Below are 72089 nucleotides of genomic sequence, written 5' to 3'. Positions count from 1 at the left end.
GATTGTTATTTGCTGATTCATGTCAGAATCTCGTGAGTTTGAATTGATTAGACTATGTCCGTGATTTGGATGCCATGAGGCAATACAGTTGGGGGGCTGCGACGTTGGCTTGTTTATATTCACGAATGTGCCACGCATCTCGTGTTGGAACAATAACAACTGGAGGTCCATACTTGTTACTACAACTTTGGGCGTGGGAGCGGATTCCTGTGATTCGACCTGATGTACTCCCATATTCTGAAATTGGGGATTTTCCGAGAGGAGGGAGATGGGCAGCCGAACGAACAGGGATTGACCCTTCTAGTCAGTCCGGCATACATTATCGGGAGCAGTTAGCCTTATTACGCATGGATCAGGTATTTGTCTCTTATATCTAAATAAATTATTTATAATAATAATATCACAAAGAGCCGATCCACAATCTAAATAACTGTTATGATATCAGTTTATTTGGATACCGTATACCGATGATATACTGGCACGACTACCTGATTACTGCAAACGGGGAGCGCACATATGGCGGGCAAGAGTCCCTCTTATATTCTGGTACATCGTCGAATTTCATTTTCCTGATCGTGTCATGCGTCAATTTGGGATGAGGCAGGACATTCCGGAACCAGTTGACACTAATCGGGGTGGTTTACACCAATTGGATATTTCTGGTTATCCGGGAAGAAATTGGGCTGATTTTCATAAGGGTTGGATAGCATACTGGAATGCGCGTGCAACTGCAGAGGTACCTGGTGTGCCATAGATACATTCAGGCCTTCCAATAAGTATCTCGAGTGGTATCATAATCACACCATTCTGTACATTACGCCTCCTATCCAGCAGCATGCACAGTATGGGCAAATGTTGCATGGAGTTTCTGGCCAGTTTGAGTATTTGGTAAGTTATTACTATATACCAATTTAATTTATTTACTATTCAACAATGATTAAAAAGGATTGTCGCCGTTTTTTGTATATGTCAGATGGGTACTATGTAGCAGGTTGGCCAGCAATCGCATGATGCACTACAGCTTGACGACACTAACGGTCGCTTTCATTCCCATTATGCAACCATTGTTGATAGAGCATATGGATCAATGCAATACCTCCAGCGTTTTGATCGCATGGTTGTTGGTGATTTTAATTCTTTCGGTCATAATCCTCCTGTGTCACAAGAAATTCCACAGCCCAATCGTGTGCGGCGTGTCCCTACACAAGGTGGACCATCATCTAGTAGAAGTCGACGGCACAGGCATGGCTTGCAAGACGAAGTCATTAGGGAGCAGACCATTCAACACACCGAGGTGCCGAATATCAATGCTATGCCAACTACACAGAATATATCGGCTTTTAGCCCTCAGGTGACATCTTTCCCATACTCATCGCATATTGGTCTAGATGCCACACCTTTGCCACAGTTTCCACCTTTTGGTGCACATCCCACACCCTCTTCATATTGTCCTGCCTTCGGTGGACAATATCCATTCTCATCGCACGAGCCTCTAGTTGGAGACTCTACCATTGCAGCGGTGTCATCATCTTCTTCTGAACTACATCCAATATTCAATTTTCTTAGTGGAGTGGGTGGTACATCTCCTATTTCAGAGCTTCCTGATTATTATAGTTTTGGACAGCCTATGACCGTACCTACGTCGATTCAGCCAGTATGTGCTACTGGATACGGTCATTCGGGAGATTTTGTTACGTATCGCTCTCAGAACGATTGTGATAGCAGTACGACTGCAGACACGGTTGAGGAGGAGGACGCAGGACTTGATGATGCTTCCATAGATGTTGCCCCTCCAATCGATACACAACAGGAGCCAATAGTTCTGCGGGAACGTTGCAGACGACAACCCAAAAGATTTTGCTGTTCGTCCACAACACCAGGTGATAAAGGCAAGGGCAAAAGGCGCACGGGGCGTTGATGTGATCATTTTCAGTACATGTTTGTTAAATATCAAATATTATAATATGGGGATTTAGCGCTATTTTAGCCTTTTATTATTTGAATGCTTATCGTTATTTTTATATTTAACCATTTCACCATGTCACACTATGCATTTTTCTTTCTTTTTTTCGTCCTTTTTTCTTTTTATATTGCACAATAAATTTATATTTATAAAATTATAGTGAACATTTAAAAGTTACATAATAATTCTAACAAAATGAATGGGATATTTTGTTTGAAAAACCTTTTCTTAGTTTAACATCCTATAAGAGTAATTAGTGATTTTGCACAAATCTATTTTCATCTTTTTCTTACGTTTCAACTTTGAAATGAAAATTAATTAACTTAAAAGACTAAAAGATTTAGTACTTCAGGTCGACCTAGCTTTTTATTAAGCTTTTTATATAAATATTTATGTATATTTATAATATACATTTATATTATGTATAATATATAATATAATACAATACATTTATACATTTATATTAATATACATAATAATATTTTTACATTTATACATAATATTAATACATGTATACAATTATATTAATTATACTAATACATTTCTACTAAATATTAATATATATTTATAATATATTAATTTATACATTTATATAATATTCATTTATAATTTATACATTTTTAATAATATACATGTATACATTTAAATATACATTTATATTATGTATTATATATAATATAATACATTTATACATTTATATTAATATACATAATATTAATTTTGCATTTATACATAATATCAATACATATATACATTTATATTAATTATATAAACACATTTCTACATAATATTAATATATATTTATAATATATCAATTTATACATTTATAATATTCATTTATAATTTATACATTTATAATAATATACACTTATAATTTATAATATATTTATAATATTCATTTATAATTTATAATTTATAATAATATACACTTATACATTTATAAATATATTTAGATTTTGTATTATATATAATATAATACATTTATATATTTATATATGAATATATAAATATTTATTTATAAATATCTATAAATGTATTATAAATGCATAAATGCATATTTATATAAAAATATAAAATTTATAATTTATACATTTATATAATATTCATTTATAATTTATACATTCATAATAATATACATCTATACATTTGTAAATATAAATGTATTATAAATGCATAAATGTATAGTTATATAAAAATATAAAAATTATAATATTCTAAAAATACTCAAACATATGTTTCAAAAATACCTCTAAAAATAATCCAAAAAAATCTATAGTAAAAGTTTTTCATATAGTTTTTAAAAAACAACCCCAAAAACAACTAATCCAAACGGACTTGTTTTTCATATTCAAAATGCTACAATTGTGTTTTTGAAAAACAAAACAAAAAACAGCTAATTCAAACGGAGCCGTTGTTAGAAGCTAAAGTGAAAAATGATATATATTCTAAGGAAATTAATTATGATTAACGCCTATTTCTTATGCTCAATTTGTAACAGGTCCAAATCATCAAAAGTAGCATCCTCCAGCCTGATCATCAAGATTAAAAAATTTCACTTTAAAATTGCTCCTAAATATTTAATAAATGCTTTTGATACTTTTTCATTGGTATTATTTTTTCATTGTCCAAAAATTGAGCCCCTTTTTCAAAAGTTACTCGACTCTCGCGGATGTTAAGAGTTGCCTTGAACCATTCATATTTCTCCCTTGCCGCCCCATGCTGTTCTTTCCCCTATGGTTCACCAAAAAACCCTAAGTGATGAATTTTGTTTCAACCCTAGCAATTCTAATGGAAATGTTGGAGTCACGTACGCTAAGAATTGAAAGACTGAATTTTGCTGACCGGTATTTTTTTTTTTTTTTGGTTTTTAAGAAAAGTTGTCAGGTACCGCCGGTACCTGACACACAATGTTTGGCAGGTGCCGGGCTGTCACCCATGTGGATTTTTTAAAAAAAAAAAGTGTCAGGTGCCGGGCTGAGACAGCCCGGCACCCATAGATTCATACTTAACCCATGTCAGATCCGTAGGTAGACGACTTTTTTTTTTTCAAACAATAGTCTAAGGAATTAGCCCAGTGGAGGCCTGCTTGAGAAGCCGAGAAAATTAAATTGTAATGAATTTTATTTTAGTTTATTTTTAGGGAGTTTTGTTTCTTTTGAATACTAGTTTGGGATAAGAGGAAATCCCTTCCTCCCATTTTCGGGGACTACTTGTTTTAGGGGATTTTCGTTTGGCTTAGGTTTTACTTTCGTTTTTGCTTTTGAATTTGGGGGAGGCCGTGGCTTTTGGTAGGCAATCAGGAGAGAAAGAAAGGCCACTATTGTTGACCGGGTGAATTTGTTCTTCATTATTGTTGACCGAATGAAAGGAACAAGAAAAAGACATTCTCGCATGTTATTGTGAACCATTATTGAGAGAAAAAAGCTACGGGGTTGACTTTTCTTTTCTTTGGCACAGAATTGAAGTCCAGCCGCAATTGTGGACTTGTGGATCTTTGTTTTTTCCTGCAGCTTGGACCAAATTGGTAGAAAGCATCAGGCTTCTACCGTATGTTTTGATTAGAAGCAATAGAGAGTGGCGATTCTCTTCGTTCTGTTCTTCACTCTGTCGGCCGGAATCGAACGAGCAAATCTAACAATTTTTCCCAACTCTCCACGCATGGCTTGTTCTCTAACTGTAGGAAACTAAATCTCTAATTCTTCCCAAGGGCATAACTGATGAATTGATTCAATAATTACTATGAGATCTAAATTATTTTTAATTATTTTTTTCATTTATTAATATTTATATGTTCCCTGTTTTTAATTGCTATAGTCTCGTGTATGATTGATTAGTGCGTAATAATTAATTATTCATATAGGCTATTTTGCTAAGTAGAGGTAATTGAATCCGTAATTATTTGTTATCTCTGGCTTAGTAGTAACTGGCGTAATTGGGTTTATGTCACCGGAACATACGATCTAGCTTAAACAAACCCTCGTAGCGTATTTGTTAGTTAGGATTGAGCCTTTCTAATTATTAATGCAAGTTAGAAATTAAATTCTACGGTCGTACCTAGGGTTGTTTTTGGGTTAGAAAAATAGATAACGGTCGTACCTTAGCTATCGATAAATTAAGGAAGGGTTGGTTGTTTATCGCGTGCATGACAACTATAACCAATTTATTAATAAATATTGGAATTATCTGTGAATCGATAATCAGTGCATTGACCATTTCTGAAGTGTACCCTTGGCTAGAGTTTCTCTAATTATTTCTTTTAATTAATTATTTTCTGCATTTAATTTGTTTAGTTGGCATTTAATCCCAAAACCCCCCATTAATCTTGACTTGAAAAGAAACAAATTTCTCTCCAGTCCTTGAGAAGACGACCCTGTTTACCACTGTCTACTAACTAGTGAATTCAGTTAAATAATTAATTCAGGTATATCGGATTAAGCAAACTCTTCGGGAACAGGGTGAATCAAGTAACCCATTACACACCTAGAGTCCCTGCTCAAATACTAGAATTGATTATTAACTGCTTTATGTGGTAGTTAGATTTTATTTATTATTATTGCACAGGCTCGGCACCTGTCACTTCTCACTACCAGTTTTGGTGCGTGCGGGAGGATAAGGGTTCAATTTTTACCTTCCATCAATTTGTCATTATATGTGGCGGTTTTAAATGGCTATCTTCGATGAAGTTTTTACTCACATTGAATTCCCTTTCTCCTTTCCTTAGATTAGACTAGATTATATTATAAGACTTCTATCGTTGTGACAAAATAAATCTTTATTTGCTTATAAAGTTGTTGATTATGTTGGGAACTATATTTTTTTATCATATTTATTAGTTTTAGTATTTGTCAGAGTTACATTAGCAAAAGGAATCATTTTCCTTTAGTGGCAGGAAACGTTGGTGCTATTTAGATCAGTAGTTATGACTTCTGGAGAACGGTAAGTGCTATTGAGACTAGTAGTTATGACTTTGGAGAACGGTAGTTTTTTTTTTTTTTTTTTTTTATAATTTGGACGGAAGGAACCAGAAGCAAGGGACCTCCTCTCTTTTGCTTTCTTGCCGTTTCTCTCTTTTCTTTTTCTTCGTATTTTTCCTCCAATAAACCCTAGTTTGCTTTGGCTGCGAATCCACCATGAAGAGTGGCTGAATTTTTTTTCTAGTTGAAGGATAATCAAAATTTTGATTTATCGTGATATCTAATTTATTTATAAGTTTTTACCATTCCTGATATGATTATTTTATACGATTAAATAATTGACCACTATTTAAGTGTCGAGATACTGTATTGCTGTCTAAATCATCAAATCTGTAATTGTTTGATGATTTTAGTATTTATGGCCCGTGATATATTTTGATTGTAGTAAAATTTTTGAATATAGGTCACAAAAATATATAATCTAGCCTAAATAAACGGAACTCATGTCTTTACTAGTTAGAACTAGTAGCTTCTATAATAATTAATATTGTTAATATATTAAATCCTATGAATTTGTTTAGGCTTGCTTAATTGCTAATAATTGCTTAATTGCTTAATTTTGTTAATATATTAAATCCTAATAATTGGCAAGAGTAATCATCACAGAGTTTAATGTAGTTATCAAGAATAGTAAGGAAAGGTAGGTTTTTAAAATTTATTGATAACCATAATTAGTTTATTTATAAATAAATAATTTTATCCTTATATCAATGATTAGTTAATTGAACCAAAATGGAGATTAGACCTTTGACTATATATTTGTCTTTTATTAATTTATTTTAATTTAATTTTACATTATTATTTTTGACTTTACTCACCATTGTATTCAAAAGTATATCTTTTTGGAGTAAGAATTTTATTTTTGGTGGTTCTGACACCCAACAATTAGACAATTACGTAAATGATGAGGATTGCGGACATGAGAACACGCCAGTTTATATTGGTCCTCGAGAGGGTTTGGAAGGCGGCCGACAAAGTAGTAGCATTGCCGGGGCAACCAAAAGGGTTAAAGCTTGGTCAAAATCTGTTTTTAAGGGCTCGAAGGGGCTAAATTTAAATAAATTTGAATTTTTATATATCAAAATTCTTGATTTACACTATAATTATAAAGTTTTGAGCTACTCTATTTTAATAAAATTTATAAATATTAAATTATTTATTAGATTATTTTAGTAAATAATATTAAATTATTTTATTAATATTTTATAAAATATTAAATTGTTTTATTAAAAAGAATCTATAAATTAAGGGACGCTTTGGTCATTAAAATAGTAATCCTTCCTCATCCAATTTTCGACCAAACACAGGATAGGATTATTTTACAATATATCCTATCCAACAGAGAATCAACTAAACATTAGATAATTTAGATTATTTATCCGAAGATGACTCAAACCCAGGATTAATAATCCAAGGATGAGTCATCCCATTTCATCTAGTTTGTAACCAAACAGACTCTCGGGGTACGTTACTGTTGATCCTAGGACTAGTAAAGCTCTCTTCTACTATTTTGCGGAGTCCGAAAATCCTTCTAACAAGCCTCTTGTATTATGGCTAAATGGAGGTATATTTATTGTTATTATTACTCGCTCCGTTCCAATTATTTAATCATGTTTGACCAAATATGGTAGCTGGCTGAGGATCTAGGGCAATTCTCTCACTGCTTTAGAGAAGCAAACACGGTGGCAGACATACTCGCTAATAAGGATCTCTTGCACCCATATGATTCGATTAGGGTTTATGACCAACCAAATCACTTGCCACAGCTAGCAAGAGAGGCAGTCAGGTTGGATAAATTAGGGCTTCCATCTCTCCGATTTTTTAAAAGGTCGTCTACGTGATTGGCCTATGCTCCGTTTGTAAGTTTGTGTTACAGGCAATAAAATCTCGATATTTATATTAAAAAAAAGGTCATGTTTGAGAAATCTAACTTTTTAAAAATTAATGGTTTAATTGTGATATTTATACTTCTCTTTCTAATTTTACCCTCCACACATTTAAAATTTAATCATATCATGTATATGATTAGAAAGAAGAGCTATATTAAAAAAAAGAGACTAAAAGGTAATCTAACTTTTTCAATGTGACAAATATTTTAAAACATTCCAAAATAAAAGGTATGATATTTTTAATGGAACCGAGAGAGTATCGTTTTTGGTTGAACCTAGAAAGCACTCTCTATGGGCATTTCAGGAAACATGTTCTTAATTTGGTGATGGCAGGGCCTGACTTCTCTGCTCTGGAAGCTGGAGCAGTGAAGGAACTAGGACCATTCCAAGTTAGAAACTGGCGTCTCTAGGCGTGGCAATGGGGCGGGGATGGGGCGGGGGACACCTCCCCCAACCCCGCCCCGCTGCCTTTTAATTCCCCCCACCCCCGCCCCATCTCCCGCCCTGCTCTGCACCGCCCCGCTTCCCCCGCGAGGAGGTACCGGTGGGGTTAAAAAAATTTTATTAAATAATTTTATTATAATTAAATTTGAGCAAATAATCAAGTACTAAAATATCAACACATCACCAAATTATTATTCATTGTAACTTCACAATTGAAACTCATAAAAATAATTAAACAAAGGTTATTTGAATACAATCTAATATGATAAAACAAATATAACTAAAATAATCAAGTTTTCACTTTTGATACAAATACAATCACTAAATTACTTTGTGTTTTTTTTTAGAAAAAATTGTTATTGTATTAAGTGTAGTTAGGAATTTAATATAAATATATTAATAAATTTAATATAAATAATTAATAATTTTTATTAATAGACATCTATAATTAGTAATATAATTGATATTATCATTATATATATATAATTATGTACATATATATATATATCTGTTTTTTTTTCAAACGGTTGGCGGGGTGAGGGTAAAATTGATAATATCCCCCGCTCCCCCGCGCCAATGGCCCCCCGCAGGGGCTGCCATCCTTAGGCGTGTCCCTTTCCTCCTCTGAGGAACCCCAGAAAAAATCTAGCGCAGATAGATTCTATCATATTAAAAACAGATTTAGGAGGATTAGCTGCAGCTAGGACATGAATAGGAATGGATGAAAGCATGTGCTTGATGCAAAGCAGCCTGCCACCATGAGAAGGGAATTTATTCATCCAAAAGACAGAATCTGAGTTGCAATGCCCTGACATGATGTCGGAAAAAGGAAATTTTCCTACGGCCAACCCAAACTGGAAAAACTTGATAAGAAAACCCTGCAACACTTGTGATTATTCGTCGTGGTCTTGCCACATTTAACTGTTGAGGGGTGAAGAAACAACTACTGCTTATGTTAAACTTGCTGGCCTGAACAGTTTTCGTATTTTTGAAGAACACCCAAAATATACTTACAAAGAAGAACGAGTACCACTTGAGAAAACCAAAACGTAATCGGCATGTCTTGCTCTCAATATATCAATTAATCTTTCATATCCCTTTCGGGTTTGGATCCATTTTAAGTAACACTTAACCAGTTATCAGATTTTATAACTGGTCATGAATATAGCAGATTTACAAATTCAGGGATTGGAACCTGCTTCGAAGTAACAGAGAAACAAAATACACATATATAAACTCAAAAACAAACAGCCGTTTTTATTCATATAATGGTGCATTTTTGTCCGTATAAGTGCACCTTTAACATACAAGGATACAAACTCAAATACAAACGGAATGGTGGAAAGATGCTAGTACAATACTGGAAAGATGTATGCATGGCAGCAGGACATCATCCATGCACAAACTGAAAACCACACCATAGACACTGGATAATTTAAGTACCCAAAGAAAGTCGTTTATCCGATCAATAGTAATGCTTGATCCTCAGCTGATCAATAGTAGTGCTTGATTAATTCCTGTGCCAGAGGAGTTTGGTTTCACCCGGGGCCTCAACAACGAGTGCTTTATGGATAAATGTGGCGCCCTCATAATCCTGATTTTGGATGATAAGTGCGTAGTACTTGCCTCCCTCACATTTCCACGTGAATCCGCCAATCACGGCGATGAAAAGCAGCTTGCCGTGGTGAAATTTTTCCACTACAAATTGTCCGATCTCGGCCACGCGAGGGTCTGCCGGGGCTACTGGTTGTATTGAGTTGATGTCGATCTGTAAATCCCAAACATTTTAACCAGTGAGAAAATCGCAAAACAATCAGAAGACTAAATCCGATCAGTTAATAAGAAACTACATCACTCAGAAGAAGCTTAATCAAACAATTCAAGAGACCGCCTACCCATATGTATGGAGACAACTAGAAATGTAAAATATTGCTTACGACAATTCAAGAACGTTGCAATTACTTTTCGAAATACAAGTTGTTTATGAGTTGATTCTCAAAACCACACACAAACTTGAAAGAGAAGGAAATCTAGGTCTGGCTTGGCAATAGAATCACTATTCACCTGGTCAGTGACAGTAGCAGATTTGGCTTCAGCCATTTTTTCCCTTGAAGAACTAGCTAGCTAATTAATATGAATGAAAATGGGTATTTGTAACTGGTTGTGACTGTCGAAAACCTGAGTTTAGCACATCAAAATAACGAACCAGAGTCCTTGTATTTATAGGCCTAAAAATGTGGTGACGTTTGTCGGACGACCAGCATGGGCGCGTCTTTTGATAAGGTCAGTGTGAAAAGATACACCGCTGCCACGTAATTACTATAGCTAGGCGGTTTGAAGAATTTTTTAATGGCACGCAATCTATATATATTTGGCTAGAAATGCCTGAGTAAAGGCTTAATTAGGAAAAGTGTTGCAGAATGGCCACCACACCTAAATTGCTATATAAATACACATACTCACTTATATTACACACTTTTTCAAAAAACTAATACGAATTTCTTTTAACGAGCGCCCATTAGATACTCGTTAGTCAAACCGAATCACAAATTAGAATGGTTAGGAAATAAATTGTACTTATCAAACGAAGGTAAGATGGTGAGAGATTACTTTTTATGGCGATGTATTAGTTTACTTTAATCATGTGGTCAAATGATTATTATTTCCAGAACAGCTTGTCATCATAGAGGAACAAAAATGAGGTTACTAGAAACATGGATGAGAAAGCATACACGGAGGATATCTTGACTTTACTTTTAAGGTCTTGACTCCCAGAAAGAACGGTACTTAAATGTGAGAGGTTGCTTGGGCCAATGAAAATTGATTTAGTATCTGTTGTTAATTGTCAGTTTGTGACTGGAAGGCAGGCAGCTAGGCAACGTCAATTGGATGACAATAGTCCTCCTAATTTTTAAGATAAAATTAACCTGGTATGGTAAATTAGAAATTTGTATACAAATAATACATTCTGACAAAAAGTTTCTGTCCAAAGTAGTTCCATCATGGGTGAAATTTTGCTCTCGATAGTAAATTAGAAATTTGTATAATACATTCTTACCAAAATTCCCTGTCGAAAGTAGTTTCATCATGGGTGAAATTTTGCCCTCGTTATGTAGGGATAATTATTTTGGGACATCGCTTATAGTTGCGTATACGGATGTTTATTATATGTTTTACGGGTCAAATTTGTTTTACATGCACGTGGGGATAAAGTTTTACAGGTTTGTTATGTTTGGGAGAATGGGCACATTTAGTACTGTTTTGCTCAGATCGATAAAATGCTACTTTGCCTTAAAAAAACGTTAACTATCAAGCATGCATTGTAGAAAAATGTGGAATAAGGGTAGGCAAGAAAGCACAAAGCGTGACTGTTATTATTGTTGTTGCCAATTCTACACTTTTGATAAGAGAAAAAAAAAAGTTTGGATGGATTATCGTCACTATTATCATGGGATAAGACATGCTTCTGAGATCATGGATCCTAAAATTATGAGCCGTTTATAAGAATACTACAGATAATTTATTAATACAATCTTTATAGATAGCATGTTTTTAACATATTCTGTTTCTTATTAACTGAATCAATTTGTATTGACGTTGTCCTTGATTCTACGATGACTTTTCCAATCACGGGTTTAACATATTCTATTTATATATTATTAATTGAATCAATTTGTATTGACATTGTGCTTGATTCTATGATGATTTTTCCAATCACGGGTCTTTCTTGCTTGGGTGAGCTGTCTCTTTATCTCTTCGCTTACCAATTTCTATTGAACATTGTCGTCAATTCTACGATGACTTTTCCAATCACAAGTCCTTTTTGCTTGGTTAAGCTGAGCCTTATGCTTGGTTAAGCTGAGCCTTATCTCTTCATTTTCCAATTTGTATTGAACATTGCTGCCAAGTCTACGATGACTTCTCCAATCACGATTCTTTTTGCTTGGATGAGCTGAGCCTCATCTCTTCGCGGACAACTGATGATCACACGTAAACCTGACTTCTCCATCGGAAGTCATCGTGGGGCTTTCCCTCGTTACTTTCATTTTCAATTTCATTCCCGTGTATGTTACTATTTTTCTTTTTTTCTCCCAATTTAAAGAGGACTATAACGGTGCGTTTGATAAAATTGAAGTTTGAATCCATTAAATTATTGGATTGTTAAATATTAAATTTAATACATTTGAGTACACATCACATTCAATGATAAGTGAATAGTTTATCGCTTAATTTTGAGAGCAAGTTTTGTCTAGAAAATTTAACGCCATTTAATTAATTTAGATGTTTAATTTTTTATTATCAAACGGTCTGAATATGTTAAACATTTGAATCCATTAACTTTAAATGCTGGACTAAATTATCAAATATGACATAAGTCGTATTTGAGTAAGGAATGAAAGAAATGCTTGATAGTCAAATTACAGACATCAAAATTATACATTTAATGTTCTTTGCAACTGTGCTGGGTTTTGGAGACATTAAATGTTAAAATATCCAAAATTAAAAGTTAAAATATCTACATCCACCTATATTGAGATTTGAGACCCAAAGGGAAATTACCAGGTGGTCTTTAATGTTTAATTTGGGGTTTTAAGCTGGGTGTCTAAAAAATGCAGCCCGTGCTTGGACAAAAGTAAACGGGTCGAGTGACAGAAACCAAAAATTATGAATGGGTCATAGTCAAGCTTTCATTGACTGAAAAAACATTTACACAACCCTACCAAACCCATTAATTTAATGGGCTTATGAGGTCCACCCATCTGCACCTAGTACCTAATTAAACTCAAGCAACCACTTGACCCGCCCAAATCCAGAAAATGGTGATCTTACTTTCAAGATAAAGAAGGCTGCATACTTTATATCTCAAGAAAAATGCTTTTTTGTTTTAAAATATTTCCCACATTGTCAGCATATACATTAGTAGATTTGGATATATAGCGCATCATCTTAATTTAAATTTGAATGTACATGTGACATGCATGCAGCCTCGTTAACATACATACATACATACATGCATGTATACATACATATATATATCTGTATGCATACATACATATGTATGCATATATATATGTAAACAGATATATATATATATATATATATCTGTGTGTGCATATATATGTATATGCATGTATGTATATATATCTGTATGTATACATACATGCATACATATATATCTGTGTGTGTATATATGTATGCATGTATGTGTATATATATATATATATATATATATATATGCATATGTTTGTGAAAAGATTAATCTTTAAAGAAAAGGAAAAAATGAGAAAGGATGATCATATGCTAGATACAAGCACGACACCTCAACTTGGTCAACTCAATTTCGACTTGACTCAATGCTGACTAAATTTGAATCAAGTTTTGACTGAGATAACTTTATTCCTTTGTAATCCTATAGATATGATTATAGAAAGAATAGCACTTTCCAAACGTTAAGGCTAACAATTTTTGGTCGTATCATTACCAATCCGAATAAATAGCTAGATCAAGTTACATTTGGGCCAAAGTGTTTTAAATTCCGTAGCTTTTGGATGCAGCATAATGAGTTTTTTGATGTCTCATGTTGGATTCTTGGCAAGCTGATCCTGAAGCGTTAATGAATCCTATGCAGCTTATCAGTTTTCGACTAAAACAGCTTAAGGGTAGGCTTCAAGAGCTGAATAAACGACATTATAACCACATCTCTAGTGGAGTTCAAAGCAAAAAAGAGCAACTGATAATAGTGCAACAGCATATGCAATAGCAATCTTTTGATCCTGAGTTAATTGCTGAAGAGAAAGTTCTAATCTAGGAATACGCTAGATTGATTCTAGCTGAAGAGGAATTCTATAAGGATTAGTCTAGAATGCAGTGGCTACAATCCGGAGATAAAAATTGATCGGGTTTTTCTACAAGTGCCTAGAGCTGATCGTAGTAACAAAATCATCAGGAGTAATCTAGAGGTCAAACTCACAAGGACGAATTAATTTTCTCTACTCTAATTATTATGAGAAGGCAATGAAATTTAAATTCAAAGGATTTGATTTATAATTAAGAGGTAAAGTAAATTATCAAGTCAAATAAAATAGATGCGAGATAACCATTAGCAAGAGGCTAAAGTTTCAAATTTTGAGCTAGAATTTGAATTAATTATCCAGCTAATTTCTTAACATGCCAAGAACGTATTATGTAAAGGTGTTTTAGATTATCTCTTGATACAACTAAATTGTGCCCAATCATATCCTACATCTCTCTCAAGATTATAAGTATTTAATTAAATCTTTTAAGATCTTATGTGATTTCAATTACATCATACAAATCCTAGCCTACTCATGTAATTAAATTAAATATGTTTATCTATCTAGTGTATAGTTGTACGTCCCTTCTCAGTTCAATACAAACTCTAAGAGCATATCTATGGTGATCAAACATAGCACGTAATTAAATCAAGATAGATAAATCAAGACAAATATAAAGAATTTAATTAAAATAAATAACCAATACTCTTTCACAAAATCTTCACCCTAGATACAAATTAGTTCGACGTGTTCATTGCACAATCAAGAATTCAAAGAGTAAATACATGTATGAAGATAAAAGTAAAGAAAACTTTCTAATTTTTCTTGCTCCGAACTCCGTCTTGATCTCTCTTTGATTCCATGCCTTGAACCCATCCTTGATCTCCTAAGAAAGAGTTTTATATGATGAACTAATGTTAGTATAGTGTGTTTCTCCCCCAAATAATGACCTAAATAACCCCTATTTATAGTTTGTTAAAGTTCTAACCCAAATATGGTAGGATTGGACTTCTTGGAGCTAAAACAAATTGCTAAGGAACTGATTTGGAATGAATACTGGCCCAAAGTTTGGGCTGGTCATTGGATGAAGCTCAAAACCATAACAACCAGAAAAAGTCTGGCATGAGGACCATTTTGATATCCGACGCGGTTATTGAGGATCCACACACATATCACTATGGATTTGCCTGCGAATCCTTAGTAATGCAACAGCCCTTGTTCATTCATTTTTTTTTCGAAACGTTAGAAGATTTTCATTCATTTGGAAGAAGAAATTACATGTACGAGCAACAGCTCGAAAAGACTGTACAACTAGTGCTCATCTAGCAGTGAGGAAATTCCATTCCTCATCCACTAAAATGCCAAAGGCATGAGAACTTAATTCTCTATTTCGTTTAATACTTTCTTCATTTGTCAAACTAAACAAGCACATTCGAAATAACTTTTGCATGCTCAGTATGTCATCTATCAAGGTAGCTAGCCTACTGTTAGAGGGGCTGTTGTACTTTATCTGTCTCATAAGGTCCTGGCTTTGAAACTAGATCGTGATTCTACTCCACTGATGCTCTAATGCCTTGCACAAGACCAGATGGATAGCCACTGCTTCATCTATGACTTTGTCCCCCTTACTTCGCTCTTTAAGTGTCCATTCTGCAATCCTAGTACTTGGGTACTTTATCGCTATAACTCCAATCCCCAGTGAGACCTGGCCTTTTTGGCTTGTTGTAGCCACGTCCAGCTTTATGGTACCCTCTTCATTATAACCCTAATAGTGCTCTTCCTGATGGAAAGATGTTTCTCTTGTGCTCAGGCTAGTTTTGCCTTTCATAATTTCCTCTTGCTCCAGCCACTTTTTTTGAGCTTTGACAATTGTCTGAGCTGGAGAGCAGCTGGTCTTGTTTTCAAATTCCTTCTAATTTCTTTCTTTCCACAACTGCCATAAGATATTCGCAGTCAAGCCAATATGCTCCATCCCTCCTTGCCTATTCCTTGCTTTTGAAATTCTGATCCACCACCTTTTGAAGTCCCTTTTTTGATCAATAGCACCGTCCCATTGTATTGGAGCTGCCTTTCATACCTGCTGCGTGTGTTGACAGTTTAGCATTAAGTGTTCCACTGTTTCCTAGTCTTCTCCAAATAATCTGCACACTGGATCTCCCAATCTTGTTTTCCTAAATATTGCTGCTCTTACTGGCAGTGCCCCTGTTACGCATTTCCAGATGAAGATCTTCACTTTATGTTTGATGTTGAGCTTCCACAAGGTGTTCCACATTTGTCGAACTTGCTGACCTTCTTCTGTGATGCTTGGACCAACTGCCTCTGGTGCTATCTGCTTGGCATTGGTACTCTCCTTCATTATACATTTATAGCTTGAGCTGACAGTATGGATTCCTCCTGCGTTGTGTTGCCAATAGTAGTTGTCCTCCCTCCCCATCAAACTTAAGGGAATATTCAGGATCTTCTCAGCATCGCTTTGAATAAAATGCTGAAAAATGGTGTTCCTCTTCCATCTATGATGGCTTATTAGCTCATGCACCATCTTCAAGTTGCAGCTTTGAGGTCCAAGAGAGGCTGGCCTACCTGAATTGGAACCTGGAATCCACCTATGGCCCCAGATGCTCGTACTTTTCCCGTTACCAATTCTTCTGATCACCCCTTTCTCGATTAAGCTTCTAGCTCCTAACAGTTCTTGCCATATCCAAGAAGCATTCTTGTGAGGCTTGCAAGTTAGTATTAAGTCCTTTGGGAAGTATCTTGCTCTCAGCACTTTACTAATGAAAAGGTTTGGTTTGGTGAGAATTCTCCATATCTGCTTACCCAGTAATGCTTTATTGTAAGCTTCAATGTCCTTAAAACCCAATCCTCCTGTATTCCTCTTCATTGACATTTTCTTCCAAGATACCCAATGCAATTTGTTTTTCCCATTTACTTCCCCCCACCAGTAGTTAGCCATCAGTGAGCTTATGTCTTTACATAGCTTTCTTGGCAGCTTGAACACAGACATGGCGTAAGTTGGCATTGCCATTGAGACTGCCTTAAGCATTACTTCCTTGCTCGCTGTGCTCAGCAACTTGTTCCTCCAGTCTTGAATCTTTCTCTTAATGTTTTCCTTTATGAACCCAAAGATCTGCTCTTTTGTCCTAGAGATCACCATAGGCAGTCCTAGATACTTACCTTGTTTCATCTCTATCATTCCTCCCAGTGAGCTGCACACAACTTGTCTTTGTTCCATGGGCATATTTTTACTAAAGAAGACAGATGACTTCTCCAAGTTGATCAACTAACCTGAGGCCTTCTCATACTTTTTGAGAATCTTCATGATTTCATTGGCCTGCTGTTTGTTTGCTTTGCAAAAAATGAGGGAGTCGTCTGCAAAGAAAATGTGAGTGATGATTGGTCCTTGTCTACTTATCCTCAGCCTTTTTATATCATTTCTCTCTTCAGTTTTCTTCAACAAATTTAAGAACCCTTCTGAGCAAATTAAGAACAAGTAAGGGGACAGTGGGTCTCCTTATCTTATTCCCCTTTCAGGAGTTACAAAACCTTTATTTTCCCCATTACAATTGAATGAATATGTTACAGTCTTTAAACAGCTAGTTATCCACGTAATCCATTGTGCACAAAAGCCTATCTTTTGCATCATTGCCTGTAAGAAATGCCACTCCACTCTATCATATGCTTTGGCCATGTCTAACTTGATTGCTATGTAACCTTCTTTTCCTTGCCTTTTGTTTTTGAGGTAATGCATGTACTCATGAGCTAAGATTACATCGTCTAAAATTTGTCTGTCTGGGACGAAAGCAGATTGTGTGTTACTTATGCACTTGTTTAGAACAAGCTTCAGTCTGTTGGCCAAAATTTTGGAAATGGTTTTGTATATGACACTACACAGGCTGATGGGTCTAAAATTTTTCACAGTTGTTGGATTCAAGATTTTTGGGATAAGAGAAATGATAGTATGATTTATGGATTTTAGCATGAAACTTGAGCTAAAGAAAGACTGAATTGCTGGAACCAAATCTCCTTTGATAGTACTCTAAAAACATTGGAAGAATAAAGGGGTCATGCCATCTTGGCCTGGAGCTTTATCAGGCTGCATAGAGAAGAGAGCTACTTTGATTTCTTCTTCCTTAACTGACTTAGTTAAATTGGTGTTCATTTCCTGAGTTATAGAGTGGGGGATACCCTCTAACATCTCGGTCATATCTCTCCTCCCTCCACTAGAAAACAACTCACTGAAGAAGTTAGATATTTCTGTGGTTACTTCCTCTTCATTCGCTGTCCAAGAGCCATCATCCCTTTGCAGATTTCTAATCTTATTCCTGGTTCTTCTCCCATTGACATATACATGAAAGTACCTTGTATTTTTATCCCCATCCCTTAACCATTCGATCCTTGTTTTTTGACACCAGAATTGCTCTTTCTTTTTGTATGCCTCCTTCAGTTGGTTCTTGATCTCAGCAGTAACCTCTTTTTTGTTAACAGGATTCGAACCTCTCACAGCTTCCAGCTCTTTCCCTAGTTCCTTAATCTGTCTTTTTTAATTTGCTTGGAAAGTGTTTCTCCACTTCAAAAGATCTATCCTACAATTTATAATCTTCTTAGTAATCCTGAACATTCTTGAACCAGGCTCTTCCAACTGCCAAGCTTTCTCCACAACTTGTTGGCACCCTTCCCTTTGTAGCCAAGGTTTATCAAAATAGAACTTCTTTTTCCTTTTTTCCTTATGTGGCTCAGTGTCTAAAAAGAGCATAATATGGCAGAGGCATAAGTGTCCAGCTGTTGACATCTTGTCTTATCAAAAATCTGGACCTAATCATAGCTAGCTAGACATCTATCTAGCCTCTGTCTGATTTCTCCATCTTCTTCCCAGTTGTTACTCTAAGTCCAAGGATGTCCTTCATAGTCTAAATCTATCAAATTATTCTGGTCTATAAAGTCCTTGAAGTCCTTAAAGCTTCTCTCCTCTCTGAGATTTCCACTCCATTTTTCATCATTTGACACTATGTCATTGAAATCTCCTGCAATCAAGAATCTATCTCCCTACAACCTACTTCTATTTCTCAACACTCTCCATTGTTCCTTCCTAATCTGAGTATCACAACTCGCACAAATCCCTACAAACCACCAGTTACAATGATACTCATGATCCTCTATTCTGACCTCTATGGTGAAAGCAGTCTGATTAACTTCAATGATCTTAGTGTCCTCTTTCCACATCACAGCCATACCACCTGCCTTGTGCATTGCTTCCACTACAACACTATTATCAAATCTTAACCCTCTAGCAATCCTATCTACCACTAGTTTCCTGTTCTTAGTCTCACTCAAGAAGATCAAACTTGGAGAGAGGAGGTTATTAACCTTCCTTAGATGGGGAACTGTCAAGGGGCTCCCCACTCCTTGACAGTTCCATACCAAAGCCCTCATTTCCTTTGGGGGGCCCCATTAGGGAAGGACTCCACGTCCACCTCAGTCATAGCTGTGTATCTCACAATCTACAGAGGCTTAGCTCGTTTGCCTGATATCTCTTGCAGATGTACATCCTCCATATCCTCATTATGTAGCTGAACCTTTCTTTTCCCCCTTCATTCAATGATAATATCCTGATCATTCCTCTCTTTCAGAGCCCTTTTTGTTTTCATTGGGGACTTCAGCTTCTTATAAGACCTTTTTACTTGCTTGTTTATAGCTTCTTGAATCTTAGCAATACCTTGGGCCTCTCCCTGCCTCCCTGCCATTTGAACTGGAATCTCTGGTAATCTATTCTCCTGTTCCAGCCACCTTGTGCAGACTTCTCTGTCCTCCTCCATATTCTCCATTTCAACTAAAGATAGATTCTCCTCTATATTCTCCTGTGCTAGAAGAGGAAATTCAAGATTCTCCTTGTTCGAGGGTTGGGGAGTTTCCCTACTTACTTGTTCCCTTCGACTAGTTTCCACATTAATAGAGGGACCACTATGATTTTGTAGGACCTCCTTTTCACCCTCCTGATCTTTCGTAAACTCTTGGGTACTTCTATTTCCTAGCCCTGAGGTTCTAAGTGCCTCCAGAAGCACCTCTCCGGATTGGATCCTACTCTTCTCTCTCTCCACCATTTCTCCATTCTGAAACTTCCAGTATTTTTTATCCTTCACCGTATCATCCCTTTCCTACTCTTTCCTTAGAAGGGCTTCTGTTAATTCCAGCACGTATCCATGGGTCGTATTGGTTCTCTAGAAGACCTCCTGGAACAGTTATGTGTTCTTTGCAAGTCTGTTCCCCATGTCCTACTATCTACACCAATGTTCCTCTGAGCAGGGTTTTTGACAGATGAACATGTACCAAAACTTTCAAGTGCCTACCTTCTTTTCCCCCTCCCTGAGGGATAACAACGTCCTTTATATCTTTAAACACTGCTCCTATTTTCCTGCCCACCTCTTTGGAGAGCCAATGCACAGGAAGGTTCCAAATCTGAACCCATAAAGGAGCAGTAACAAAGGCACCATAATTCTCTTCTATCCCTTCTGACCATCTGTTCAGCACTAAGATTTGATTATTCATTAACCAAGGACCCCCTGTCACTATTCTTTCTTTATCTTCTTGGTTTGGGATATTAAATTGGAACAAGTTTGGTCCCAATTCCATGATTGTCAGATTCTTGGTGTAACTCCAAGCTGCGGTCACAAAATTCTTCACCCCCGTGAAGTTAGCTATTTTCTCACCCATGATTCTTCCTATCAGGCTTCCTTTACAGTCCTTCACTCCACTGCTCAGGTCCTCCAACTCCAGTTTAGCTCCAGAGATCTCATTCCCCTCCAGCAAAAATCTTTGTAATAATTCAGTTAACTCTCCCTCCATAGATATATCCTGAGAAGCTAGCGGGTATACTCTTTCTGAACTTAGAATTTAACCTTTTCAACTACCAGCCAAGTTGTAGTAGAAGAGAAAGACATAAAGAGTAGCTAAGAAGTGAAGATGCGAAAAAAAATCGGGGACAAACGAGTACGTCTAGACCGAAACTATCACAGTAAATGGGACCAGCCAGGCTTACGACAAGAGAAACGGATTAAACAGACAAACAATAAACGCTGTAAAACTAATGCACATGTACAGACCCTACCTCAGAAACGGGAGCAAGGGAAAAGAGATAATCAAGTTGTACCTTGCTTTCAGCTGTTCATAAAGTGTAGGACTTTGACTACCTTGTGTTCCCCCTTGAGAGACATCCTTAAAGTTCCATGAGTACGGTGGTTTAAGCTGCATTAATCTATCCTTGGTTACAGAACCAGATTGGTAGTGATGATGGCTGGGATATTGTGGGAAGAAAGTACGGGATAGTGTGAATTTTGAAAAAGTTTGAAAATTTCTGAAACTCCCACCGAAGAGAGGTTGGCTCTTACCCCAAGAGAGAGCTTCCTTTACACTAGAGAGAGGATTTCAGTAAAACTCCTTGTTCGTTCATTCTTCTTCTTCTTTTATTGCTTCTTTGCTTGATTCGTCTTGCCAAGATTAGTCCATTTTCTCTTCGATTGAGCTCTCCACCTATTAAAAGAACATATGATCAAAATTAAGATGTTTCTATTCAAATTGTAGCTCAACTATCACTATTAACTAGTAATTTGTATATATAACGATAATACAATTCACGTTCTATAAAAAATATTGCTTTTTCCATATAAAGGTGAAGGGTCATGTTGCCAGGAATAAGATACTTTCACTTAGAAATGATGAAGGTGATATTGTTAAGGACTATGAGCAAGTTCAAGAAATTGCAGTAGAATTTTGTAAGACTCTGTTCAGTAAATCTAACTCTCAGTACCCTGATTTGAAGGGCAAACTGCAACAAATAAACATTAAAACCGTCACTAGTGATCAATTCGATCACTTACTCCAAGCTAGTGTGTTGGCTGAAGAGATTAAACATGCTATGTTTACCATGAAAGTTGGCAAAGCTACAAGCCAAGACGGCTTTAATGCACTTTAAAAAAAAAAAAAGAATTGGCATGTAATTGGTGATAAAGTAATTCGAGCCGTGTTCAATTTTGTTTTGATAAGAAATATATGTATTATCCTTTGAGTAGCAGTATAATTACACCAATCCCAACGGTGCAAAATACAACACAAATGAGGGATTTCAAGCCTATAGCCTGTTGTAGTTTACTATATAAATGCTATTCAAAAGTGCAAACTAATAGGTTGAAAGCTGTAATTCCTCGAATCATTGGTGAGTATTAGAGTACTTTTATAATAGGAAGAAGTATAGCTGATAATATACTACTAATGCATGAATTGGTGAGAGGGTACAGCTCGTGAATTAGTGAGAGTGAAGGAACAAGGACCATTTCGAGTTAGAAACTGGAGTGTTCCTCCGCTCCTCTGAGAAAACCCACAAAAAATCTAGGAAAAATAGATTCTATCATATTAAAAACAGACTTAGGAGGAGTAGCTGCAGCTAGGACTTGAATAGGAAAGGATGAAAGCACGTCCCTGATCAAGAGCGGCCTGTCACTATGATAAATGAATTTACAGAGTCACAATGGCTTGACATGACGTTCCAAAAAAGGAAATTTTGCTACGGCTAGCATATGGTTGACAACCCAAACATCTCACTGGAAAATATTTTCTTTTTGAAGCAATCTCACTGGAAAATCTTGATAAGAATACCCAGTGATGCTTTTGATTACTCGCCGTCTTGCCACATACAACCGTTGATGGGTCAAGAAAAAACTATTACTTATGTTAACTTGCTGGCCTGAACAGTTTTCATATTTATGAAGAACATCCAAAATATACTTCAAAGAAGAATGAGTACCACTTGAGAAAACCAAAGTGTCATCGGCATGTCTTACACCCAATATATCAACTAATCTTTCATTTCCTTTTAAGGTTTGGATTCATTTTAAGTAATACTTAACTAGTAAGATTTTATAACTAGTCATGAATATAGTATCTAGTTGATATATAAAATTTAATGATTGGAACTTGCTTGCAATCAACAAAGAAACTGATAAGTCGCAATTGTGTCATTTATTTTGTAATTAAATCTCTCATATTATATTACCAAGTGTGCATTAATTAGCGGATTCCACTCACTTTTGGAAATTTGTATTGATTGCAGGAGTTGGAACAAAATGGGGTAAAAATGTGCAAATTCTCCACTACAATTACTATTTGGTGTAGGGACGTCAAGTCAAACCTTAACATGTCCAGAAAATGCGGGACAAGCGCGAGACACCAATTGCCAATTGGAAGTACAACGTGGGACTGCAAATATTCCATTAGCTTATTGTTAGATTTGAATTGGAAAAGATAGTTTAGCAAAAATAGGAAACGGGCCAATTAGGAGACTTTCTACTTTTTGTGGCTTCGATTGAATAGGAGAGTGAAGTTAATTGAGATTGGGACTCTCTTTTCCTAATACTCACTGGAGTAGCCGTATAGGAGTGGACAATTAGGTAGGAAATAGAGGGGAATTGGAGAAAAAGTAGCAGACATTCTTGACCACTTTGGATTTTGACTTTTGGCATATTATTCTTGTGACTTATTCCATCGGATTACTACTCTCAATTGAGAGGCAACGTACGCAACAATTACTTTTGCAATTTCGCGTGGGTTTTCCTCATCAGGGATGAACTAAATCCCTTCTTCTAGTCAAGGAACAATAGAGGTTTTGGTTCATCTAAAATTTGTGAGATCGAATTAATTTTATTTATTCATCTTATTTACTGGTATTTGCATATTCTCTGTTTATAATGTTTATGGTTGTTTTGTTAATTAAATATCTTGGGCCCGGACGTTGAATTAATTTAGCAACTTGCTGTCAATTAGAGCGTTAAATCCGTAATTATTTAATTGCTCTAAAATAGTGACAACTGGCATGATTGGGTTTGTGTCAGTGGAATACGCGGGCTAATCTAAAATAACTCTGTTAGTGCATTATTTGATTATAATAGGACTCCTCTAATACGTAAGGCAATTGAAAAATTAAATCTTACGGGCGTACCTAAGATTATTTCTCAATTAGACCAGTGATTAACGGGCATACCTTAATCACCGACACAGTAAGGAAGGGTTGACTGTCATCGCTTGTTTGGCAATTATAACCTATTTATTAGTAAATAATTGAAATTGTCTTTTGTATCGATGATCAATTAGGTGAACTATTACTGAAGTTATTTCTTGGCTAGATCTTTAGTTATTATTACTCTGATTTTAGTAATTTGTCATTTAATCTTTTGTTGGTTATTTATTTTTATTCAAATCATTTACTTATTGCCATTGCTATAAAAAAATCCCCCATTGTTACTTTGAACATCAAAAAGAGACAAATATTTCCAATCCCTGAGAATACGACCCTACTTGCCTTATTTACAAATCAATAATTATTTGTGAATGAGCCATCCCATTCGGATATATCGTATTAAGCAAACTTTTCGGGAATAGGGTGAATCAAGTAACCCATTGCACACCTAAAGTCCCTACTCCAGTACTTAGAATCGGGTTTTGATTATTTTAATTAGCAACTATTATTGCACAGGTTTGACACCTGTCAATTTTTGGTGCCGTTGCCAGAGACTGACGTCAGTATTTGTTTCTTTTAAATTCATTTTTGTTTTAATTTTCTGGTATTTTTCTAGTGTATGGCTCGTTCTTCTTATACAGGTGAATTGATTTTTGACCCTGAGGTAGAGAAGATCACGCGAAGAACGCGAAAAGAGATCAGACAGCTCAGAGAGAAGCAATCTAGTGCTGCATCTCATAGACTTGATCCGGAAGTTGAAGCAACAAGTCCGTTTGGTAATACTTCAAGTGATTCGGATTGAGAAGAAGTGACTATGGCTAATGCACAAACACTAAGGGAGTTGGCTGCACCTGATTTAAATCAGCAGCTCTTATGTATTATTTTTTCACATTTAAATGATAACACGTCTTTTGAGTTAAAATTTGGTCTAATTCATATCTTACCATCTTTCTATAGTTTACTAGGTGAGAAGTCTTACAAGCACTTGCAAGAGTTTGATGTCATTTGCAATAGCATGAAACCCTCGGGGATTACAGAAGAACAGATAAAATGAGAGCATTCCCCTTCTCCTTGAAGGATTTCGTAAAAGATTGGTTGTACTACCTTCCACCAGGTAGCATCACCACATGAGACCAGCTGAAGAAAAAATTTTTAGACAAATATTTTCCTGCATATAAGTGAACAATTGTTCATCTAATATTTTTACGAGAGACTATTTTTCAGAAACGGGAGTATAATTGATACTGCAAATGGAGGGACATTCGTGAACAAGACTCCTCGAGAAACGTGGGAACTAATTGAAGGAATGGCTGAGAATTCGCAGCAGTTTGGTATGAGGGGGGATGTCCTGACACGCAAAGTGAATGAGGTGGAGATATTTTCTATCCAACAGCAGTTGATTGAGTTAACATCGTTTGTTAGATAATTGGCTGTAGGAACTGTATCACAAGTCAAAGTGTGTGGGATTTACACTGCTATGGGTTATTCTACAGAGATGTGCCCAATGATTCAAGAAAAAAATTATGAGTAAGTGAACATGGCTGGTCACGCGCCTGCGCAAAAAAAAACAATATGACCCGTATTCGAATACGTACAATCCGGGTTGGAGAGATCATCCTAACTTCTGTTATGGAGGAAATATGCAGTCAAATTTCGCACCAAATAGGCCGCAAGGGTATCAACAACAGTATCAACCTCACCCGCCACCACCCCCTTCAAACTCAAGTCCGTCTATAGAGGAGATGATGAAGCAATTAATTACTAATCAACAAAAGACAGATTCTGGTCTACAAAGTATGAGGAATCAATTGGGATAGATGCAAGCAATGCAGAGTCAGATGAGTTAGATGGCGATAGCAATTAACTGCCTGGAATCCCAAGTTTACGAAAAATTGCCGTCTCAACCTAAACTAAACTTGAAGAATGTAAGTGCAATGACCTTCAGGAGTGAGAAGGAGATTCAAGAGTCTGAACTGGCGACTCCAAAAATAAGGATGAGGAAAAAATCGAGAAAGAACTTGAGGAGAAGGACAGAAATTGTAAAAATTTAGTGGTACTCCCTGACCCAATCATTGAAATTAAAACTAATCCACCTTTTTTTCCTAGCAGGTTAGAGAGCTCGAAGAAGCAGGACAAGGAGAAAGAGATATTGGAGATATTTCGCAAGGTAGAGATCAACATTCCCCTGTTAGATGCAATCAAACAAGTGCCAAAGTACACCAAATTCTTGAAGAACTTGTGCATCAACAAGAAGAAGTTGAGGGGGGATGATAATATTGTGGTAGGTGAGAACGTTTCGGTGATTTTACAAAAGAAACTACCACCTAAATGCGAAAATCCAGATATATTTACTATCCCCTGTAAGATTGGACATTCTAAAATTAAAAATGCCATGCTAGATTTAGGGACTTCTATTAATGTGATATTTAAATCAATCTATGATTCCCTAAATTTAGGATGTTTAAAAGAAACAGAGATAATAATTCAATTGGCTGATCGTCCATTTGCTTATTCGGATGAGGTAGTTGAGGATGTTTTAGTGCAAGTAGATGGATTAATTTTTCCTACTAAATTTTATGTGCTTTACATGGAAGATGAAAGTGCTCCAAATCCATCACCCATTATATTAGAAAGGCTATTTTTGAGTACTATCCAAATTAAGATTAATGTTAATAAGGGTACTTTCACAATAAAATTTGATAGAGAAGTAGGCCACTTTAATATTTTTGATACAATGAAACATCCTATTAATTCTTACTCTATATTTACTATTCATGCTATTAATCCATCTGTACAAGAATTTTCTGAATTTGCTTGTAGGAATAAATTCAAAATTGCTGCGAACAAGTATCAGGGGATGAAAGTAATTTATGAAGTAAAAATGAATAGAAAATTAAGAAAGAATGCTGCACTCAATGACTATTTAGATCCCGGAGGAGGGTTATATTAGAAAGGCTATTTTTGAGTACTATCCAAATTAAGATTAATGTTAATAAGGGTACTTTCACAATAAAATTTGATAGAGAAGTAGTCCACTTTAATATTTTTGATACAATGAAACATCCTGTTAATTCTCACTCTATATTTACTATTCATGCTATTAATCCCTCTGTACAAGAATTTTCTGAATTTGCTTGTAGGAATAAATTCAAAATTGCTGCGAACAAGTATCAGGGGATGAAAGTAATTTATGAAGTAAAAATGAATAGAAAATTAAGAAAGAAGGTTGCACTCAATGACTATTTAGATCCTGGAGGAGGGCCACCGATTACAAGAAAAATTAAATTACATCCAAATTGAAGAGTGGTGTTTAACGTCTAGTCAAAGACATTAAAGAAATGCACTCATTGGAAGGCAACCCAATTTTTTTTAGTTGTTTGTTCAGTTTTGTTTGATAGTTTAAATATATTTTCCCTGAGTTTGAAAGATTTCTGGCTTTCATTTTCGTTTTTGATGATGCATAGGTATCTCTATGACTTAACGCACCTGCGTCAACTGGGCGCGTGGCAAGGTGTAACTTCTTGATATTAGTCAGGAGGGTTTCCACCCTCATGACGTGCCCGCATCGAATCACATGGAGAGCTCTTCGTCAGAAGGGTTCTTACCCTCATGATGTGCCGCGTCATGTTCGCGGGAAAGGTAAGTATTGAAACCTTGAAGAAAATTTTGATTTCCATTTAATCTCTAATTTTGAATTTCGAAAATAAATTTTGTTGATGATAAAAAAAATTAAAATTTTTTAATTAAAAAAATTTCCGTTTAACTATAGCTTCTAATTTTCAAATTACAACTTTTTAAATTTACAAAAAACCCAAAACTATTTCTTTCTTTTTCTTCCTTTTCTTTTTTTTCTTTCTCCCTCTCATTTCTTTTTCTTTCTTTTTCTTTCTTTCTCTCTTCTTTCCTTCTTTTTCCCTAGTTCTCTCTTGGTCGCGACTCAAACTAGCGCCGTCGCCGCCTCTTCACTTCACACCTATGCTCGCCACCCCTCTCCGCAATCGACGAACAACGTTGCCGCCACTGTCGATCTCGCCGTCACCAGGCCGCATGGACGCACCCCGTTACCCTTCTGTCTCTTTCTGCTCGCAGCCACCTCCGCACTGCCACTATTCGAAGCCAACGTTTCCACCATCGTGCGCCACGCCACTACCTCGCTCTCCCTCTCTCTTCTTGTCGCAACCAACCACTGCTGCGCGTCGCGACCTTCCACTTTCGCCATCTCTCGCACCGCTGCTGTCCGCCGCCATTCCTCGCCTCGCGACTGTCCGTATTTCTCCCTTCCCTCGCATCTCCCTCTTTCACATAATGGTACAGGTGTTCACTCTTCTTAACTCCCACTTGATTAATTGGAACATAAGTTGCTGGGTTTGATTGTTGGATTCACTCTTCTCTCCGCCTCTCGACGCCTCCGCAGTCGCGTGTCGCGCGCCATTACCTCTGTCTCCTTCTCTTGACAGCTATCATTCTCTCTCAGAGATATTGTTTGGCCATTGTCTACGTTGGAGGTACTTGACAGTCGCTTTCCAATTTCTTTTTGGTATTGTCTGGTGCTGTTGGGTTTACCGGTGATTTAGATTCCGTGGCCGATTGACTCGTTTCATTACTGTGGGGCACACCAGTGGTACTGGTTGGGGTATTTTGACTAGCATTTGTTATTTATAATTGGTTAGCTGCCTGATTGAAAAGGAAGAACTTGTAATTATGTGGTTATTGTCAAATTTCTAAACTGCTATTGCTGGAATTGCTGATTTTGAGTTGAGATATTCACTGTCTAATTGGAGACTTGTTGAGATTTTGGGTGGGCAGAGTTTTACATTTGCTGGTTGAATTGAGTTGAGATGTCTCAGAACTTGGCTGCGTACTTCTATCACATTAGTTTCCATGCACCGTTCCCGCCTACCCGTTAGCCACTCGTGAGGGAAGTTTCATTGTTCTCTTCGCTTTACTTGCTTTCTACTCTCCATTGGGGACAATGTCGAATTTAAGTGTGGGGTGGGGGGGATTGGACAGCTGTGATGCTAGTATTTCTAGTTTTTAGTTTTTAGATGTTTTTTCTTTTTTTTTTTAGTTTGTTATTTGTCTATCTTTCGTTCATTCTCTTTCTTTCTTTTTAGTGATTAGCTCTCATGTGAATACCAAGGTTTGATGTTGGATTGTTGACTCTAATTCTGCTATTGCCAAGTTTTAGTAATAAAAGTGTATCTAGTTAATATGGTTGAGTCTAAAAACATCTCTTTGGTGAATATCGGTGATTGTTTGGCTCTTTTAATTTTTGGTTAACTTTTCTAGGCATTGAGAATGATTGTTGGCATTTTCATGTGAATTGATCCAGTTATTAACTTTAGTTCTCCATATTTGAAAAATAAGGCTAGCTGCTGCTATTTTCTTTGTGATATTTTGAGTTATTGTGTTATCTGATTGTAAATAAGAGTTGATTGTACTCCGCTAGTTGTTACTACTGAATAACCGGGGATCTTCAGTTAAAGTATCGATTCTCGCGTCAAAAGGTAGTAATTGCTATAAGTATGTGGTCGCGTAGCAATAGGAGCTGAGTAATCGGGCTCCTTCATCTGGCAAATATTGGAGTTCGCGTCAAAAGACTCTAATGGCTAGACACTAAGTCTATTATTACTATTAAAACTGAAAAAAATAGAAAAATAGAAAAGCGTGATAAAAGTGAAGGTTGTGTCAATATGTGATTAAAGCCAGCTTCCCGATTTGTGGATTTAATGTTGATATTTTGGTTAATAATTGGATCATTTACTGATAAATGTTGATCGATCATTCCTTTTTCTTGGAATAGTTAACCCTAAATTGGAGGAGTCTGCGGTTTAGAAACTAACTGGGGTGATGTTTCTTGGATCTTGACCATTGATGCTTGATATGTGTTTTTCTTGATAGCTCGGCAATAAGGTAGATGGAACAATAGCCATTGTCTAGAATTGGTGTTTGTTTGTTGTTCTCATACTTGAGAACAAGCATGATTTAGGTGTGGGGGGAATTAATAAGTCGCAATTGTGTCATTTATTTTGTAATTAAATCCCTCCTATTATATTACCAAGTGTGCATTAATTGACGGATTCTACTCACTTTTGGGAATTTGTATTGATTGCAGGGAGTTGGAACAAAATGGGATAAAAACATGCAAATTCTCCACTACAATTACTATTTGGCATAGGCATGTCAAGTCAGACCTTAACGTGTCCAGAAAATGCGGGAGAAGCGCGAGACACCAATTGCCAATTGGAAGTACAATGTGGGATTGCAAATATTCCATTAGCTGATTGTTAGATTTGAATTGGAAAAGATAGTTTAGCAAAAATAGGAAACGGACCAATTAAGAGACTTCCTACTTTTTTTGGCTTCGGTTGAATAGGAGAGTGAAGTCAATAGACGGCTGTTTTTATTTATTTAATGATGCATATTTGTTCGTATAAGTGCACCTTTGACATACTAGTACAAGGATACTAACTCAAACACAGACGGATTTTTTTATTTAACGGTGCAGTTTTGTTGGTAGAAGTGTACCTTACAAATTAATTCTACTCGCATCACTAGGAAAGATATTGAGAAAGATATAGAGTGGATATAATATTTTTGAGTAGAGATAGTAATTGTATAACTTAAAAAATTTTTTATAATGCACATAGGATCAAGAAAGTTGAAGAAACTCTGATAAAGGTCGTTTCTCACTTAAAACATCTTACTTCCTCCTTTTAAGAAAGAAAGAAAAATATGTTGCTCCAATTCTAGACCATGTTTTAATGCATATATCACTTTTATTGATTCTCAAAATTTCATAGAGGAGGCAGAAATCCATTTTAAATCATTTATTCTTCCATATCTTGAAAAAATATCATTTATAATATGTTTATTACCCTTTACTTTTAGAAACACCAAAGGTAAAGGCATTTCCTATTCTTTGCTAAAAAATTTGCACCTCTGGCTCTTGTTGCTTAATTTGTACCTTTCTGATTTTAGAAATATAAAAAAATCTACAAAAGTTATTTTAAAATACATTTGATGATGGCGATTTGTGCTAGATACCGGGTGAAAATCTATGTAAACTTCTCACGCATTTAGAGAATCTGTTGAAATATGTCATAACCAAATTTGGAAGTACATTATGACTGAAGGGACATTTTCATTGAACATTTTCAATTAGGTTTGTTTTTACTTAAAACGTTATTGCGTTAATAGGCTGGAAAATTTAGTAATTTTATTGCTCAATTGCAATCAATAGATCTAGTGAAGATATCATTAATGTGAATCACTGTATTACTTAAAACATTTGTTTACAATGTACTAAAATCTAGGTAGTTTGAAGAAACTTTGGTTAGGATCGTTGCTCATCACTTAAAACACATCTTATCCATGCTCTTAAAGAGAAAGAAAAATACGCCACTCCAATTTTTAACCAATATTTTATGCTAATATCACTTTTGTTGATACTCAAAAAGTTCACAGAAAAGGCAAGAATATTGTGACGCTGATACGACTCACGCCCTATTTCAAATGCAATCTGTGACACGACGAACCACAGGATCTAGAATTGGTGGTATCCAAGATTGGAAGCAGAAAACATAATTTGATCTTGGATAGCATAAGATGAATCAAGTTTGGGTAGAACGATATTACAATCAAGTGCGATTTTTGATTGATATATCGAATGAACATTTAGGACAGCTTTAAGAAATTCAAAGAAAGCTTACAAGAAGCCAAGAAAATTTTCACTCTCAATGTTATTTGTTGGGAATTTTCGACTTCCTATTACAAAGAAAAGACTTGCCTATTTATAGGCAACAATCCTACTTAGACTAATCCAAATGGAACTAAGATTACTGCACTTAATCCTAGTTTAACTAAAGTAACTACTCGACCCATCAATCAAACAAACTGGCTGATTATTTCATCTATAAACTAACAAGACTCATGGCCCAACAAACATCTAGTTGGCAGAATTTGGACTCAACCCTAACAATCTAGCTAACCAAAACTCAACATGAGCTGGTCATTTTTATTGTCTATGCAAATTAAACAAACGACTAATGGAACAAGTAACAAATGGCTAAAGCTTTGGCCAAAACTTGACTCAATCAAGAATATCAATCAGCCCCAAGTTGTAAGTCCTTAATCAACCTCCTCTAGTCGAACTCAAACTGGGGTTTGTAATGCATGGTCCCTAAGTTCGATTCCTTCAATGCTTTTGTGGGTTCCGACATGATGTTGAGCAACAATACAGCCCAAAGATGCTTCAAAGAAAGTTGACGAGCGCAGGATATACATATAATAATAAACTCATTCCATAGTCATATTTTACATTTATAACATTCTAAATACCCCACACTCGATTTTTCGCAAGTATACGAGTCGTGATTGAATATCGGGTATTTAGGATCGATCGCACAGAGAAAATTGTCAATTACTAATGATTTTTGAACTCCTTTATTATTTAAACTATCACAAATGCAATCTATGCTACAAATATGAAATAAAAGTAATAAAAATAACAATAAAAAACCCCTAAAGATATAAAATTCCTTACTACTCCTACAAATGAAGTTACTAGCTAAGTGAATGCTATTATTTTGGCTAGTTATGAAGTAATTTTTTAATATATGTGAAACCTATTATCACAATGAATCAACTATACTTGTACCTAAACCATACTCTCGAAGTTATGAAATTAACTACAAGTTCATTTTTTTTATGAAATTACATGAAACAAGTCACTAAAACCACATAGGTGCACCTCTACTCTCGTAAGTGTACTCTCTAGGTTTATCAATTCCTTGAACTAGTGTTAAATCCCAATTTTCATTGCAAATTTAACACCTTAAGATTATCACAATTAATGGGTGGTTAATCATGATTAGATAAGCAAAAGTGATAAATAACTTGCTCAAAATAATATCATCAAATAACCAAGTAAATATCACTAGCATGATATAGCAAGTTCATCCATAATATCAAGGCCATGTATTCTGCTTTAATCATGTAGAACTCAAGAATACGCGACATAAGGTCCTGTTTCCTGAGCTCGCATTTTCTTCTGCAAATTTTTGTAGAAATTTTTAACTTTCTAAAAATTACACTCTGTACCTCAATTGTTCAAAGTGCATTCTAGATCATTCTTTTGTCACAATAACCAATGCACGCACATGTAAAATGATCAAAACATATATTTTACCCCTTTTTAACGAATCAAAAACAATATTTACTCAAATTGAGGGGTCGAGTTCCTTGATTGAACTTCGTCTTTTTCACCTCATTTGGTCAATTTTGCTTCTATTTTGACGAGCGCAGGGAATACATATAACAATTGAGTTCATTCCACAATCAAGTTTTACATTTACTAATTTTATATACCCTACATGCGATTTTTCTGCAAGTATATAGGTCGTGAGCGAGTATAGGATATTAAGGGTCGATCTCATAAGGAAGTCTGTCAATTACCGATGTTTTTCGAACTTCTTTATTATTTAGACTATCACAAGTACTGGATATTAAATCTATAATATAAACATGAGATAAAAGTAATAAAAATAATAATAGAAATCTCCTAGAGATATAGCATACCTAACTACTCTTGCAAATGAAATTACCGGTTAATCGAATGCTATTATCTTGACCAGTTATGGCATAATTTCCTAATATTCATGATACTCTCTTTCGCCAGTATACCAACTATACATATAGTTAATTCATACCTACTTTCGTGGTTATGAAACTAGCTACAAACTCATTTCTTCTGTAAAATTACATGAAACAAGTCACTGAAGCCACAAAAGTACACCTCTATTTTCGTGAGTGTACTCCTTAGGTTTATCACTACCTTGAACTAGTGCTAAATTCTAATTTTCATTGCAAATTTAATACCTTAAAATTATCACAATTAGTAGCCAGTTAATCATGATTAGATAAGCAAAAGCGATAAATAACTTGCAAAAAATAACATCATCAAATAACCAAGTAAATACCACTAATAAGATATAGCAAGTTCATCCATAACTCTAGGCTTAAACTTAGAACTACATATTAAAACACAAATCCAAAACTTGCATATTAACCATACTTAAGAATCTAATACAAAAGATAAAGAGTTGAAGAGGAGATAACCCTTGTCACATGAGTTTCAACCCCTCCTTCTTCATCTCCATTTTCATCCTAATCTAACCAATATACAAGAGTGGATAAAAACCATACTACTCTATACTAAACTACTAAACTAAACTAATGAACTAAGGAAATTCTAGTAAAGACTACATTTTTGGTTAGTTTCTTTAGCCTTTCAAAGTTGTGAAAATGTTCTCCAAGGCCTCTATTTATAGAGGAATTCAACCTTATGGTGACTTATTAAAGTTGATGTAAATTGCTCCTGGGAATCATCAAAAGATGCGTCTTGAATTCTCTATACTTGCTTGCTCAGTTCCAACCAGATTTCTTGCAGATAAATTGGTCTAAAAGCTTGAGTGAATAGAGCACAAGTTACATAGTAAGTTACAGAGCGGCAATTGGGGATCCGAGGGCAAGATCTGAGGTCGGATCGCTCAAAATACCCCTGGATCTCATTTTTCTTCATTTTTGTGTTCACTGCACATTAGGATCCAAGGCCTATAACATGGGGATCCGAGCTCGGATCCTCATCTGGGATGTAGCCTCTGATTATAGAAGTTTATTCAAAGGTTTAGTACACATCTGAACTCGGATTTACTTGCTCTATTTTTTGTTTAAATTTATCTGATATTTTCTTGATATTCGAGGTTGAACTAGTTCTTGCGTAAAACATGAAAGTTGTAGCCCTTTGAGTTATCTTCCAATGCATCAAGAATCATTCAATTTGGAGCTCTATAGACTGAGAAATGACCAAAATACCCTCGACTGGTCAGAACTCTATTTTAGCTTTCGACAATGAAAATACACTTCTGTATTTCGACTTTTTGACTTTGAAAACGACAAAATGGACTTCGATGTTTTCATACTAAATGTATACTATCTCCTAATTTCAAAATGGTTCAATAATCACCTCAATCCGATACTTGTAACTCAAGATATTTCCGAAATACTAAAATGTGTCAAAGCTATGAAAACTTGCTTGCATTTCATATTCTCTTTTTATCACTTTAATCCATCATCAATCATCCAATTATCTTCTCAATGCACTCCATTTGATGATTGAATTCTCAAACCTACAAAAACATGAAGTTTTCACCAGAAAAATCTAGAGAAATTTAATTTTTACCACTTAAACCATAAAATGTATATATTCACTGGAATCTTAGTTAATTAGCTATAAAACTAATTAAAACACATAAAAACTAACTAATAAAATACACTTAAAACACGTAAAATATGCACTTATCATATTTCTCCATACCTAGAAAAACAACAAGATAACTCAAACACATAATTTAAACATAAGATCACATAAAATTAACATAAATGACAAAAACATTGGGTTGCTTCCTAACAAGCGCTTTTGTTTATAGTCGTTGGCTGACTATTTTACCTTATTTTTCAAGGAAGTTTTGTTAATGAATAATCCTTCATTTTAGGTCGTGGTGGATCATTAAAGGTAACTTAATAGCAAAAGTCACATGTTCTAATAATGTGAGAGATGGAAGTGACATACTTATCGCAAGTGTTTCATAGATATTACCTTCAATATGCATCAGTTGAGAACTCACCACAGGAACTCCCGCACAGTTTTCTTGGAGAATAATACCTTTAAAACCTATATTCTCAATACATTCCTCAAGAGTGGTGAAAAATAAGTTGTTAAGACTCATCTTTTGAGGTTCAAGATTAGTTCCAAAGATACTATCATGTGAAATGGACATTTTCTCATTGAAACATAATTAAGATTCATTATTTTCATCAAAATACAATCCATTTTCACTTACAACATGCTCACCATTCATGTTAGGGTCATAGTGCATATCTTTTTTTTTTTTTTCAAATTTGTAGTCTTTTATTGATGAGAATAAAAGTTACACTCAAAGAAACATCATTTTGAAGTACAGGATTGGACTATAAAGACAACAAATGAACCAGAAATGTTTGGTGCTTAGTTGAAAGGCAAAATATCTCAAATTCTCCTTTATCCTCAGCCCTTCATACGCTTAATTTTCCGAATTGAAGGCATCCCTAATCTGTCAAGGCGAATTGCTCCACGGGCCATAGTTGGAAACAAGTGGAAGGAGTCGTATAACTTGAGTTGATGCTCTGGATGAGAGACGCCCACATTGGACAATGCATCAGCGACTGTGTTAGCTTCTCTATAACAATGTGCAAAACGATCAGGATCTTCCACGAATTGCCAAATCTGCCTAATCTCTCGTCGAATCTTCCAAGGGCAGTGAATACGTTTCTGAAGAATTCCAATTAATACCAAAGAATCCGATTGAATATAGAGATTCTCAAAACCCCTATGTATGCATGTTTGAATGCCAATAAGAAGAGCCCGGGCCTCTGCACTTAGACATGTAGTTTCTCCAAGATATGCCGAAAAACCAATCAAAGGAATACCATGTGAATCCCGAAGAACCCCACCTCCTCCACCCAGTCCTGGATTACCCTTAGAACAGCCATCGGTATTTAGAGTAAACCGACCAGTTTCCTTTGGTTCCCAACGAACAAGTTTGTACGTGACATAAGTGTGAGATGAATACGGCCAATCATACAAATGGTAGAATGAATGAGCCTTGAAAACTTGTTTGAAATGAATTTCCACAATGGTCTGGATTTCCAAGGAAATGGCAAGACAAATGGCGGGAGATCTCATATGGACATCCTCAAATAATGCTTTATTTCTTGCTTTCCAAATTTGCCAACATACTATAGTGGGAAGAATGCGTCCAATGAGTCGCTGTATCTCTGAATCATATGAGTGCAACCACCAACCCACTATACAGGAGCGTAAAGAAGAGCCTGGAAAAGTCAATCCACATGAAGCTCCAAAATAATTCCAAACTGTTGAAGCTATATGGCCTTTGGAAAATAAATGTTCAATTGACTCCTCAGATGCGGAATCGCAGCAGAAACACTTTGATGGTAAATGTAAACCAAGTTTACGTAACCTATCCGGTAAAGGCAGCCTCTGCAGCAACAATCTTAACATGAAGAATGAAATTTTGAGTGGAATCTGAGGATGCCAAATGCTATCAAAAACCATAGACTTGTTTCATGCTTGCCTAATATCCCGAAATGCCGAAGCTAGAGAGAAGATTCCAGATGTTGTGGACATCCAAAAGACTTCAGCTTCACCCCAGTCTTCCGGGACTGGATGCTCTAAAATGGAGGGAACCAGATCCGTCGGCAATGTCTGATATAATCTACTCACATCCCAGTGTCTATTGATGATAAAATCACCAAACGACAAATTAGAGACAACTGTCGTACGGAGAAACAAGGCACCCCCTCCCAACCAATTGTCGTACCAAAAATGACAAGCTCCATTCTTGATATCCCATAGCATAGATAGCTCCACTTGTCGACTTACATTGACCATCCTTCTCCAGATTGCGGAGTCCAATGACCTGATTTCAACCTGACAAGGATGTAGTATTCTACAGTACTTAGCTTTCATGAATGAAGCCCACAACGAGCATCCCTTTCTGAAGTTCCACCAAAGCTTGAATGAGAATGCTGTGTAGATGTCCTGTAACCTCCGGAAACCAACTCCTCCCTCATCTACCGGATAGCACATCTGAGACAACTGTATCAAATAACTTCATACAACTCATGCAATTGGTTTTGTATTCCATCAAAGTGAGAAGTTAATTCATCTAACTTTTCTTCAATCCTTGCAAAACGGTCAGCGATTGCATTAGCTAACCTTTTTAAAGCTAACTCCCAAAAGGGTTTAGAATCATTAGATAATGGTTCGTTTTTTAGTTCCCAAGGTAAGGATGCATTAGCTAACCTTTCTATTGCTAATTTCTAAGATGATTTTGATTCATATTGGACATATTCGAGTTAGTAATCATAAAAACATGAAGAATCACTATATGTACATTGATTATCCCAAGCATAAGTATAAGAATTGCCCCACTTAGGGTTACATTAATCACAACAAGAATTATAATGCCCAAATTTATCATAATAATTCATATTTTGTGCTTGGATACATGTATGATTAGTATGATAACTTTCACACAAATCACAAATCATATGATTAGAATTAAAAGCATTAACATTTCTCTTTTGCTCAATCTCATGCATAATGATGTACAATTAAACTTTTAACATTATAACATCAAGTTTTGCCTTTAAACTCCTTAAACCATCTTCAAATAACATACCTTTGGTAATTTCTTGGTTACCTCTATTCAAGGAGCTTTGCATTTGGTAACCATCTATTGCCGAATTTTCACTTCTGAAGCATTGTCCCCCCCTATATATTTTTACTCTCCTTGAGCCCCTAAACATGTCTTCAAAGTAACTTAAAAACAAATCTAGTCAAAGAGAATAGATGACCCGACACATATAAAAACATACAAATAAAGACTCAACAAGTCACTAAATACAATAAATAAGACACTAGACGCAACAATAACAACAAGAAGAAGTAAAATTGTCTAAATTAATAAAGTTGCTCTTAGCACCGATATTGAACAAATCTTCCCCGGCAATGGCGCTAAAAACTTGACGTGCGTGGGATATACATATAATAATAAGCTCATTCCACAATCAAGTTTTACATTTATAATATTTTAAATACCCCACACATGATTTTCTGCAAGTATACGAGTCGTGATTAAGTATAGGGTATTCAGAGTCGATCCCATAGAGAAGATTATCAATTACTGACGATTTTCAAATTTCTTTATTATTTAGACTATCACAAATGCAATCTATGCTATAAATATGAAATAAAAGTAATAAAAGTAACAATAAAGAGCTCCTAGAGGTAAGGAATTCCTTACTATTGCAAGTGAAGTTACCGGCTAGTTATGCCATAATTTCCTAATGTATGTGAAATCTACTCTCGTAGTGAATCAACTATACTTGTAACTAAGCCATACCTATTCTCGTGGTTATGAAATTAACTATAAGTTCATTTATTCTATGAAATTATATGAAACAAGTCACTAAAATCACATAGGTGCACCTCTACTCTCTTGAGTGTACTCCCTAGGTTTATTACTTTATTGGACTAGTGTAAAATCCCAATTCTCATTGCAAATTTAACACTTTAAGATTATTACAATTAATGGCTGGTTAATCATGATTAGATAAGCAAAAGTGATAAATAACTTGCTCAAAATAACATAATTAAATAATCAAGTAAACATCACTAGCAAGATATAGCAAGTTCATCTATAACTCTAAGCATAAACTTTAATTTAACATGATAAAAACACAAATCCAAAATTGTATTATAGCTAAACATGAAATCAAATACAAGAAACAAAGTAGTAGAAGAGATATCACCCTTGTCACATGAGATCAATCTCTCGATCTTGCTCCTTAATCTTCATCCAAATCCAACTATAAATACAAGAGGAATAAACTACTCTAACTATACTAATCTACTCTAACTAATGAAATAAGGAAATTCTAATGAAAATTACATTTTTTTGTGGAGTTTCTCTAGCCTTCCAAAGTTATGAAAATGGTCTCCAAAGGCTGCTATTTATAGATGATTCAAGCTCAAGGTGAGTTGTTTCTTGATTGGAAAAGTTGGCTTTTGAACTCATCAAGAGTTGTTCTCCAAGTTTCCACCCTCTTCTTGGTCAGATACAGCCGAATTTGCTTGCTGGAATTGAGCTGGAAAGTTGTGTGAACAAAGAAAAAGTTGCAGAGCAAGTTGCAGCAGAAAAACTAGAATACGCGACCTCGAATGTATGACCTTAGGTCGCGTATTGCACCCCATGTTTTCTCCTTTGCAGGTTTGCACTTTCTGGGCAGAATTCATCCTTGCTCTGTTTTTATTCCAACTTCAACTGATCTTTTCTTGATGATAGAAGCTGAACTAGCTCTTATGTAAAACATAAAAGTTGTAGCTCTTTGAGTTACTTTCCAATGCATGAAGAATCATTCAACGTGGAGATCTGTGGACCAAGAAATGACCAAAATACCTTCGACTATTCAGAACTCTGTTTTAGCTTTCGACAATGAAATTGCACTTCTGTATTTTGATTTTTTGACAATGAAAACAACTGAACTGCACTTCGATGTCTCATACCAAATATAGATCTATCTCTTATTTCAAAATGGTTTAAGAATCACATCAATCCAATACTTGTAACTCAATATATAGTCGAAATACCATAAGCTGTCAAAGTTGGAAAACTTCCTTTCTTTTGTTCTCTTTTGCATTTCATCTTTGCACTTCATGTCTTCTTTAAACTACTTCAAATCATCAACAATCATCCAAAAACGTTCTCAACTCACTCCATTTGATGATTGAATCATTAAACCAATAAAAACATGAAGTTTTCACCATTAAAATCCATAAAAATGCAATTTTTACACTTTAAACCATAAAATGCATATTTTCACTAGAAACTTAGTTGATTAGCTATAAAAGTAGTTAAAATACACCAAAACTAAATAATAAAACATACTAAAAATATGTAAAATATGCACTTATCAAAAGTCTGACACAATCCATTTCTTCTTGAGTTGCGAATTAGCAAACAGCTACTCTGGCGTGTCCATATCTTACTGATTCCAAGTCTTCTAGTCACTATTTACAATTCATCTTGAATGGAACGCGAATCAGCATGTTGAGGCTCGCTTGTGTATCATCAATTCCTTCAATTAGTTTTTGAGACCTAACTTGGTCTTAAATAGCGCGTACCAATGTTTGAAGTGAACCTTTGACCTTCGCATGAACCCTTCATAATTGAACTAATTGGAACATTCACTTCTTGGTCAACACTCAAACCTAGAATCACATATAGAAGTAGGTTTAACTCATATTGAGCAATTGGTATTATCTAGTGGTACGTACCTTTTGAATTTTGCCAAGTCTTGTAATTAACTTAACACGTGTGAAAAAATGGACAAGGATGTGGAACACCATTTTACACATTCACGATTAGGATAGTGTGGAAATATTCTCAAAGGTCACTTAATTAGCTTGGGCCTACAAATATCCATTTCCTCAATCTTCAATCATCAATCAATGAAACGTATAGTTCAGCCAACACTCTCTATAGATGCATCAATTCAAAATGGTATATAGCTATAACACCACAAGTATGTGTATATATCTTTTATATTGTCTGTAGGTACGTGTCCTACCATATATCAAGCACCTAAGCATTTTAGCTATAATGAAATCCAGAGACAGTGTTGCACAAAAAAGGAAAAAAAATTTCAAAAATTGAAATTGGAGAGGAAAGTCCAATTTACATTTTTTCCTTAGCATTGACAATATGATATTATTCTCTTCTTGATTGCTTGAATGATTTTGTGTTGAATCTCATGATCTCAACTTCATTGAATTTCTAACAGAAGTATAGGGATAAATATTAGTTGTACGTAAATCGATGAAATCTGTTGTCACATTTTTTTAGATAACAGACCGTTCTTTGCTCATACCTATGCATTCTAAACTTGATTAGCATGTGGTAGGATACGCATTGTTCCGAAATGACCGAAAGAATGGTCGTAGAAAGTAGAAGCTCTCATCTTTGAACTTTTCGAGCAACACATCTTTCTCTTGATATAGCAACTAATCTTTCATTTCCTTTTCAGGTTTGGATTCATTTTAAATAAGACTTGACTAGTTATCAAACTTCATAACTAGTCATGAATATAGTATCTAGTTGACATACAAAACTCAGTGATTGGAAACTACTTGCAAGCAACAGAGAAACAAAATAAATAGATACAAATTCAAACACAGACTGCCGTTTTATTTATTTAATGGTGCATTTTTGTTCTCATAAGTGCACCTTTGACATACTAAAACAAGGATACAAACTCAAATGCAGAGGGCATTTTTTATTTAATGGTGCATTTTTGCTGGAACAGCTGCACCTTACATGCTAGTACAACAGTGGGGAGATGTATGCGTGCCAGCAGTACATCATCCATGCATAAATTGAAAACCACACCAAAGACAGTGATAGATAATTAAAGTACTTCAAGGCGTTGATAGTCAGTTGATCAACGGCAGTGTTTGATTATTTCTTGTGCCAGATGAGTGTCAAGACTCCATCTGGGGTCTCAAAAACAAGTGCTTTGTGCAGATATGTGGCGCCCTCATAATCCTGGTTTTCAATGATAAGTGCGTAGTAATTGCCTCCAATGACGCTCCACGTGAATCCGCCAACCACGGCGACGAAAAGCAGCTTGCCGTGGTGAGCTTGTTCCACTACAAATTGTCCGATCTGAATCACGCGAGGGTCAGCCGGCTTCACTGGTTCTAGTGAACTGATGTCGGTCTGTAAATTCAAATCATTTTTTCCAATAAGAAAACGAAAAACAATTGAGTTCCCAAAATCAATTAGAATCCTTCAAATAAACAAACCACCAGAAATTAAATCCAACCAATTAATAAGAAACTACATCACTCGGAAGACAGTTAATGAAACAATGCAAGGGACCGCCTACCCACAGATGCATGTAGACAGCTGGAAATATAAAAAATTGCTTAAGACAATTCAAGAATGTTGTTTATGAGTTGATTGCCAAAACCACACATAAACTTGAAAAAGGAAGAAATCTAGCTAGGGAAACAATCACTATTCACCTGTCCAGTGCCAATAGCAGATTTGGCTGCAGCCATTTTCTCCTTAAAGATCTAGCTAGCTAATTAATAAGAATGAAAATAGATATCTGTAACTGGTTGTGACTCGAGAAAACTTGGTAGCTGAGTTTAGCACAATGAAATAACAAACCAGACTCCTTGTATTTATAGGCCTAAAAATGTGGTAATTACCCCATAAATTAGTTTGTCTTGTTGGACCTAATCACCAAAATCAGGGTCCACCAGCATGGAACACGTTTTTACACGTCCATGATGAGGTCAGTGTGGAAATATACTAATTACTGTTGCTAGGCCTATAATTATGTTACCGTTTTGTCATCACTCGAACTTTAGGCTTCATGCCCCTGGCCTGGTCCAATGACTAAGAGCTCCTCCTCTGTAAGGCTCAAAGTTTGAATCACAAGACTGATAGTTGGGGATGGGAAGGGATGTGGAGAGGAGATGGAGGGTTAAAAAAAAAACCTTAGGCTTAAATCTGATAATTCCAGTTGAGTAATAAGTCATATTTTTGGTATTTCTTTCAAGATTTGATGTATTTCTTAATGAGTTGATGTAAAAGAAGACATTGACAATTACACGAATAGATACATAAACTCTTGAAAGATCTCAATTACCTGTGATTTTCGAACTCCTTTATTATTTCGACTATTACAAGTGTAAAAAATTATATCTACATTACGAATATGAAATAAAAGTAATACAAATAATAATAGAAAGTCAACAGAGGTATGGAATTCCTCACTAGTCTTGCAAGTAAAATCACCGGTTAATTGAATGTTATTATCTTGACTAGTTATAATGGAATTTTTTCATGTATGTGAAACCTACTCTGGTAGTGAATCTATTATACTTATAACTAAACCATATCTACTCTCGTGGTTATAAAATTAACTACAAACTCATTCTTTCTATAAAATTATATGAAACAAATCACTAAAATCACAAAAGTGCACCTCTACTCTCGTGAGTGTACTTCCTAAGTTTAACACTTTTCTGAATTACTGTCAAATCTCAATTCTCATTACAAACTTAACACCTTAAGATTATCACAATTAATGACTAGCTAATCATGATTAGATAAGTAAAAGTGATAAATAACTTGTTCAAAATACTATCACCAAATAACCAAGTAAATATCACTAACAAGATATAGAAAGTTCATCCATAACTTTAGGTATAAATTTTAGTAAAACCTAATAAAATCCAAACTTGTATTATAACTAAATATGAAATCAAATATAAAAGAGAAAGTGATAGGAAAGAGGTCACCCTTGTCACATAAGCTCCAACTCTCCATCTTTACTCCTCAATTCTTCATGCAAATCTAGCTACAAGTACAAGATGGATAAATTATACTAACTATACCATACTAATAAACTAAAAAAAAAAAAAACTAGTGAAGACTATATTTTAGTACTGTTTCTAGCTTTCCAAAGTTATGAAACAAGCTCAACAAAGTCCTTATTTATAAAGGAATTAAAAGTCCATGTGAGTTGTTTTTAGTTGGCAATTTTATCTCTTAAAATCAACAAAAGTTGTTTCTTGAAGCCTCTACACTTTTCTTTACGGCTGCGGCCGAAATTCTGAATTAGAGAATTAGGAGTGTGCAAAATCAAAAAATAATGATTTATCGATCAAATTCGAATTTAATTCAAAATTTTCAAATTCGGTAATTTGAAATTTGGAATGGAAATCGGTTTTTCCTATTTCAAATTATGCGAAATCAGTTCAAATTCGGTAATGAAATTTTTGAAATCAAAATTTTCGATTTCAAATTCACAATTCGAAATTAGGAATCGAAATCGGTATTCAATTTCAAATTTGTTTTATAATATTTATATATATAATATAATATTTTTTAATAATATATGTAATATAAAATTTATATTATATAACATAATAACAATACATCTAACAAAACAAAACTCCAAAAAGGACAAAAATAGCTATTCTGTTTCTAATCCAATATTTTATGCAAATATCACTTTTATTGATACTCAAAAAGTCATGGAAGAGGCAAGACTATTGTGACATGATCATGGTTGCAGTTTAGTACAGTTATGTACATGGAAGATCAGGTAATCTTATAGAAGTAATTCAGAAATCTGAGTATTAAATCATACAGTGCATTTGGTGTTATCCAGTGTCATGGTCGGAGCTGCTACGATGATGAACTTGACTTTGGCGCCATCTTATAATTATTTTAATACGTGTGAAAATTTGACAAGGACCAATGTGGAATACGATTTTACGCATCGGTGATTTGGTCAATCCTCAAATTAAATATTAATTAGCTTGGCCTATAAATTAAATATTCATATACTCAATCTTCAATCCCTGTTTTTAAACAAAACGTACAGTTCTACCAACACTACAAAGCCACAGCTATTCAAATTGGTATATAGCTATAACAACTGTCATTACCTTAAATGCATTATTTTTTTTAATAAATGCAATAGCACTATGGATCATTTTACATTCCACCATTTAATAGAAACCATTAATATAAATAATAAAGGAAAAAACTCACTAAAGCTGTTAGGTCTGATCCCAGAAAATTGACTAACGAGAATAATAGAGTTCTTGCCAATTCGATTATGACAATAATAAAGCAAATAAATTAAACAAAGAAACGCAGGAATTTACGTGTTTTGGTCCAATTGACCTATATCTACGGACGAAGGGGTAGCAGATTTACTATAACAGAAAGAGAGTATAAAAGAAAGAGTACAAAACCCTAGAAAATAATTTTCAGGTTCAAAAGACACCTAAAACTAAAAACACAAAATTGTCTAAATAGCACTAAATACTTAAGGGCTCAAAGGCCATGACTTACTCTTTTGGTTTGATGCCAAACCAAAGCTCCTCTCAGACTAGGGTGTGAGCCCCCAAAACTCTCTCGGACTTGTGCATATGTTACTTGGGCTAGTGCCATGAGTATAATTAAACTCACTTAAGTCTATTATATTCATAACTGCCATAATTTCTTGAATGATTTTCTGTTTAATTTCACAATCTCTAATTCATTGAATGTTAAACAAAATATGGGGATAAGAATTAAAATCCAACAGCATGTAGATCTATTAATTTTGTTGTCACATTTTAAAGAGCAGATGATTCTTTGCTCATATCTATACATTTTAAACTTATTTGACACGGTAGGATACACGTTGTTTAGAGATGTCCAAATGAATGGTTGTAGAAAGCAGAAACTCTCATCTTTGAACTCCAACTTTTGAGTTACATGTCTTTCTCTCAATATATATCAACTCATCTTTCATTTCCTTTCCAGATTTGGATTCATTTTAAGTAATGCTTAACTAATAAGATTTTATAACTAGCCATGAATATAGCACCTAATTGACATACAAAACTCAGTGATTGGAACCTGCTTCCAAGCAATCGAGAAAAACACAGACGGCTGTTTTATTTATTTAATGGTGCATTTTTGTTCGTGTAAGTGCACCTTTGACATACTAGTACAATGACACAAACTCAAAGACACAGTGGATTTTTTATTTAACGGTGCATTTTTGTTGGTAGAACTGCACCTTACATACTAGTACAACAAGCAGGGAGATGTATCCATACAGAAACTGAAAACCACACCAAAGACACTATATAATTAGAGTACTTAATGTCGTTGATCCTCAGTTGATCAACAGCAGTGCTGGCTTATTTCTTGTGCCAGATGAGTTTGGTTTCACTTGGGGTCTGAAGAACAAGTACTTTGTGCAGATATGTGGCGCCCTCGTAATCCTGATTTTCAATGATAAGTGCGTAGTAATAACCTCCATCACCGCTCCACGTGAATCCTCCAACCACGGCGACGAAAAGCAGCTGGCCGTGGTGACATTGTTCCACTACAAATTGTCCGATCTGGATCACGTGAGGGTCAGCCGGCTTCACTGGTTCTAGTTCACTGATGCCGTTCTGTAAACCCCAAACATATTTTTCAGTATCAAAACCCAAAACAATTGAGTTCCCAAAATCAATTAGAATCCTTTCAAATAAACAACAACCAGAAAAATAAATCCGACCAATTAATAAGAAATTGTATCACTCAGAAGAAGCTTAATCAGACAATTCATGAGACCAATTAATGCGTGTAGACAGCTAGAAACACAAAATATTGCTTAAGAAAATTCAAGAATGTTAATGTTACTGTAATTTGCAACTCCTTATACTCTTCCAAACGTTTCTGTACAAGTTGTTTATGAGTTTATTCTCAAAACCACACACAAACTTGAAAAAGAAAGAAATCTATGTCTAGCTAGGCATACAATCACTATTCACCTTTCCAGTGCCAATAGCAGATTTGGCTGCGGCCATTTTTCCCTTAAAGAGCTAGCTAGCTAATTAATAAGGATGAAAATCGATATTTGTAACTGGTTACTGTCGAAAACTTGGTATAGGTGAGATCCAGACTCCTTGTATTTATAGGCCTAAAAATGTGGTAATGCATCCCATAAATTAATTTGTGATAATGTCGGACCTTATCACAGAAATCTTGGCCCACCAGCATGCAACATGTTTTTACACGTCCTTGATGAGGTCAGTGTGTGTTATTGTTTTATCATCATTCAAACCTTTGGCTTCATACTACCAGGCCGGGTTGGTAAGTGACTAAGATTTCCCCTACTATCATGTTCAGAAATTGAATTTTGAGACTGATAATTGTGAGCGGAAAGGGTTATAGAAAGGGGAGGGAGAGTTAAAAAGTAAAAAAATACTTTCGACTTGAATCTACTAATTCCAATCAAGTAATAATTTATATTTTTGTATTTCTTTCAGGATTTGATGTATCTCTTGGTGAGTTGATGTAAAAGAAGACGATTTACAATTACATAAAAAGATACATATATCTTGAAAGAACTATACGAACCAAAAGAATAAAAACCCGGAATAATATACTTGCCATTTATGACCACATTTTGTGGTTTAGAGTTTTTTTCTATTCACTCTACGAACTTATCGATTCAACTCTTATAGATATCGAGTCTCAACCTAAATTAGTTTAATTATTCAAGAAAGTTCTTAGAAATGCATCTAATGTCATTGCGGTGGATGATAAATGATATACGATGCCATTTTAGAAAGATTGTTATATCACTTCTTAAAACTGCCTATGTGATATTTAATCGCTTTATGAAAATTCTCCTTGTCATTTAAATAGGTTTCTTCAAAGTCAACGTGATCAGTTTCAGACTTTCACGCGTGGAAATAACCATAGTTTAGCTATAAGATGAGGAGTTTCAAGGATTACAAATTAATTCTACTTGCATGACTAGGAATGAAGTTGAGAAAGATATAGAGTGGATATGATATTTGTGAGTTGAGATGGTAACTCTATAACTTAAAACATTTTTTCTTTTAATAATGCACATAGGATCAAGAAAGTTGAAGTAACTATGATCAAGATCGTTGCTCACATAAAACATCTTATTTCCAGCTTTTATGGAAGATAAAAAAATATGTTATTCCAATTCTAGACCATTATTTTAACGCATATATCATTTCTAGACCATTTTTGTAGGTACAAGTGCACCTTTAACATACTAGTACCTCCGTTGGGGAGATGTATGCACGCCAGCAGTATATCATCCATGCATAAACTGAAAACCACACCATATATAGACACTAGACAATTAAAGTGTTTAAAATCATTGATCCAAATTTGATCGAGAGCAGTGTTTTAAAAGGCGAAATCATTATATGGGGTGTATTTTCTCCGCCTGGACGGGGTGTAAATCCTAAGGCACGGGCGTAAGCTCCACAATTTTTTTTTTTAGTTTTTAAGAAATAAAAATAAAAATACTTGTAATATTATATAAAAAAGAGGTTATTATCACTTTATCTACTTAAACTATATCACTCCAGTTAGTTTATCATCTAATGTTATCTTTTAGTCGCTTCATCCCATAAGTAATTCAACTCTACATGCTAATAAATTTTTGACAAAAATACCATTTTTTAATAGCATTACTACATTGTTCTTATCACTTTATCCCTTAAAATTATAGTAATATAATCGGTTTACTATCTAATATTATTTTCTAGATAGTTTACCCTATCGTTAATTTAAAAAGCATGTTCAAAAATTTTTAAATATATTTAAATATAAAAAATTTGGAATATTTATTCTTCCTTTTTTCACTCTAAGATTTCAAAAACATTAAAATAAAAGGATTTTCTTAAATTTATTTTTTTACACTTATTAATACCAGAAAAAGAAAAGGAGATAGGAAAAGAAGGAGACATAAAATTGGATTTTGTAAAGAAATAAAATAAGGAAGAATCTAATATTATCGTATTACTTTAATATCCACGAGATTACGATTGGAATTGGGTAGTAAACAGTTAAATAAAGTAATTTTAAAATAATAAAAATATTGAATTCTTTCTTATTTGTATTAAAAAAAAGAATTGGGCTCTCTCTCTCCCCCCTCCCCTATTTTTCTTTTTTTTTTCAATATTAATAAAATTACCAAAAAAAAAGAGATTAATGTTTTGACTTTTTTTGATACTAAAAAGGAGAAGAGTCGCTCTAAATTTTTTATTGTTTTTACTATATAAAAAGGAGGGTACTATCTTCTAAAGCTTTTTAACTTCCTTAGTTGGTTTAATGGTGGGATAAATTGCCTAACAAATAACTCTGGTGGGTGAATAATAATAAAGTTGTAGTTTATGTGGGTAAAGTGATAATAATTTTAAAACATGTCTTATCTTTTAGATTAATAAGCTCCATTAAATTTGACCGTTAGTTTTGGAGGTAAAATGACTAAAATGTAATGTTAAGAAGAAAATTGATAGTAACACCAAACGTTAAAGGGTAAAGTGATAATAACCCTAAAATAATAGTGTAAAGCCATAATATTTCGGCTATAAAGTAAATTATTTAGTTCAATTAATGGATGTTGGAGAACAAAATATGAAACTTTCAAATAATTTTTGTGGGAAAATGGTCAATTTTGTCCCTTAAAATTTTTGTTTGCACCAATTTAGTCCTTAACTTTTATTCCTAACCAATTTGATATGTAAAATTATTTTGCAGTTCAATTAAGGACCTTCGTGATAGTGTCACCACCTAAAATCGATTTGGCTCCTAATTAACCAACTAAACATGGGTAATTTTGGAATATCACTCACGGGATAGTAATCGTGTAAAAATCACAAGAGTAAACTTTTAAAAAGTTTTATCTAGTGATTTTTTACACGATTTGAAAGAGTTATCTGGTGATCTCTTTTATGATTTACTTGTTGTATTATAGTCTTGTGAGTGACATTGTCTTAATACCCCTATTTAGTTAATAAATTAGGAGCCAAATTGAATTTAGGTAGTGATTTGAAAATACAAAATAAATTTAAGTGCCAAATTGGCCATAAATAAAGGTTAGGGATTAAATCGACACTAACAAAATATTTTATAGACGTGATTGATCATTTTTCCATAATTTATTAATCAATCATAATTTGGAAAAGATAAAACAGCAATATGGCGGTTCTGCACAAAATGGGGAAAATTTTGAAAATGAAAAAAATGGATCGGTTTATGAGCAAAACATATCACAGAGTGTCCCTAATCTCTTGCGCAAAGTCCCTTTTCCTTCTCATGCCGTTTATTTTCTTATCCACTTTCTCCTCTTCTTCTCCCAAACTTGCTCTGCAATTCATTTCCTCTTCGCTTATTCGCTTCTGATTGGGAGAATATTGCGGGGACTCAAAACAACAGAGATTTTTGCTTTGCTTTGGATCTGCCAGTTACTATTTTTTATGTATAGGTTGTGTTTGCTTTTGTTATAGTCGTGCATAGGCTGTCAACATCTCTTGAGAGTGCTTCGTTGATGATCAATAAAAAGTAATGAGCCTACCAACAAAAAAAAAAAAAACCATATAGAGATAAGCGATTTAAACTTGAAATGAATCAACCGGTTTGATTGGTTGAACTGGAAACTGTTAGGACATGAATTAGTTGTAATAAATGCTCGAATTGGGCATAAATCAATTGAAGTCATACGATGTCGTTTGGGTTAGTAGTTAGTTAGTCGGTTAATTAGCAAATTGCATGTTGTTAGAATTGGTTATAAAAGGGGCCCACACATGTGAAGAAGACAGTCTTTGAGTAATAACAAATTTCATCTCATTTTTCTTTGATTCTCTTCTTCCCTTCTCACTCCCTCTGATTTCCTTTCTTCTGTTCCCCAATTTGTTCCCACATTCAACACTAACCAGCAACTCAGATTCAAGCCATTGAGCTTGAGGTCCTGACAAATTGGTATCAAGAGCTAGAAGATTCTCGGAACCTACCATTAGCAATGGCAGAAGGCACTAGATTCTGGTCATTGGAGGAGCAAGTAAGGAAACAAGAAATCAAGTTGCAGGAGTTGGTAGAATCTCTCCATGTATCACAGTCGGAGCAGCAGCAAATTAAGAAGGATCTGAAACAAGAACTGGAAGAGAGTAGCAAACGGATGGAAAGCCTATTAACAGGAATGGAGCAGAATTTTCACAAAATTTTGAAGCAAAAGCTGACCAATCTTCTGCTAAGGACTCCTATGAAGGAGAAAACCACCGAAGGGGATGGAAGAGTGCCAGTAGATCCTACGCCACTTTTACCAACTCCACCAGCTCACTACAGGATACAAACAGAAGGCGAAGCTCAAAAACTCCTCAGGAAAGACTGGAGTAAGTTTCAGATTCCAAATCCTCCTAAAATTGACTTACAGTTATTTTCTGGAGAACATCCTAGGGATTGGTTGAGGAAATGTAATAAATACTTCTTGAACTATCAAGTTCCAAACGAGCATAAAGTTGAAATCATTGAAGTGTATTTGGAAGACAAAGCTGACAAATGGTTTCAAGGTGTAAAAATTGAGAAGCCTAGACTAGATTGGGAGGAATTTGAAGATCTGTTATGTAGGCGGTTTAATGATAGGACGTGTAAGGATATAGTGGAGGAATTCAATAAACTACAGCAAGTAGGTAGTATTGATGACTATCAGGAGAGATTTGAGGAATTGAAACCTCTGATAATGATAAAAAAATAGAAACCTAGATGAAAACTAGATGAAAACTATTTCATTTCTAGTTTTATAAGTGGACTTAAGGAGGAAATTAAGCCTGTGGTCAGAATGTTGAAGCCTACTACACTGGCTGAAGCTCTTGAGCTGTCTCAATGGCAAGAACAAGCCATAAGAATCCAGAGCAAAGGACCTAACGAGAACACCAGGTCATTGGGAGAAAACAAATTTGGCATAACCAGGAGTACTGCTACTTTTGTGGGAGCAAATTCTTATAATGTCCCTGCCATTAATAATTTTAAGCACTCGAAGTTCAGGAGTTCACCAGGGGACACCAGAGAGCCAAAAAGGATATCTGCTCAGGAGTTACAGCATAGGAGGAGTAATGGTTTGTGTTTCAGATGTGGAGAGAAGTATGGGGTAGGACATTAGTGCAAAGTGGGTACTCAAATTGCATGATACTAGAAGAAGAAGAGGATGCTGCATTTGAGGATGCACTTGGAGAACAAGATGAGCAAACTGGGAATCCTGGACAGACCATGGAGATGTCACTGCATGCCTTATCTGAGGCTCTAAAAAGGACAACTATTACACTCATAGGCGTCCTGGATGGAGAGGAAGTACTGATATTGGTGGACACTGGGAGCTCAGACAGCTATATTAGTAGTGAGCTAGTAATTGGAATGGACATAAACTAACAGTGGGTGGATCAATCTTTTTCTGTCATCATGGGAAATGGATCCAGTGTCACCAGCAATGCTATATGCAAGGGGGTGAACTGGAGGATTAACCAACACAACTTTAGGTATGACCTCAAAGTGATGGAACTTGGAGGTTGGGACATAATCCTGGGAGTGGACTGGATGACACACTTTAGTCCCATCACATTTGACTTCCAACAGCTCAGGATATCTCTGCACCATGAGGAAGGTGAAATCCACTTACATGGCCAAGCAGATAACTATGATATGGACTTGATCAGAGGCAAAACCTTAAGAACATTTATAGAGTACAAGAGGCAGATGTGTATGGCTATGAGTGGCAAACAGGACAAGGACAGAGAGGGGGAATTAGAGCCTACACCTCAGGAGGTAGAGGCTCTGCTACAAGAGTATGAGGATGTATTCCAGACCCCTAACTCACTGCCTCCAAGTAGGAGCGTGGATCATGAGATACCTCTTAAACCAGAGGCTCAGCCCTTCAAACTGAAGCCTTACAGGTATCCTTATTGCCACAAGGAGGAGATAGAGAGGTAGGTTGCTGAAATGTTGCAAAAAGGCATTGTTAAGCATAGTAACAGTCCTTTTGCCTCCCCAGTGCTGCTGGTCAAGAAGAAGGAAGCCACCTGGAGATTTTGTGTGGACTACCGAAAACTGAATGAGATCACTGACAGATTTCCAATACCTAATGTAGATGAATTGTTGGATGAGTTAGCAGGAGCTGTGTTTAAAACCAAGTTGGATTTGACTGCAGGGTATCACCAAATCAGAGTGAAGCCGCAGGACAGCTTTAAAACAACATTCCAAACTCATTGTGGTCATTTTGAGTTCTTGGTAATGCCTTTTGGCCTCACCAACGCCCCTGCAACTTTTCAATCACTAATGAATCAGGTGTTCCAACCTTACTTGAGGAAGTTTGTCTTAGTATTCTTTGATGATATCCTGGTCTACAGTGCCACACTGGAAGATCATGTTCGTCATCTAAGAATTGTGCTAGAACTTCTGAGAGAATATCAACTATATGTGAAGAAATCCAAGTGTGCATTTGCTCAGAAACAAGTTGACTACTTGGGACACGCTATTACTGATAAAGGGGTCAGTATGGATAATTCAAAGGTCCAGAGCATCTCACAATGGCCAGTACCAAGATCTGTCAAGGAATTGAGAGGGTTTTTGGGAATTACTGGCTATTATAGAAGGTTTATTAAACAATATGGACTGGTATGCAAACCACTGACTGAGCTTCTTAGAAAGGATAATTTTAAGTGGAACCCCCAAGCACAAACTGCATTTGATCTGCTTAAGGAGCTCACGTGCTCAGCTCCTATTCTTAAGTTGCCAGACTTCAAGCAGCCTTTTGTGATAGAAATAGATGCCAGTGGAGGGGGCATTGGGGCAGTCTTGATGCAGGAAGGACACTCCATAGCCTTCCTAAGCAAGGCACTGTCAACACGTAACCTAGGCCTATCAGTCTATGAGAAGGAGTTACTTGCCTTGGCAATGACAGTTACCGAGTGGAGGCATTACTTGGTTGGCAATCACTTCATTATCAGGACTGACCACCAGTCCTTGAAGTACCTACTAGATCAGAAGCTGAACACTGCACTTCAGCACAAATGGATGACCAAGTTGATGGGATTAGATTATGAGATACAGTACAAGAAAGGTATTGAGAACCAAGTAGCAGATGCACTATCAAGGAGACCTGATCATGACTACAGCTTTCCCCTTCATTCCTGCCTCGCCATCACTACTGTTAGACCTGGATGGATTGAAAAACTGCAGAAGAGCTATGAGACTGATAACTAGTGTCAGGATATCATAGCTCAGTTATCACTGGATTCCACCTCGCACTCTGACTACACTTGGGTTGACGGAGTACTTAGATATCGAGGCAAGATCTATATTGGAAATTCCAGTGACATTAGAAGACAGGTCATTCAGGTCCTACATGCTTCAGCCTTAGGGGGACATTCAAGTCAGAGAAATTGTTGGCAGAAGGTAAAGAGTTTGTTCTACTGGCCAGGAATGAAGGAAGAGGTGGTGGCATTCATACAGAACTGTGACGTATGCCAGAGGAATAAATCTAAACATGTTCCCTACCCTGGACTGCTGCAACCAATCACCATTCCTAAAGAAGCTTGGTCTCATATATCTATGGATTTTATTGAGAAATTGCCCAAGTCACAGGGTTATGATACCATCTTGGTAGTCATTGATAGGTTCACGAAGTTTGGCCACTTTATTATGCTCACTCATCCCTTCACAGCTAAGATAGTAGCTCAAAGTTTCATGGACAACATATACAGACTGCATGGTCTACCAGAATCCATCATTACTGACAGAGATAGGATCTTTACTAGTGGCTTTTGGAGGGAGTTATTCAAGGTGATGGGTACAGAACTACATTATTCATCATCTTATCATCCCCAATCTGATGGACAAAGTGAATGACTGAACCAGTGTGTGGAAAATTATCTAAGGTGCATGACTGGGGAAATGCCTTCCCAGTGGAGCAAGTGGTTGGCAATGGCTGAGTGCTGGTACAACTCTACTTACCATTCCAGTCTTAAAATGACTCCATTTGAGGCATTGTTTGGATACAAACCAGTACCCTTACCTCTAGGTCCTTACTTGGAATCAGTGGTACCTGCAGCTTCTGACATGATCCAAGAGAGGAACAGGATTGCCAACTGCATCAAGGATAACTTAGTCAAAACTCAGCAAATAATGAAGTATTTTATTGATCAACACAGGATTGAAAGGGAGTTTACTGTGGGCTATTGGGTGTTTCTGAAGCTGCAGCCATACCGACAACAAACTATTGCAGTCAGGAAGTGCCTCAAGTTGTCTGCCAAGTATCTTGGTCCCTTCCAGGTAGAGGAGAAGATTGGCTCAGTAGCCTACAAGTTGAAGTTGCCTGCAGGCACCAAATTGCACCCTGTGTTCCATGTGTCCTTGCTCAAGAAGAAGTTGGGGCCACTACAGAACAGTTCAACCAAGCTGCCAGAATTAGACACTCAAGATCAATGTCCTCTCCAACCAGAAATCATCTTGAAGAGGAGGGTCATTTTGTGAGGAGGGCAGCCTGTTGTACAATTCTTGATCAAGTGGGATCAACTGGACTATGAAGAAGCTTCCTGGGAGGACAAGTCTTTTATTGAACACCAGTTTCCCACGTTCCAGACTTGAGGATAAGTCTGATCTTAAGCGGAGGGAATTGTTAGGACATGAATTAGTTGTAATAAATGCTCAAATTGGGCATAAATCAATTGAAGCCATACGATGTCGTTTGGGTTAGTAGTTAGTTAGTTGGTTAATTAGCAAATTGCAGGTTGTTAGAATTGGTTATAAAAGGGGCCCATACATGTGAAGAATACAGTCTTTGAGTAATAACAAATTTCATCTCATTTTTCTCTGATTCTCTTCTTCCCTTCTCACTCCCTCTGATTTCCTTTCTTCTTTTCCCCAATTCGTTCCCACATTCAACTCTAACCAGCAACTCAGATTCAAGCCATTGAGCTTGAGTTCCTGGCAGAAACTTAATAATTGTCTAGTCCAAGTGGATGTAGGCCGGGACAGAATCAGGAGTTTTGTCCAAGTTGGGCAAACAGGTACATGATACTACAAGCATTAAAAGAGAAACCGTTAAAAAGAGAAAGATGTTAGACAGTAATTGTGAGATTTATGGTTTGACCCTCAAGTCTATACCTTATATGGTTTGGAGTTTACCCTTGGACTAATGAGTTTCTTTAAGTTTTCTAATTTTGAAAACTAATAATGGTGCAACTTTTTTTATTGAAACCATCTTTCAATATATATCAAATTGGTTTTCACAAAAAAAAATATCTTTCAAACAAAGATTATCCTAGGTTATATAATAAGGAGAACATATTAATCAATTAAATATGTTCCAAGGGGAAAAAAAAAGAACTTTAGGTCAAAAGTTAGATTCTAGTGACACAACATTGAAATGAAATTTGTCCTTTCACCAAATTACGTCTCACACCTTATAGTTATTTTTTCTATTCAATATACATTTTTTTAATGTTAAAATTTCAGTTTAATAATACATTTTTCTAATGTTAAAATTTCAGTTTGGCTAGGTGTTATTTTTTTAGAAAAATATAACTAGGTGTTAGTCTTTTTTTAGAAATGTATAGTTAATTATCGAACATATCAAAATGCAAGGAGTGCAATTATTGTTATTGCATATATTTATAAACTCATTAAGTGCAATTCAAGAAGGTGCATTTGAGTTGAGTCATCACTTAAAACACAGCCTTATCCGTATTCTTAAAAAGAAGCAAAAATATGTTATTCTGCTTTTAATCCAATATTTTATGCAAATATCAGTTTTATTGATACTCAAAAGTTACGGAAGAGGCAAGACTATTGTGACATGGTCATGGTTGCAGTTTAGTATAGTCATAAATACATGGAAGATCAGGTAATCTTATAGAAGTAATTCAGAAATCTAAGTATTAAATCATACAGTGCATATGGTGTTATCCAGTGTCATGGTCGGAGCTGCTACTATGATGAACTTGAATTTTGCGCCATCTTATAATTATTTTAATACGTATGAAAATTTGACAAGGACCAATGTGGAACACGTTTTTACACGTTGGTGATTAGGTCAATCCTCCAATTAAATATTAATTAGCTTGGCCTATAAATTAAATATTCACATACTCGATCTTCAATCTCCGTTTTTAAACAAAACGTACAGTTCTACCAACACTACAAAGCTACAGCTCTTCAAATTGGTATATAGCTATAACAACTGCCATTACCTTAAATGCATTAATTTTTTTTTAATAATTGCAATAGCACTATGGATCATTTTACATTCCACCATTAATAGAAACCATTAATATAAATAAGGGCAAATTCCACTTTACCCCCCTGTAGTTTAGCGTTTTTTTACATAACTCTCTTATGGTTTCAAAAACTATATATAACCCCCTTGTGGTTTGGATTAAAGTGTCAAAGTGATGGGAATGATCATTCATAATAGCGTCACGTAAAATGTCAAAATTACCCTTATATAAAGTTGAAATTTATGTATTAACCAAGGGGGGTTATGTGTATATTTTGAAAATCATAAGGGGGTTATATGGTAAAGTATTAAACCATAAGGGGGTTATATGGTAAAATATAAAAATCATACGGGGTTAATGTATCATGTATTTATAAGGATAATTTCGACATTTTTAGAAGTTCCGTTATGAGTGACTATTTCCGTTACTTTAACACTTTAATCTAAACCATGAGTGGGTTATGTATAGCTTTTGAAACCATAGGGGGGTTAAGTGAAAAAAAGGGTAAACCACAGGGGTAAAATGCAATTTACCCTATAAATAATAAAGGAAAAAACTCACTAAAGCTGTTAGGTCTGGTTGCGGGAAATTGACCAACGAGAATAATAGAGTTCTTGTCAACTCAATAATGACAATAATAAAGCAAATAAATTAAACAGAGAAACACAGAAATTTAAGTGGCTCGGTCCAATTGACCTACATCCACGGACCAAGGGGTACCAGATTTACTATAACAGAAAAAGAGTACAAAACCCTAGAAAATAATTTCCAGGTCCAAAAGGCACCTAAAACCGAAAACACAAAAGTGACTAAATAGCAGTAAATGTTTAATGGCCCTGATAAGTATATATTTTGCGTGTTTCAAGAGTGTTTTATTAGTTAGTTTTGGTGTGTTTTAACTACTTTTATAGCTAATTAATTAAGTTTCTAGTGAAAATATGCATTTTATGGTTTTAATTGGTAAAAATTGCATTTCTATGGATTTTTATAATGAAAATTTCATGTTTTTGTAGGTTTAATGATTCAATCATCAAATGACATGAATTGAAAAGATAATTAGATGATTATTGATGACTTTAATTGTTTAAAGAAGGCATGAAGTGCAAAAGAAGAAATGCAATCAAGAATAAAAGGAAGTTTCACAGCTTTGATATATTGTGGTATTTCGAAAATATCTTGAGCTACAATGACTAGATTGAGGTGATTCTTAAATTATTTTGAAGATAAGAGATATATCTACATTTGGTAGGAGACATCGAAGTCCAGTTCAGTCGTTTTGATTGTCAAAATGTTGAAATACAGAAATGCAACTCTGTGGTCGAAAGCTAAAACAGAGCTCTAACCAGTTGATGGTATTTAAGTCATATCTCAGTCTACAAAGCTCCAAATTGGATGATTCTTGAGACATTGGAAAGCTAGTGCAATGGGTTATAAATTTTGTGTTTTTCACAAGAGCTAGTTCAGCCTTCATCATTAAGAAAATAGCAGTTGAAGTGGTGCCAAATGCATAAAAGTAAAAACGCGATTTCATGAATACGTGGCTTGAAGTCGCGTATTCTCACCTGATTTCTATAACTTGCTCATACACTTGCCTTACTTTCACACAACTTTTCCAACTCAATTCTAGCTATCAATTCCAGTTATATTTGATCAAGAAAAGGTTAAAAAGTTGGAAATACAACTCATGAGAGTTTCAAGAGTAAAAAATAATAACTAGAAACAACTCATTTCACTCTTGAATCCTTTATAAATAGAGGCCTTTGGAGAACATTTTCATAACTTTGGAAGGCCAGAGAAACTCACCAAAAATGTAGCTTTCACTAGAGTTTCCTTAGTTTATTAATTAAGGTAGTATAGAGTAGTTAGTGTAGCTTTTCCTTGTATTTGTAGTTAGATTTGGATGAAGATTTGAAGAGCAAAGATGAAGAGTTAGAGCTCATATGACAAGGGTGACTTCTCTCCTTTCACGTTCTCTTTTGTATTTGAGTTCATGTTTAACTATAATACAAATTTGGCTTTGTTTTTCTTCATGTTTTGCTAAAGTTTATGGCTAGAGTTATGGATGAACTTGCTATATTTTGTTAGTGAAGTTTACTTGGTTATTTGATATGTTGCATTTTTGTCATTAATTTTATGGTTATTTCTCTCTTTTAGTTTACCAAATATTGCGTTAGTTGATAGATTCTACTTATATTTGGTATTTTGTACTTATTTCATGAGCGGGAATGAAAAGTGCTTCAATAAAGATTTTCTAGTGAAAAATATCTAATGGTTGCACATAGGCGCGCCTAAGTTCACTGCTCAAAACCAGAAAGTCGGGATTGATATTGAACAATCTCCAAATCTGAATCAATTTCCTAATTTGATAGCTATCAGGACCTTCCTGATTTTACGAGATCACCCTTAAGTGATTGGGAGAGTTTTTAGGAAATTAAATTGTGATAGGAATCTTTTTAGGAAGTTGATTGGTATCAAGATACCAACCAATTAGGAGAAAAAATATGGATTATTATTCGGTAGACATTAGCTCTCCTTTGAGAGGCTAGAGACAGAAAAGGGAAGCAACAATTCCTATCTTTTTATTTTACCCTTGTGGCCGACCTTTGGGAGACACAATTGAAAAGCTCTTCTCAATTATTTTCGCACGGCTGGTTCTCCATAAATGGAGAATTAACTTCTTAATTCTAATCAAGGGACAACTGAAGATTTGGTTCGACATTTACTCTGAGATCTAAACTATTTCAAGTGTTTCCTTCATTTATTGGTATTTATATGTTTTCTGCTTTTAATTGTTATAGCTATTGTGTATGATTGAATAGTGCACAATATTTAATTATTCACATAATCTATTTTGCTAATTGGGGGTAGTTGAATCGGTAATTGTTCGATTATCTCTATTCCGGTTGCAACTGGCATAATTGGGTTTATGTCAGGAAAACATACGATATAATTTAAACAAACCATCGTAGCGTGTTTGTTAGTTAGGATTGGGCTTTTCTAAATCTTAATTCAAACCAGAAATTAAATCCTATGATCGTACCTAAGGTTGTTTTCGGATTAGAGAAATAGTTAACGGCCGTACCTTAACTATCGAAAAATTAAGGAAATGCTGGTTGTTTATCGTGTGTATGACAACTATAACCAATCTATCGACAACTGTTGGAATTATATTTGCATCGATGATCAGTTGCATGAACCATTTCTGAAGTGTACCCTTGGCTAAAGTTTTCCTAATTATTTCTGTCAATTAGTTATTTTTCGCATTTAATTTATTTAGTTAGCATTTAATTCTAAAACCCCCTATTTGTCTTGATTCGAAAGGAAACGAACTTTTCTCCAGTCCCTGATGAGACGACCCTACTTGCCACTATCCACTAGTCAGTAAATTCTATCAGCTAATTAATTATGATATATTGGATTAAGCAAATTTTCGGGAACAGGGTGAATCAAGTAACTTATTGCATACCTAGAGTCCCTGCTCCAGTACCTAGAATTGATATTGACTGCTTTTGGTGGTAGTTAGGTTTTATTATTATTATTGCACATGCTCAACAACCTGTCATTATTTGATGATATTATTTTGAACAAGTTATTTATTACTTTTGTTTATCTAATCATGACTAACCCACCATTAGTTGTGATTATCTAAAGGGGTTAAGTTTGCAATGAGAATTAGAATTTAACATTAGTTCAAGGAAATGATAAATCTAAGGAATTCACTCACGAGAGTAGATGTGCAGCTTTGAGGCTTAAGTGACTTGTTTCATGTAATTTCATAGAAGAAATGAATTTGTATTTAATTTCATAATCACAAGAGTAGGTATGGTTTAGTTACAAGTATAGTTGATTCACTACAAGAGTAGGTTTCACATATATTAGGAAATTACGCCACAACTAGCCAAGATAATAACATACAAGTAACCGGTAATGTCATTTGCAAGAGGATTAAGAAATTCCATATCTCTAGGAGCTTTCTAGTGCTAATCTTCATTACTTTTATGTTTATGGTAGTCTAAATAACAAAGGAGTTTGAAAAATACCAATAATTGAAAATCTTTCCTGCGGGATCGACCCTTATTACCTTATACTCGCTCTCGGTTCGTATACTTACTATAAATCACGTGTGGGGTATTTAGGATTTATAAATGTAAAACTTGATTGTGGATGAGTTAATTGTTATATGTATACTCTACGCACGTCAGGCCCAAAGGCCGATGACTTGCTTTTTTGGTTTGATGCCAAACTAAAACTCCTCTCAGACTGGAGTGTGGGCTCCCAAAACTTTCTTGGACTGGTGCATATAGCACTTGGACTAGTGCCCTGAGCACAATTAAACTCACATAAGTCCATTATATTTATAACTACCATAAGGAGAGATTTCTTTGTTAAACTTCCAATGTGGGATACAAAGACGCACTTAACAAATCTCCACCTTGGCGTGTATCCAACATCGATAAATAACCGATGAACAGCAAACAAGCTCCACTTTCTCTATAAAAGTTCTAACGGATCTCAATAAACCACAACGAGCCACCAACGAACCAAGATGCAAAAGGTTCAACAGGTCCCAACAGGTCAAATCTCACAAAAGGTTCAACAAATTCCAACGGGTTAAAAACTACCAACATAGTAATCTTGCTCCACCATTTTCTCAAAACCCTTAACGAGTTCTAATAGGCCAACTAACTTATTTTCAAAACCCAACTGGACTCCAACGAAATTTTTTTTCTCTTCACTCTCTGTAGCCCCCAAAAACTTATTGTTGTCATCAAGAATCCAAAATCTAACCTGACCTAAAACCGAAAGTTGAATCTGGAACCTGAAACTCTGATACCAGTTTGTTAGGTCTGGTCTCAGGAAATTGACCAACGAGAATAATTGAGTTCTTGCCAACTCAATAATGACAATAATAAAACAAATAAATTAAATAGAGAAACACAGAAATTTATGTGGTTCAGTCCAATTGATCTACATCCACGGGCGAAGGGGTTGTAGATTTACTATAACGAAAAGAGAGTACAAGAGAGAGAGTACAAAACTCTAGAAAATAATTTTCAGCTCTAAAAGGCACCTAAAACTGAAAACGCAAAAGAGTCTAAATATCACTAAATGCTTAATGGCCCAAAGGCCCATGACTTGCTCTTTTGATTTGAAGCCAAACCAAAACTCCTCTCAGAAATTTCTAATGAGAAATTTAATGTGCCAATGACTTCAATCTTCCAATTAGAAATTCACAGTTTCTCCTGTGGTTCACCCAATATTTGCTTTCACGTACATCTATGCTTCTGAAATAAGAGCAGACTTGGGGTATGAATTAAATTAATTTATGGTTAACTTCCAAGTGAAGGGTAGTTGTATGGTGACCAAGCCACAAATTGATCTTAAGACAATTTCAGAGTTCTTTATTAAAACATAAAACTTGCAGAGGCCCTCCATAATTATAAACTTGAAGCAACGTACAGAAACCTATTTTGGTTTAACAAAGTTGAACCATGAGTGAAACAACAAACCAAATGAGCTGAACAATCATGAACAATTTGCTCCATGGCACTAATCAAACTCCTTTCCTCTTTGGCCCTTTCATCTCGTCCTAGCTTGATGAAGGAAGCTTTCCTTCCAAGAATGATGAGAACATAGCGAGTGAGCGGGCAGGCTTCTAGCTGGGGGCGAACAATCCAGCTCCTTTAAGAGTCACAAATGTTAAGTTCTCATATTCCACCACATATCCTGCAACCTAATCATTTTCAATTTAGAACAGATTCAATTAATACTAGTATCACGAGGTAGTGAATGACTTGAATAAATACAATATATTTGAACCTCACTTTTGTCTTACCTCGCCTTGGGAGTACCAGGGTTGCCAAGGGGCATTCATGGCTATCCCTAGCTTCTTTATGGCATACCTAGTTGCCGTCACGGGTATAAAGCTATTTGTATCTCCACTGGAATTCATCAAAATTGTTGCAATGTCTTAGTTAACACAATAGACGGACAAAGGCAGATTGCCGTAATTAAATGCTAGCTTTTCCACAGCCACAAATTCATCACTTAGTTACCTATACATCCATACGTTAATGCCACCTGCCATTAGCTCCCTAATGGTAGGTAAAACTGTAGCTGGACTATCGGTCCAATTAATGAATCTGCTTTATACGGATGTCCAAGCCATAGAACGATGATAGTTATGTACGGTCACAAAAAATAACTTCAAATGTTGATGTGAAATAATGTAATAGCAATGGCACGATAGCATACGTACCTGCAGTAACCCATAAGTCCAATTCCAGTTGCATTCGCATGAAGCGACTTTTGCACTTCAGGATTGTTTAGGTGGGATAACGCATAATCATCCGCGCGTGGATCTTCACCGTATATCTGTTTCAATCAACGGAAACATTGCAAATTACTGTAAGTAATTTGGCTTTTCATTCAGATGAGAATAGAAAGGTAACATATCATATATGAAGAGTAGAATTGTACCCAAGGAGCATTGGAAGTAGAAGAGCACACTGGAGCATATATGCTGTAGCGATTGATGTTTCCTATTGCCTTCACCGCTTGTTCGGCGTACTTATTACAAGTGCAATTTGAAACTAAACCGTGATATATCTCATCAGATATTAGGCTATGTGACCACAAAAAATCATATAGTCCCTTGCTTTGTGTTTCTGTATCCACAATAGAATTTCCCATCTGAAAATAACAAGACAGCATCATCATTAGATGTAAAACATATTGATGTTTGAACAGCAACATATAATGTAACCAATAAAGGAAAAACAAAAAAGAAACAAAAATTACTGCAATTCCTTTCAAGTTAATCACCGTTTGGTTAGTTATTTTGTTGTTATGGGGGATAAGCTGAGCAAGTTCAGGTACGAAAAAGCCAGCATAAGCTTCTTCAGCTATGTAAAAGTCTCTGCTTTTGTAGTCAGCGAATCTTTCCAACCAATTTATTAGGATGTGTAAGAATCTTTTGCCGTTTGTTTATCTCCAATAGTGTAATTAGATGACGTGTTTAAGTAAGAAAATCCAGCACCTGCCGGTGATTCCAAGTAAAGTATGTTTGCCACTGCATTCAAACATGATAAATCTCGAGAGCTCATTCAAATCCTTGCAAAAGAATTTAAGTGTTATAAAATTGTATGGATTCGCTTGTACCTTTATTCCAGGCATATTCATTGTGCCATAGTGTTTTGTTATCTTTACTAACTCGAAATGGACCTTGTCCACTCATCGCTCCAACACCCAGAGAAGAGCAGCCACGCCCTGCCATCACCCATTTAAGAGATTTTTTCCAAGTTACGCACATCCAGAATGCTTAATAGGTTAGGGAAAATAATTAGGACATATACCTTGGTTTAACCACAGCACAAGAGGCTTGCTAGAAGGATTTTCGGACTCGGAAAAATAGTAAAAGAGAGCTCGACCAGCCGTAGGATCAACAGTGACATACCCTGAATATTGATCAAACTTTACTCCTTTTGCTTCCCCTGGCAATGCGATGATTTTGTTGGCTGCTTTAAACCCCTCTTGAGGACCAATATAAACTGGCGAATACTGATGAGCTGAATCCTCATCAGTTATGTAATTGTTTGATCTGTTTAAGCTCTCAGCGTGGAGGAATTTTCGAAGAGTCTCGTATTTTTCTCCCTTGTAACATTTTACAAATGAAACTAGGCTTATAAGGGTAAGAAATATGACTAATGCGCCTTTCATCATTGACACGTTGAACTAGAAAGTGATTGTTTTATGAATCAATCCATTAGCATTCTATTTATAGTTTAGGAAACCAGTGTTTAATCTATAGCACTATGTATTTGTTGGTTTCTTCCTGATAAATTTACCTTGGCATTAATAATTGGCATTTTTTAGACGGGATAAAATACTGTCTTCCCGGTGTATTGTGACTTGATTTGGCTTTTGGGTAAACAAGCAGTAACTACATTAATTTTTCTCAAGCCAAAATTAAAGGATGTTGACATCTTACCAGAGACATAAAAGAAGGCTATCATGCATTGTTTTTAAATCGAGCCAGATTGACCGGTTTGACTGGTTAAACCATGAACAAGAGGTAATTTTTTGATTACCTCTATCCATGGAGCTTTGGATGTAATAACCATCCATTGCTGATCTTCCACTTCTCACACATTGTTTGCTCATATTTCCTACTCTCCTTGAATCCCTAAACATGCTTTAAAAGTAACTTAAAAACAAGTTCAGTTAAAAAGAATAGATGACTCGACACATATAAAAATAAGATACTAAACACAAAATAAAAGACTCAATAAGACACTAAACACAACAAAACCAAGAAAAATAAGAAAAAATATCTAAATTAATAAAGTTGTTCTTAGCACCGATATTGACAAAATCTTCCCCAATAACGGCGCTAAAAACTTGACGAGCGTAGGATATACATATAACAATTAGCTCATCCATAATCAAATTTTGCATTTATAACATTCTAAATACCCCTCATGGGCTTTTTCGCAAGTATATGAGTTGAGAGCGAGTATAGGGCATTAAAGGTCAAACCCACAGGGAAGAGTTTCAATTACCGGTGGTTTTCAAATTTCTTTATTATTTAGACTATCACTAGTGCAAGAAATTAAATCTACACTATAAAAGTAACAAAAATACAATAGAAAACTCCTAGAGAAATGGAATTTCTTACTGTTCTTGCAAGTGAAGTTACCGGTTAAGTGAATATTATTATCTTGACTAGTTATGGCGTAATTTCCTCATGCATACGAAACCTACTCTCGTAGTAAATCAACTATACTTGTAAGTAAGGCATACCTACTCTCGTGGTTATGAATTAACTACAAGTTCATTTTTTCTATGAAATTCCATAAAACAAGTTATTAAAGCCACAAAGGTGCACCTCTACTCCCGTGAGTGGATTTCTTAGGTTTATCATTTCCTTGAACTAGTGCTAAATTTCAATTTTCATTGCAAACTTAGCACCTTAAGATTATCATAATTAATGGCTAGTTAATCATGATTAGAAAAGCAAAAGTGATAAATAACTTACTCAAAATAATATCATCAAATAACCAAGTAAATATCACTAACAAGATATAGAAAGTTCATCCACAACTCTAGACATAAACTTTAGTCACACATATTGAAACATAAATCCAAAACTTGTATATTAACCATACTTAAGGATTCGATACAAAAGATAAAGAGTTGGAGAAGAGATAACCCTCGTCACATGAGTTTCAACTCCTACTTCTTCATCTCCATTTTTATTCTAATCTAGCTAATATACAATAGTGGATAACACACATAACTACCTAAACTATTCTATAGTATGCTAACCTAGCTAATGAACTAAGAAAATTCTAGTGAAAACTACATTTTTGTGGAGTTTTTCTAACCTTCCAAAATTTTTAAAATGGTCTCCAAAGGCTACTATTTATAGAGAATTTAAGCTCAAGTTGAGTTCTTTCTTCGTTAGCAAAATTGGCTTTTGAACTCACCAAAAGTTGTTCTCCAAGTTTCCACACTCTTCTTGGTCAGATATAGTCAAAATTCCTTGCTGGAATTGAGTTGGAAAGTTGTGTGAATAAGGAACAAGTTGCAGCTGAAAATGATGAATACCCGACCTTAGGTCGAGTATTGTATCCCACATATTGTTTTTTGTAGGTTTGCTCAATTTTGGACAGATTTCATCCTTGCTCTGTTTTTTATCCAACGTCAACTGATATTTTCTTGATGATAGAGGCTGAACTAACTCTTATGTGAAACATGAAAGTTATAGCCCTTTGAGTTAGCTTTCTAATGCAACAAGAATCATCCAATTTGGAGCTTTGTGAATCAATAAATGACCAAAATACCCTCAACTAATTAGAAACTTTGTTTCAGCTTTTGACAATGAAATTGCATTTCTTTATTTCGACTTTTTGACTAGAAATATGACTAAACTGGATTTTGATGTCTTCATTTCAAATGTTGATCTACCTCTTAGATTTAACATGGTTCAAGAATCACCTCCATCAGATATTTTTAGCTCAACATATAGCCGAAATACTAAAAGGTGCCAAAGCTAGAAAACTTGCATTTCATCCTTTGAGTATTTTGCACTTCATGTCATCTTTAAATCACTTTAAATCATCATCAATCATTCAATTATTTTCTCAGTTCATACCATTTGATGTTTGAATCATTAAACCTATAAAAATAAGAAGTTTTTACCATTAAAATTCATAGAAATGCAATTTTTACCAGCCAAACCACAACATGCATATTCTCACTAAAAACTTAGTTAATTAGCTATAAAAGTAAATAAAACACACCAAAACTAACTAATAAAACACGTTGAAAATTATGTAAAATATGCACTTATCATAAGACTTAACTAGTCATCAGACTTCAGAACTAGTCATGAATATAATACCTAATTGACATACAAAACTCAAGGATTGGAAATTGCTTGCAAGTAATAGAGAAATAAAATGTGCAAATACAAACTCAAACAAAAGACAGCTGTTTTATTATTTAATGGTGCATTTTTGTTCGTATAAATACACCTTTGACATACTAGTTCAAGGATACAAACTCAAACGCAGACACCTTTTTTTATTTAATGGTGCATTTTTGTTGGTACGAGTGCACCTCACATAGTAGATTAGTAGTACAACAGGAGGAGATGCATGCATGCCAGCAGTACATCATCCCCATAAACTGAAAAACCACACCAAAGACACTAGATAATTTAAGTACTTAAAGTCGTTGATCCTCAGCTAATCAACAGTAGGGCTTGATTATTTCTTGTGCCATATGAGTTTTGTTTCGCTCGGGGTCTCAAGAACAAGTACTTTATGCTTATGCAGACATGTGGCACCGTCACTATCCTGATTTTCAATGATAAGTGCGTAGTAATTGCCTCCATCACCGCTCCACGTGAATCCGCCAACCACGGCGACAGAAAGCAGCTTGCCGTGGTGATGTTGTTGCTCTACAAATTTTCCGATCTGGATCACGTGAGGGTCAGCCGGCTTCACTGGTTCCAGTGAACTGATGTCGGTCTGTAAATCCCAAACATATTTTCCAGTAAGAAAAAGCAAAAAAATTGTGTTCCCAATATCAATTAGAATCCTTTCAAATAAACAAACAACCAATTAAAAAGAAAGTATATCACTCGGAAGAAGCTTAATGAAACAATTCAAGAGATCGCCTCCTGACATATGCATGTAGACAGCTATAAATATAAAATATTGCTTAAGACAATTCTAGAATGTTGAAATTGCTTTAATTTGCAAACTTTTTCAAACGTTTCTATACAAGTTGTTTACGAGTTGATTCCCAAAACCATGCAGAAACTTGAAAATGAAAAAAATATATGTCTAGCTTGGCATACAATCACTATTCACCTGCCCAGTGCCAATTGCAAATTTGGCTGCAGCCATTTTTTCCTTAAAAGAACCGGCTAGCTAATTAATAAGAATGAAAATAGATATTTGTAACTGGTTGTGACTCGAGAAGACTTGGTAGCTGAGTTTAGCACATTGAAATAACAAACCAGACTCCTTGTATTTATAGGCCTCAAAATCACCATAAATTAATTTTTCTTGTTGGATCTAATCACCAAAATCATGGTCCACCAGCATGGAACACGTTTTTACACGTCCGTGATGAAGTCAATGTGGAAATATACACCAACGCCACCTAATTACTATTGCTAGGCGTATAATTTTATGTTATTGTTTTGTCATCACTCTAACTTTTGGCTTCATGCCACCGGGTAGGGTTGGTCTAGTGGCTAAGAGCTTCTCGCGCTGCCAGATTCAAAGGTTGAATGACGAGACTGACAATTGGGGATGGAAAGGAGTGTGAGGAAGAGATGAAGGGTTAAAAAAATACTTTCGACTTCAATCTGCTAATTCCAGTCAAGTAATAATTGACATTTTTTGTATTTCTTTCAAGATTTGATGTATTTCTTAATGAGTTGATGTAAAAGAAGGTGGTTGACAATTACACAAAAATATACACAGGCTCTTGCAAGAACTATACGAACCAAAAATAATAAAAAACCGGACAAATATACCTGCCATTTATTACTACGTTTTGTGTTTTAGAGTTTTCCATATTCATTGTATGAACTTATTGATTCAACTCTTATAGATTTCGAATCTCAACCTAAATTAGTTTAATTATTCAAGAAAGTCCTTAAAAATACATCTAATGTCATTGCGGTGGATGACAAATGATATACGATGCCATTTTAGAGAGATTGTTATATTTAATCACTTTATGAAAATTCTCCTTGTCATTTAAATAGGTTTTCTCAAAGTGTAGTTTATCTCGGACAAAGTCGACTTTCTCGCGTGGAAATAGCCATAGTTTAGCTATGAGATGAGGAATTTCAAGGGCTACAAACTAATTCTACTCGCATTACTAGGAATGAGATTGAGAAAGATATAGAGTGGATATAATGTTTTTGAGTAGAGATCGTAACTGTATAACTTAAAACATTTTTATAATGTACATAGGATCAGGAAAGTTGAGGAAACTCTTATCAAGATCGTTGCTCACTTAAAACATCTTACTTCCTCTTTTTAAGGAAGAAAGAAAAAATATGTTTTCCAATTCTAGACCAATATTTTAATGCATATATCACTTTTATTGATACTCAATTAAATCATTTATTCATCCATATCTTGAAAAAATGATCATTTATAATATTTTTATTGCCTTTTACTTGTAAAAACACCAAAGTTAAAGGCATTTCCTATTCTTTGCTCAGAAATTTGCACATTAGGCTCTTGTGGTTTAATTATTACTTTTCTGATTTTAGAAATATAAAAAACTGCATAAGTTATTTAAGATTGATTTGATGGTGGCGATTTATGCTAGATACGGGGTGAAAATGTATATAAACTTCTCACGCATTCAGAGAATCTGTTGAAATATGTCATAACCAAACCAGGAAGTACACCATGACATTTTCATTGAACGTTTTCAACTGGGTTTTGTTTTTACTTAAAAATTTATAGTGTCACTAGGCTTGGAAATTTAGTAATTTTATTGCTTAATTTCAAATAAAGGGATTAAGTGACAATTTATTAAAATTGAATCAATAATAAATAAACTCTAGTCAAGAAATAACTTTGGAGATGGTTCACTCAATTGATCCTTGATGCAATGATAACTTCATTTACTCACTGATATTCAAGTTATAGCTGCCAAATAAGTTGTGACAATCAATTTCTTCTTACTGTATTGGTGATTAAGGTATGACCGTTAGCCACTAGCCTAATCAAGAAAGAACCATAGATACGACCTTAGAGTTCAATTTTTCAATTATTTTAAGAATTAGAGCAACCCTGTTCTAACCAAATAACATGCTACGTACGATGGTTATTTTAAAGGGCAAAAAATCTCAGTGACCATTAAACTATTGGTTTAATCATGTTTTGGCTATCAAACTATTTTTCGTCAGTAATTGGCCATTAAACAACTTAGTCAGTAAATCTGTGATCATTTAGTCGATAATTGCTCTTAATTTGTGAAATTAGCAGTACACGTGGCAAAGCACGTGGTAATTTTGTCCAACAACTATGCGACCCTATTTCACAGATTAACTGCTAATTTTACAGATTAAGAGCAATTATCGACTAAATGGTCAAGAGTTCACTGATTAAGTTGTTTAGTGGCCAATTACTGATGAAAAATAGTTTGATAGCCAAAATATGATCTGACCAATAGTTTAGTGGCCACTAAGGTTTTTTACCTTATTTTAAATTAGCTCATATGTTCCCCTGACACAAATCCAATTATAGCAATTATCACTAGTTTAAGGCAATTAAACAATTACAGATTTAACTGTTCTAATTGGTTTTAGGTTTATTAGATTAATTTAAGTACTAGACCTTAGATATTCAAATAATATAATAACCATAAGAAATAAAATCAGAGAATATATGAATACCATTAAATAAAAGAAATAAATATATTTAATTCGATTTCATAATTTCAAATAAACCAAATCCTCTGTTATTTCTTGACTAGAATGAGAACCAATTTTAGTTCATCTCCGTCGAAGAAATCGCTCTCCAAATATGAGATGAAGTGTCAAGAGGAAAAAGAAGAAAAACAAAGGAAAAAGTCCCTTTGTTTCTTGCGAGAATGGAGAAAAAATGTAACGATGCTAATGTTCCGGACTTCGTTTCCTATGTCTACTAAAAGTTCCTTTTCTTTTTTTTTTTTTGTCGGCACAGGAGGTGTCCGGGCCTTTGGCCCGACTAATCCTCCTGCGGCCCGGGAGAAGAGGCCCCACTTCACACCGAACACGATAGTTGTACGACTTGAACCCTGGATGCCAGAAAGGTCGCCATACCCTAAAGAGGAGGAGCGGACCACTCAAGTTACCCCGCGAGGGCTTAAAAGTTTCTTTTCTAAATAGAATCAAATTCCCACTATATAATAGATTGGGAAAATCGTCCAAAACGTTCCTCACATTTTGTAAAATGACTTTTTTCGTCCCTCACTTTTAAAAATGTAATTTTATGTCCCTTACATATTCACATCGGTCAAATTTAGTCCCTAACTAGGTTTCCGATCATTTTTTGGCCGGAATCCATCACGTGCAAGGCACGTGATCATTTTTTAAGGGTAAATTTGTCAAATTATATTTTACATAATCTAATTTATAGTCCTCCACATTTTAGAAAACAAATTGTTTTGTCCTTCACATTTTATAAAATGATTTTTTCATCCCTCAT

General features: G+C 35.1%; 2 protein-coding genes, 3 long non-coding RNA genes and 1 pseudogene across 5 annotated transcripts in view; 1 reads left to right on the top strand and 5 right to left on the bottom strand.

Moving 5' to 3' along the window:
• The window catches only part of LOC140037620 (uncharacterized), a 4557-nt gene extending 2518 nt beyond the window's left edge, over positions 1-2039 (top strand). Inside the window, exons 2-4 of the mRNA XM_072082193.1 lie at positions 1-356; positions 446-888; positions 974-2039. The exon at positions 1-356 is cut by the window's left edge and continues 577 nt beyond it. The gene's annotated coding sequence lies outside the window, so the exon portion shown is untranslated. The remainder of the gene's footprint in view (positions 357-445; positions 889-973) is intronic.
• Positions 2040-20341: 18302 nt separating this feature from the next.
• Positions 20342-20905, bottom strand: LOC113735529 (uncharacterized). Its single transcript, XM_027262527.1, has one exon. It carries the CDS (start codon positions 20903-20905, stop codon positions 20342-20344), a length of 564 nt encoding a protein of 187 aa, XP_027118328.1.
• A 21002-nt stretch (positions 20906-41907) lies between these two features.
• On the bottom strand, positions 41908-42902 carry LOC113734745 (uncharacterized). The gene is made up of 2 exons (XR_003459372.2): positions 42778-42902; positions 41908-42469 (listed from the first exon to the last, which is right to left on the bottom strand). It is a non-coding gene; the product is annotated as an uncharacterized lncRNA (long non-coding RNA).
• A 3656-nt stretch (positions 42903-46558) lies between these two features.
• LOC140038042 (uncharacterized) lies at positions 46559-47193 on the bottom strand. Its single transcript, XR_011841857.1, has 2 exons — positions 47092-47193; positions 46559-46728 (listed from the first exon to the last, which is right to left on the bottom strand). It is a non-coding gene; the product is annotated as an uncharacterized lncRNA (long non-coding RNA).
• Positions 47194-62795: 15602 nt separating this feature from the next.
• On the bottom strand, positions 62796-65079 carry LOC113735526 (serine carboxypeptidase 1-like; annotated as a pseudogene).
• Positions 65080-67836: 2757 nt separating this feature from the next.
• Positions 67837-68864, bottom strand: LOC140038041 (uncharacterized). The gene is made up of 2 exons (XR_011841856.1): positions 68739-68864; positions 67837-68393 (listed from the first exon to the last, which is right to left on the bottom strand). It is a non-coding gene; the product is annotated as an uncharacterized lncRNA (long non-coding RNA).
• Positions 68865-72089: the final 3225 nt, after the last annotated feature.

The sequence above is a fragment of the Coffea arabica genome, chromosome 3c (genome assembly GCF_036785885.1).
Source record: "Coffea arabica cultivar ET-39 chromosome 3c, Coffea Arabica ET-39 HiFi, whole genome shotgun sequence".
NCBI classification, from domain to species: Eukaryota; Viridiplantae; Streptophyta; class Magnoliopsida; order Gentianales; family Rubiaceae; genus Coffea; species Coffea arabica.
Note: the sequence above shows the minus strand (reverse complement) of the source record. Positions and strands in the feature narration are given on the sequence as shown.

Coding starts and splice junctions, on each gene's coding strand:
- LOC113735529 (XM_027262527.1), bottom strand. CDS start 20,905: ATGGAGGGAGAGTTAACTGAATTATTACAAAGATTTTTGCTGGAGGGG.